This window comes from Ixodes scapularis, unplaced genomic scaffold (genome assembly GCF_016920785.2).
Source record: "Ixodes scapularis isolate PalLabHiFi unplaced genomic scaffold, ASM1692078v2 PGA_scaffold0__279_contigs__length_252992795, whole genome shotgun sequence".
NCBI lineage: Eukaryota > Metazoa > Arthropoda > Arachnida > Ixodida > Ixodidae > Ixodes > Ixodes scapularis.
Window position 1 is genome coordinate 113,893,149 of NW_024609835.1, and position 66,584 is coordinate 113,959,732.

Here is a 66,584-nt window from a genome sequence, read left to right on the forward strand (position 1 = left end):
TCGGAAATCCGCGTGGTTTGGCATTTTAGGGGTTAACATGGATGGCAACATAGGCAAAGTTGTACGTAGTTGCCGTCCCATGAGTAGTTGAGTTGGACTATATCCGCAGGGGCCTGGTGTAGTTCTGTAGATCAGAAGTGCCAGCTCTGGGTCTTCTGCCTTTTTCAGGATGTCTTTGGCAACTTTTACCATGCGTTCTGCTTCCCCGTTACTCTTGGGATAGTGTGGGCTGCTTCTTATGTGGCGAATCTGGTACTTTCTTGTGAATTCGTCAAAACTCTTGGACGCGAACTGCGGTCCGTTGTCTGACCTGAACACCTCCGGTATCCCATGGCGGGCAAACACAGACTTTAGGTCCGCCACAATCGCTTCCGATGTTGTTTGCTTCAGCAGACACACTTCTATAAATCTGGAGTAGTAATCTACAACTACAAGGTAGTGCTTGCCGTTCAATTCAAAGAGGTCGGCTGCAACACGTTGCCATGGATAGTCGGGGAGCTCCGATGCTATCATAGGTTCCACTTTTGGGATGCGCTCTTGGATGCAGCTTGTGCAGTTGGTAACCACTTCTTGCAACTGAGTGCTGAGTCCTGGCCACCACACTGACATTCTTGCTCGTTCTCTGCACTTGGACACTCCTTGGTGCCCTGCATGTAATTGACACAGCACTTTCTCTCTCAATGACTTCGGGATTACTAGCCGATTGTCTTTCACGAGGAGGTCGCTCTGTACTGTGAGGCTGCCTTTATTCCTGAAGTAAGGAGCGATCTCAGGTGGGATGTCCGTCTTGTGGGGCCAGCCCTTTGCACAGTACTCTCTTAACTTGCAACATACAGGATCTTGACTCTGAGCAGTGCGTATTTCGTCCAGATAGTGACTCGTGTAGCTGGCAGGAAGCTTGTCACAAGCTGGACGTACGCCTCTAACTCCTCTTCCATCTTCTCAGGGGGCTCTACTGGGGATCTCGAGAGAGCATCTGCCGTCCATAAATCCTTCCCGGGTACATGTTCTATGGAGTAGCTGAAACGCATGAGTCTGAGCTTGAACCTCTGGATTCTTGCAGGAATGGTATTCAACTCTCGGACACCCAATAACGCAATTAGGGGTTTGTGGTCCGTTTGCACATGAAACTTGGTTCCTATCAGGAACTTTTCAAAGCGTTCGCATGCCCAAGTGACCGCATAAGCCTCCTTTTCTATTTGCGCGTACCTTCCTTCCGTCTCACTCATTCCTTTGGATGCAAAAGCGACCGGGCTCACCAGTCCTTGTCAAGCCCATTGTAGAGAAAGGGGGATGTGGTAATAATCACGTTTATGCGTTGATGAAACCTCGCTCGTTCGTAAATAACGTTTCTTTTTCCGATGCAATGATTTTGGAATACTTCCAGCACCTTTTCTAAGTCCACTTTGTCTTCTTCCGTCAGCGTTGCTGCGGCGAGTATGTCCTCGGCATCTCCCCCTAGGCAGTAGATTAGAGCGTCTACTTGAGCTGCTCCTTCTTCCTCCATGAGTCGCGAGACCCTTCTGTACCTGAGGAAACGACTGGACCAGGCCGTCCACTCCTCTGGGCGTTGAAAATCGAACGCCGTCGGTGGCACGAAACCGAAGGCTGGCCTGGGGTGCTATGTTGCGCTTTTTGGACTCCCAGGAGACTTGGAAGAGGGAAGTGACGTCAACGACTAGAGCAAACGCAGATTGGATGTTGACAGAAGAAAACGAAATCAACACCCAATCTGCGCTTGCTGTGTCGTTGACGTCACTTCCCTCTCCCTAGTCTCCTGGGAGTCCAAAAAGCGCAACATAGCACTCGCCCGCCGCCATCTTGACCGGTTGCGGTTAAGTGTTCGCAGCTAGGCTTAGCTCTTTGCCTCTGACGTACCCGGACTACCCGACCGTTTTCTTTCTTCCCGGTCGGACGCCTCTTCTGCTGTGACCGCCGCTCGTCACGCCTGCCCTTTTCACTGCTGTGGCCGCTCGCATCCCACTTCTGACACCATGTCGTGATAATTCGGATTGACCACACAGAGAGAGACAGAACAGCACCAGCGAGCTGGGTTAAGCACGCGCCTTCAACTGGCTGCCCCCTCTCGGGGTTTTATTGAAACGCATAAACGTGATTATTACCACAGTCTGGACTTCTGCGAATCGGACTGCCACCCTCCCCAATACCAACAACCCATGTCGTCGTCATCTTGCACGTATATACACATCACATTACCATGTTCCCTAGACGCGGCACCACGGGCCTCGGTGGTACGGGCTGCTGCTTTCCGCGGTGCCGCGGCTCTCCAAAGCCAAAAATTAAAGGTTAAAGACCAAAGACTAAAGCAGTCGGCAAACGGACAGATATTTTGTTTGGTTACTTCAGGCAGCAAGACAGTGAAAATTAGCGAAAGCGAGTGCTCCATTTATATCTCTACTTTTTTTTCCAATGAAATGAGTCTTTTCTTCTTCGTATGCTTCGGTTTGTGATATGGTGCCTTGGTATTTATGCACACTGCGCAACACTGTTAGCGGGAGCATTCAATAGCCTGTTTTCATTTTTCACCTTAAATTCGAGGGGCTGACATTGGCCTATTGGTGTGGAATAAAGCGCTCGTTTAGGGCACTAATCTGAGCGACAAATTTTCAGCTTTTTCAATAGCTGTCAAAGAAATAAACTGCAAATAAAAGCGATTTTTTTTTCTTGTTCGTATTAACAGTGGAGTGCAGTGTATGTATCTGCCTTGGGGGGTGACATGAAACCATTTTGCTTCACTATACACTTCTTTTTATTTCTTTTGTCTGTTTATGAAAGTGCGTTTTTCAGCTTAAGCTCCTGCCCAGTTTCTGCCTCACTTGTGCTACGGTCTTTTCTTGCAATAGAAGGCCACGCAACATAGTCTACTCTTACAATGCTGAATTCAGCAGTAACACTGTAATTTGGTTAGATGCAATATTCACACGCACATATGAGAAGTAAAATGGGAGTCGTTAGTAAACGTTTTTTATTAAAATATTTCTAGATGCCTTTCAGCCCAGTTGGACAGGTATTTCGCTCAGTACAAAAGCTTGAATATGATTTACTGTGATAATTTTATGCATTCTAATATTAAACAAACAAAAAAATGCCCATGGTCTTTGTAGGTTTTGTTCAGCCGTCAAATTATGCCGTCTGCGCACATCACTGCCTGGCGCTTCACGAAGAGCACCCTTTTGTGGTCTTCTTCTAATTTTTTTGATGGACGGCATATGGGCATGCTGTGCGGTCAACAAAACCCCAACAGCTGTTCAGGGGTGTTCCCTTGTCCTTGACGGCCTAATAAAAAAGACAAAGAAAAACCCTCTTACAACACGGCAGTATTTAAACAATACCAAAACATGTGATATCGGACTTGTTACTCCTCTAAGATAAAGCGTATTTCCATTGTAGGGTTGTAAAAACTGGGTATCGTAAATTAATATACATATATATAGTTGTTCCTTAATTCTGCTATGGTTTGAGGTCGTCAAACTGTGCATGCGAGGCCCGCTAGGCCGGAATTCAAAACGAAACTTCTGAAAACTGTTCTAATCTACCACTATTGCTTGGAAGTCTAGGGTTGTGTTTGCTAAATTTTGCATTGTTTATGCCTGTCTGGTTTTCACCAGACAAAAAATTGACGTGGAATATTCTTTCGACCGTTATTGGTAACTCTTTTCAAAACACCACCGGGTAACATATTCGGCCGCCATATTTTGGGCATCCCTTTTAGTGCGAGACTTGTGACTAGAACCCATTTCATTTTCAGTATTGACGCAGCATTCGTGTCTAATACATTTAGACTCGCATCCGCGATATACAGTGACGTAGCTCTCTTGCTCCCTAGACACTTGGCCAAAATAAGGCGGCCTCGAAGACTAGCGGCACCATGGGTTGCACTTTTAAAGAGGCTGCATTCAAGTTTCTATTCTTTTCTAAATCTTCCAAGGAAATCCAACGCAAACATTTCTTGAGGAAAGTTAAACAATTCAAAAGTTGCGAGCGAGTGTGAATAAATAACATTCGCACCGCTGGACTAGCAACATTTAATGATTCCTCTTTTTCCTTTTCTGCTAATCCTTGATTCCGGTTTCCTTTTTCTTTACACTTATTCTTAATTTAGTGTTATATTATAATAAAGTGTTATATTTTTTTCTCTGTGTGTTTTCCATGTTCAGCTGGCCCCATTCACAAGCAATGAACCAACATGCTCAGCTTCAGCCAATAACAATGAATAAATAAAGCTGAGAGGAATGGTTTCTTTGGTGCAGCTTGCGAGCGCTATGCTCGTGGTCAGCTTTCAGTGGCATTTTCGACAGGAGGGCGCATGCACAGATATAATCGTCGTTCAAGCACGCACACCCGTACATCTGACTGCATAGCCATAGGACGTCCACAAAACGCGACGACTTTACCGACGCCGTGCTGGTTGCAAAGTGTTACTCGTTCACTTCGTTTAATTATGCTGTTTTGTGTTACATAGAACTCAAATCGAATGGTTTACTTTTTACGCGCAGGGCGTACGCTTTACTTCTTGATTCGACCTCTTTCAAGCTGAGGTCACGGTCAAAACCATCGACGCGTATTGAGTAAGTGCAGCCATCTTGCGATCTAAGCGATCACGCTAAGGACGCTGAGGGCAGTCCGCTCTACAACTTGTGAAGCGGAGCGCACGCTCACTCCGCTAGCTATACGCTCCAACTCAGAGCGGGTCACGCATGCGAGGTGGGGACGATGCTTCTCGCAGAGCGTAAAGTAGAGCAAAGAGGGCCCATAAAAGTGGCCTACTAATACTCATAGATTACGAACGCGCTCGTCGTGAGTTCTCCTGACACCGCCCAGTACACCTTTGGCGTATAGAAAAAATTAACTTTCCACCAGACAGAGCAGCTGTGCTAGAAACAATGGAAACGCGAAATTTACACAAACCATGCAGGGTCTCACCTGTGAGCATAGCTCTAGTTTCGCCAGGGTCAACCACCTATGTTTGTTCATGTCAGCGAGCAGGTGGCCGAACCTCTCGTTGATGTGACCCACGATGAGGTTCACAGAACTGAAGAACACCGACAAGTTCCGTCCAAGCGCTCATCCAAGTACGAACAGACGGTTGGGATAGGCCAGTCGAGGAAGAACCATGCAAAGCGTCTCGCCAGATTGGCAACACCCTGCGCCGATCTGTCGGGTGCTGGTATTTGGAGGCCCGCATGCAGAACAGCCAGGTCCTCCTTTAAGCAGGATAGCTTCCTAAAGGGTTTCTTTTCTACGTTGGAAATATCCAGCAAACCGCGTTCGGAAAGGAAGCTTCGGCTCTTGATGGTACGAGGGATACGAATCATAGATTCGATGTCTCGCCAGCTTAATCTCGTTAGTAGAAGTCTCCTTCCTTGAGAACAGCGGGGATTCATCGTGCAGTTGCCTCGCTAGCCTTGAGCAACACTGTACTGACGGTACTCGTACTACGCAAAAGGATGTACTCACAATGCGCAAACTTCGTCCTTTTCTCTTATTTTTCTACTTCGAATAAGTAGTAATAAGTAATAAGTGTTTCAGTTTTAATTCGAGTGGAGCAGAAGCTACAAGAGCGAGTGCCGGCCTTTCAGCGTCCTTGATAAGCACGCGCGCTCGTGCAGTGCAAGTACCGTTTAGAGCAACATGCTCATGCTTATACCTTTGGCTTCACTCGCACACAAGGTGGAACGATTATATTTATATTTTATAGCTTAATATTTCTTCAGGTGTGTGCCTACTCTTTTGTGCTCATTATTGTCGCCTTCGTTTTTACTGCCTCTACAATCACGCTCCCTTTTACTCTCTTGGTGTTAACGCTTAGGTTTTTTTGTCTTACTACAGGTTTTCCCGCTCATTTTAATCCAAGCGACGACCAATTTAATCCCGGGGTCGCTCAATTTAATCCAAGCGCCATACAATTTAATCCAAGCGCCACACAATTTAATCCCGGGGTCAGTCAATTTGATCCACAATATATATATATATATATATATATATATATATATATATATATATATATGCACTTATTGGGGGTGTTCAGTGGTCGTGTTTCGCTTACACATTTGGTAACTTAGAACAATTGTTTATACAATTAGAATTTTCGGGGGGGCGATTGAGAATTTGATCACTAATGTGATTACTTTGAGTTACTAGTCCTACTATTGACGAGGCTTCATTGATATGTTGGTTACTCTTTTTAGAGCGCAGCTCTTAGGCACCCGTTTCCGGCTTAAGCCGCGTCGGCGTCGCCGGCGCCGTAGGCGTAACCACGCGTTGGATGATGGGTAAATTCCTCCGCTAAATTTAGCGGAGAAATTTCCCCGCTAAATCAAGCGGAAAACTTTCCCTGCTAAATCTATCGAAAAATCTTCCCAGCTAGATGTAATGAAAAATTTGCCCCGCAGAGTCTAGTGGAAAGTTTTCCCCGCTAAGTCTAGCAGAAAATTTTCCCCGCTAAATCTAGTGGAAAATTTTTCCCGCTAAATTTAGCGGGAAATTTTTTCCCGCTGAGCCTAGCGGAAAGTTTTCCCCGCTAAATCTAGCGGAAAATTTTCCCAGCTAGATTTAGCGAAAAATTTGCCCCGCAAAGCCTAGCGGAAACGTTTCCCCGCTAAATCTAGTGGACAATTTTTCCAGCGAAATCTAGCTGAAAGTTTTCCCCGATAAATCTAGCGGAACAATTCACCAGCTAGATTTAGCTGAAAAGTTTCCCCGCTAAGTCTTGCGGAAAATTCTCCCCGCTAAATCTAGTGTAAAATTTTTCCCACTAAATTTAGCGGAAAATTTTTCCCGCTAAATCTAGCGTAAAGTCTTCCCCGCAAAATCTAGCGGAACATTTTCCCAGCTAGATTTAGCGAAAAATTTGCCCAGCAAAGTCTAGCGGAAAAGTTTTCCCGCTAAATCTAGTGGAAAATTTTTCCCGCTAAGCCTAGCGGAAAATTTTCCCCGCTAAATCTAGCGGGAAAATTTCCCAGCTAGATTTAGCGGACAATTTTCCCCGCTAAGTCTAGCGGAAAATTTGCCCCGCTAAATCTAGTGTAAAATGTTTCCACTACAATTATCGCAAAAATTTTTCCCGCTATATCTAGAGGAAAGTTTTCCCCGCTAAATCTAGCGGAAAATTTTCCCAGCTAGACAGCGAAAAATTTGCCCCGCAAAGTCTAGCGGAAAAGCTTCCCCGCTAAATCTAGTGGAAAATTTTTCCCACTAAATCTGGCGGAAAATTTTCCCTGCTAAATCTAGCGGAAAAATTTACCAGCTAGATTTAGCGGAAAATTTGCCCCGCCAAGTCTAGCGGAAAAATCTCACCGCTTAATCTAGTGGAACATTTTCCCGCTAAATCTAGCGGAAAATTTTTCCCACTAAATTTAGCGGAACATTTTTCCCGCCAAATCTAGCGGAAAATGTTACCCGCTAAATTTAGCGGAAAAATTTCCCAGCTAGAAATTTTCCGCTAGATTTAGCGGGGAAGATTTTCCGCTAAAGTTAACGGGGAAATTTTTCCGCTAGACTTAGCGGGGAAAATTTTCCGCTAGTTTTAGCGCTGAAATTTTTCCGCTAAACAGCGAGGAAAATACCCCGCTAAATTTAGCGGGAAACATGTCCGCTAAATTTAGCGATGACATCTTTCCGCTAAATTTAGCGGAGAAAATTTTACGCTAGATATAGGGGGAAAATTTCCGCTAGGCTTAGCGGGGCAAATTTTCCGCTAAATCTAGCTGGGAAGATTTTCCGCTAGATTTAGCGGGGGAAGTTTTCTGCTAAATATAGCGGGAAAAATTTTCCACTAGATTTAGCGGAGAAAATTGTCCGCTAAATTTAGCGGGACGAATGTTCTGCTAGATTTAGCAGGAAAAACATTCCGCTAGATTTAGCGGAAAAATTTTCTTCTAGATTTTGCGGGGAAGCTTTTCCGCTAGACTTCGCGGCGCAAATTTTCCGATAAATCTAGCTGGGGAAATTTTCCGCTAGATTTAGCGGGGGAAATATTCCACTAAATATAGGGGGAATATTTTTCGCTAGATAGAGCGGAGAAAATTTTTCCGCTTAATATAGCGGGGAAAATTTTCTGTTAAATCTAGCCGGAAAGATTTTCCGCTAGATTTAGCGGGGGAAAGTATCCGCTAAATATAGCGAGAAAATGTTCCGCTAGATTTAGCGCAGGAAATTTTTCGCTAAATACAGCGGGGAAAATTTTCTATTAGATTTAGCTTGGAAAATTTTTGTTAGATTTAGCAGGTAAAATTTTTCGCTAGATTTAGCGGGGAAATTTTTCTGCTAAAATTAGCGGTGGAATTTTCCCATCATGCACCGCGTGGTTACGCCGACGCCGCTCAAGCCGGAAACAGGTGCCTATAAGAGCTGCGCTTTAAGAAGAGTAACCAACATATCAATTAAGCCTCGTCAGTAGTGGGACTAGTAACTCAAAGTAATCACATTAGTGATCAAATTATCAATTGCCCCCCCCCCCCCAAAATCTAATTGTATAAACAATTGTTCTACGTTACCAAATGTGTAAGCGGAACACGACCACTGAACACAATAAGCGCATATACATATATATTGTGGATTAAATTGACTGACCCCGGGATTAAATTGTGTGGCGCTTGGATTAAATTGTATGGCGCTTGGATTAAATTGAGTGACCCCGGGATTAAATTGGTCGTCGCTTGGATTAAAATGAGCGGGAAAACCTGTAGTACTATAAACGTCCACTTGTGGGGCTACGCAAGCAAATTTTTCGAACCCGCTCAAAACGCTCTTACGCCGAAGAAAAGCGCTCTACTAAAACGCATTTTTGAACCTCCGCTTTCCATTCCGGCGAAGCGGGCCGCGCATGCGCAGTTTGGCACCCTCAGAGCGGAGCGGAAGATGAAAACGGTCTACTAAAACTCTCTAATAACTCGTGTTTTGCAGACTGTCTTTTGTACAATGGTAAGAGTAGGGTGCCTCAATGTAGTAAGAGCAGTGAGCGGACTGGAAGCGCGCGCTCTCTTTATAAGAGAAAGAGAGCGCGCGCTTCCAGTCCGGCCGTGCTATAAACCTTTCCAGAAAAGGGCTGCTGGTCGGTTTCATTTTCAGTGTTCGTGCGTATCGCGCGTGATTTGCTCGCTTTCCGAAGCGACGCACACGCGCGTGCTGAGCTGTGGAGATCGCACGCTGAGCTGTGGATTTGTAAACATCGGAAAGGTCTATTGGTTGAACTAACTTATTGATGCTTGCCGCTGTTGTACCGGAGTCGCAAAAAAACGCAGACAGAGGGGAAGAAGAAACAAGCTACGCAGGACAAGCGACAAAGACAAGACGCCCGTAAAGGTTTTCTTTTCTTTAGTATTTAAGTCATGTGAGATATTCCGAGACACTGTTTTTAATTTAAGCGGTAAAATAGAAATGTATCTGGGCCTAAATAAGACCGTAGAGTTGATAGAATAATCTAAAGCGAAAGCCCCATGTATTTGCACGCATTCCGGCCGTTCCCGAACGGCGGGGCATCGCGGACATGAGCGTGGTCCCGCAATGGGACCATGGAAATGGCGACGCCTTATACGCAAAGAAGCAATTAGACTTCCTTGCAATCAAACGCCGGCACACCGCATTGTATAAAAATAAATGAAGCTGACAAGCACTCCAGCAACTTCCACTCGTCGCGGCAAAGCGAACGCACCTAGCCTTTCGACCTGTTTTCTTTCTCCACTGATTATTGTCACTCTCTCGTTTTTTTGTTTGTTTTTTCTCTCGCAACTACCGATGTCAGCGCTCAAGATTGGCCGCGTTCAGCTCCTTTCTTTACCCCCGTGCCTAAATTCTGCTTCACGTGGTGCGATTTGGCTTGCGATTTCGCAACTGCAACGCAACTGCAACTGCCTCAGACCTCTAAAACATTCTTTAAATCGACCGCAAAATTAGGTTTTTTAAACCTAACGCGCTACGATTTTGTGCAGCTTTAACCACAAATAATGTTGTTGTTTTTTTTGGTTTTTTGTTTTTGTAAAATTTACAAAGAGCGAATTTACCTGAGGAAGAAGCAAAGAAAGAAAAAGGCTTTGCTCCTATGGAAACACAACGAAGCCACTGGTCTTCAAACAATACGGCGCCGTTTCGCACGAGAGACAAGAGATGGCGCAAGCGGTCGCGACGCCAACTGCCGCCAGGTCCAAACAGAAAATGCGCACCTTCCCGAAGACTCCCTCTTCACTATGGGGGAACTGGTGTTTGCACTGAACACAGCCAAGTGCAATACCGCCCCTGGCCCAGACTGCATAACCATTAATGCTTTACGGAATCTCCCGGAGGTCGATATGCAGGATCTGCTGGACTGGTTTAATGACGTGTGGAAAACAGGGCTGCTCCCCAACGATTGGAAGCTCTCGACCGTCATACCCATCCCCAAACCGGGCAAGTTGCTTACTAACATCAAAAACCTGCGTCCCATCTCCTTAACATCTAACCTGTGTAAGGTGATGGAGCGCATGGTCCTCACTCGAATCACGTGGATTTTAGAGACTCACAACAAATTGCATCCTATGCAAACAGGATTCCGTCCTAACCTCTCCACGCAAGATAGTCTCGCGCTCATACATCACGACATTATCGCACCCCTTACTTCCGGTCCCCGCACGATCGTTGCGGCCGACGTGCAGAAGGCATTCGACACAATTCCTCATCACACCGTAATCCGCGCCGCTGAACGCCTCGGCTTCACCGGTCGCATTCTAAATTTCGTGAAGTCATTCTTAAAAGACCGCCAATTTCAAGTCATGGTAGGCGCCACCTCAGGGCCCATCACACACAATGCAACGGGAGTGCCTCAAGGGGCAGTTCTCTCGCCCACCCTCTTTAATATTTCTATGGCCGAGCTCGCCTTCCGACTTGACGAAGTGGAAGGCCTCGGTTTTACGATATACGCTGACGATATCACTTTCTGGACGGCCGGTACCCCACTAGCTACACAACAGAATACACTTCAACATGCCCTGGACGTGACATCACGGTTCCTCGAGGACAACGGCATGGCCCTGTCCCTCACTAAAACTAATTACATGATTGTAGCCCGCCGCCAAGGGCGGCGTAACACCTACAGCGACCTATTCAAGCTGTATCTTCACGGGATTACACTCGAACAGCAGCCCAGCCTCACCATCCTGGGCCTCACCATTGATCAAAATGGAGGGGCCCAAAGCTGGGTGCGCTCCATTAAAGCCCATTGGAAGCACGGCTTATACATTATCCGTCGTACCACAGGCAAAACCTGGGGTGCTCAGGAAAAGATCCTGCGTCAGTTGATCCGTTCACTCCTTATTTCTAAGGCTGTGTACGGATACAACTATCTCCAATTGACTCGTACGCAGGAGCGTACACTTGAAACTCTTAATCGCGCAGCTATGAGGGTCATCACTGGCTTGCTTAAAATCACCCCCGTAGCCCAACTCCACTCGGCAACACAGCTCAACTCCATTAGAGAGATTGCCGCTGAAATGCTCATCAGTCAGAAACTCCGTCTTCAGGGAACCCAGGCCGGCCGGCTTATACTGAGTCACCTGGGAGATCCCGTATTCCAGGTCCCCAGCAACGCCCCATCCTAACCCTCCGTGGGAGGACACGCTACTTGTAAACCTAAAACCACTCCCACAGTCACACGGCCCGCGTCCTGTCAATCGCAAGCGGGCGGCTGCAACTCGGCACATCAAAGCCCTTACCATACTGGAAGCGGAAAAACAAAATTTATTAATTCACACTGATGCTGCCCGAGCGGATGACGGAGAGACCACTGTTGCCTATTACTCACACACCACCCGGCAATCATGCATGCAAAATTGCACCGTACACACCAAGTTCCAAGACTGCAGAGCTCCAAGCAATTCTGTGGGCCATTCAGTCACACTCACATCACCACGGTAGGCGTATGTACATATTCACGGACTCACAGGAGGCAGTGCGAGAATGCACCTGCCTGACCAGCCGCAATTGAAGCGTCCGGGAGCTCCGATCCGTATGTAAATTATTCCGCTCCAATGGGGGCCACATAACAATAACGTGGATACCCGGCCACGCCGACATTCCGGGTAACGAGAAGGCGAACACAGCCGCGAGGGATTTATTACTTACTTTTGAACCCTCACAAGGCTGTGTCCGCCCCTCCGATCCCAATCCCGCCCAGGTTCCCATGGACCCCTTGGAGCGCAGGGAGGCCGCTCGTCTTGCCAGAAAGGCGCGACTTGCTGCTCTCCTTCCTCAGGAGGAATGTCCCCTCCCGTCTGCATACACTAGATGGGAGAGGATTTGCCTCCGTAAGCTTCATACACAAACGGCACTGACACCAGTGTGGAGGGCCAGATTTCACCGCCCTATTTCCGAGGATGATGTTGGCCCTAGCCCACTCCGCCCCCATTGCAAAGTGCCAGCGAAGTGCCCTCACATTATATGGGACTGTCCCAAGCACTCCATGCACAGGGCTAAACACCTCAATATAATCCCGGCGAGCTATCGCCCCACAAGTTACGCGGAATGGACATGCCCACACTCCACAAAGCCCCCCGATCACCGAAAACACATTCTCGACTCGCTGCTTGCCTTTGTGCGCACAGCGAACCTTCCCCTGTACATATAATTATATTTCCTTCCTTAACCTCTCTCTCTGTCCTCTTTGGTCCTATCTTCCCTCCCTAAGCCACCGTTCCAGATGAATACACTTCAAGCGGCACGGCGGTTATTTCATTTTCTGCTAATAAAAACGTTTCAATCAATCAATCAATCAGCCGCCAACGAACGAACATACAGCGCCGAGAGCCGGCGTCTGTAGCAGACAATATGCGCGAGCATTTTTGATATCAGTTGCCAATGCAATATTTTATCATCCTTACTAATAAAACACATTAAATGGACACATAATCGATTGCTAAGTAATTCCGACATTGCTTTTTCTTCTTTTTTTTTTGTGTGTGTGGTACTTATGTCGTTTGTTTTAAAGCTCTCGGCGCCGTACGCACGTTCGTTGGTGGTAGTTGGCGTCGCGACCACTTGCGCCCTCTCTTGTCTCCCGTGCGAAACGGCGCCGTATCATTTGAAGACTGGTGACTTCGTTGCGCTGCCATAGGAGCTAAGCCTTTTTCTTTCTTTACTTTTTCCTCAGGTGAATTCGCTTTCTGCAAATTTTACACAAAAAAAAAATTAACCATATGTGGCAACACTGCACAGAATCGTGGCGCGATAGGTTAAGAAACCGATTTTTGCGGTCAATTTTAAGAGCCTGGTTGCTATTTTGGACAGCCGGTATTACCAGTACGGTCGCTCACTGCGGTCAAGGACCACTAAGCGAAATTGTTACCGAATTAGTTGGCACGGATACATTGCGGAAAACAGCGCGAAAATATACGACGGACGAAAAACACGAACTGACAGAACCAATCGCTGGTTCTGTCAGTTTGTCGTATCTTTCTCGCTCTGTTTTCCGCAATGCATTGATGCGCCTGCGCGTGCACTTTCCCGCAGAGCCGGTGATCACGGTCGACAGAAAAAACCCATGGCGACAAACGGTACCTTTGCCAACGCCTTACAATGGAGAGATTACGTCCTCGCGTGAAAATGCTCTCTGCGCAGATAGGTTTTTTCACGAACTTCGTTTGCTGGACATTGCTACTCATTACGGTTTCTAATTTTATTTTTATTTTATTTTTGTATCACGGGTTGTTTATGTGTATGTGGGATTTCTGAACGTCCAAAGGCGGATTCTGAGGTTTGGGTGATCGTCACAGGTTGCACATTTGGGAGCTTCGCGTTGCTCACATACCTTCCGGACTACAAAGAAACGTTTTACATCGCGGGTTCATAAACAGTGTTTTTATTTTTATTGATTGTTCTAAAAAAATTCTTAGCTTACCTCCTTTGAGGATAATTTACGTGGCTTAGGTGATAGCTTTAATTACATTCAATGTAGGGCTACAGGTGTCCTTGGATGTGTACGTCGTTGGATGTGTGTACGTACAGCGTCGTTGGATCTGCAAGTCTGGATTTTTTAGACTTCGTTGTCTTTGTCCCTTCCTTTTTCCTTGTCTAGCTTTTTCTGTTTTTGTTTTAGGTACAATATTGTTATTGGACAATGAAGTTACCTTAGCAAAAAGGGGCTTTGATTATGAAAGCAATCTGGTTTTAAATCCACTTTTATTTATTTTCATTTTATTCGTTTGAGGAGCTCTTGGCAGGATCTATTCTATACCATTCAATAAAAATTAGATATATATATCGTTTGAACATATACGTCTGTACATTCAAAAACGCGATATGTTTAAAGTTCACAGTTTTAGGCGCGGATTTAGGTCGCCTCCATTTGTTTCTGCCAGATTGTTAATTATTTATTGGCACACACTCACGGTGTGATTGGCTTCGAATTATCAAATAATTAGGCTCGTTATGTATATTATATTAGTCTATTCATATACACGTCCAGTTTGCTTATCAAAATCAGAGAAATCGCTATTTAAAAAAAATCGCGTTTCTTTAACTTGAAACTTAAAAGTTTATAAATATTAAAGTTTAATCCGGGTGCTGAAGCTCCTCCCTCCCTTTTTTCACTTTAGCAGATTAGGTCGCAGGAGTGGAGGTCGCCTCCTCTCCAGCGATGCAGTCTGCTAAGGTGGGAAGAGGTAGAACTATGGGTGCAAAAAAGAAATATTATTACTGGTGCGCCGAGAGGCCTAGCACGAAATTTTGAATCACGTTAATTTAATAAAGACGTTTCAAGCAACAACAACACCCCTTTTCTAACTCAGGGACGGCCCTAGGGGTGGGCGACCTTGACGGTTGCTCAGGGTGCCATCAAAACCCCTTTTTATTTATTTTTTTTAGCTTTTTCATTTATTTAAATACTGTGCCCAACACGTTATATGCTCGATCGCGGGAGGCGCTCACTTGATCGAATGACATTTTAGCGAGCGCCCACGTTTCACCGAATGACACTTTAGCGAATAGTCGGACGCCGCGAAGCGGCGTTTTCGGGTGGGCCAAATGAGTTCATATTTTTGTAATGAGTTGCCGCAGACTGTCGCCGCGAAGCGGCGTAAAGCGCAGCGCGACGGATGGGTTAACGCGCGCCCCCGTTATTCGCTAAAACGACCATTCGCTCAAATGTCGCCGTTCGCTAAAATGTCATTCGCTCTTGTGATATGGACCCCTCGATCGCCGTTCGTTTTTAGAATGAGGTCCTCGTCTGACAAAACGCTCGTGTTGGACCACTGCTCTAATTTTTACTAACAACGTGATTGTTATGTTTATGCTGGGACGGATTAACAGGATGACATCGGATTACTGGGATTACTGAGAGCACATGTTTAATATGCGGTTGGTTACATGATCGGGCGTAGTCCAACCCTTGACTAGGCTTGGCCCTTGCTTGGGGACACTGTAGCTGGCGCTAAGGGGCGCTAGTGACGTGCTAACTGACAATATACATAACAGTGATGTCCTACTAGGACATAGGGGGCGTGTAGAAAAAAAAAAAAAGGCTGGGTGCACATCCGGAGTTTGCCCAGGGCGCTTGATGGTGCAGGGCCGGCCCTGTTCCAAGTACTGGTTCGCCACGCACGCTAAGCCTATAGGGAGAAGCTGGATTCGACTAACCCTTTCTAGCTTCGTTTCTTTTTCTTACAACAAGAAAAAAAAGGGGGGGGGGGGGGGGGGGGGGAGAGAGAGAGGCTCGCATGCACCGTGAAGATGTATACAGTGTTCCTCATGCTTGGCCCTGCTGTTCGTGCTATTCCTGGGCCCACCGGTTTATCTTCTTTATGGTGTCGTTTTCTCCTCCCAATCACAACTCAGCATGGTGAAGATATTTTAGTGGTTCCACCGACCAATTTAGCTCTGAATAGCCAGCAACAGAACGATATTTGGGTAACCGAGTGGCGACGATGACTTTGAGGATCACTGTACATACAGTTATATAAAATATATAACGCAAGTTCACAAGCACGTTTTTGTCACCACAAAGCGACGTTAAAATGGGTTCAAAGTTCACATTCAGAAACCGTCCTCATTTTGAATTTTCATCCACTGCCCACTGCTGCCCACAGCAGTGGGCAGCAGAACGTTGGGTACGCCACTTATGGACAAAAACTCAAAATAAGGACGGTTCCTCAACGTTAAAACGTTTTTCTAAGCATTTAGAATGAACTTTGAACTCATCGTAACGTCGCTTTGTGGTCGTAATAAACGTTCTTGTGAATGTGCGTTACTAGATATTTTATGTAATTCAATCTATAGTGCTGCTGTACGTATAGAGCGTAGTGGGCAGCAGTGCTGCCCACTGCTGCTTTTCGCAACAGTAAGCAGAACAAAACAAAGCAAAAAAGAAACGTTTTAAAATCTTTGTAATGCGAAATTACAGCGCACTCATGAGGAGGATGGGAGGGTACGGAGGGGAGGCTATACCCCTCTGTATCTTCTCCTCCTCCTCCTTAACCCGCTAAACTTAGCGGGGAAATTTTCTCCGCTAAATATAGCAGGGAAATTTTCCCGCTACATTTAGCGGGTTAAGTTTCCTCGCTAAATTTAGCGGGGAAATTGATGTCACGTGACCGTCACACCAATTCAGTTCCCCCCGCTAAATTTAGCGGGAAAAATGACGTCACATTACTTCGTGCCACGTCACCCATGAACAAATTCAGTTTCTCCACTAGATTTAGTGGAAAATTGACGCCACGTGACCTCAACAACAATGCAATATCCCGCTAAATTTAACGGGGCGGTTACGACGACAGCGACGCCGACATCGGTGCCGACACCGACGTCGACGCCTAGGCTGACGGCGATGCCGCGAACCGTGGAAACAAACACCTAAAAGCTGCGCTGTAAAAAAAAAAAAAGAATTCTCTTTGCAGTTGCGGTTTACACGCAGTGACGTCACTAGTGTGCGTGTGTACAAATACAACCGAATACATTTGGTTGTATTTGTATATTGTACTTATATGCTTTTTTGGAAATGTAATTAGAGTTGTAATTAAATACATTTTGACGAAGTATTTTGTATTTGTATTTCGATACATATTTGCATGTATTTCGCCCATCCCTGATAGATTAGATAGATAGATAGATAGATAGATAGATAGATAGATAGATAGATAGATAGATAGATAGACAGACATAGAACATGCATACATGCATACATACATACATACATACATACATACATACATACATACATACATACATACATACATGCATGCATGCATGCATGCATCCATACATACATATTTGTACGTTTAAAGGGGTACTCCACCGATTTTTTGAGCTACCTCAACTAACTATATTTTCTGACTCCCCGGCCTTTACTCTATCCGGTATGCTATTAAAAATCGCGAAATTCATAATAGTTATTGCGAAATCGGCAAATGAAAATGATGCAAAAACCAACATTCAAATATACGCGCGCTTTTCAGGGCCGTGACGTCAGTGGCAGGCACGCTTGCCAGTCGAGCAAGCAGCCAAAAAATAGAATATGCCAATCATTTGTTCCGTGCTGGAGCGCGGGTACTGCAGCGAGCTTCCCAAACATTCATTTGACACCATGAAACTGCTTCGAATCAGTTTAAAACAAAATCTACAGCCCAAAGAGTGAACCCCTGCCTTCCACTGACGTCACTTTTTCATTGTTGCCAGTAGAGACTTCGAGCTTGAAAAACACGGTGAGGACCAAAACTGTAAATTCAATAACTTCGCGAAAAAACAAGATTTCGACCTAATATTTGGGATACTATTTTCGCGATGTTTGTTGGTTAGTTTAGCGAAATTTCAAGCAAATCGGAGACAATGAAAAAATCGGTGGAGTAGCCCTTTAAGTACTGGCGTCTGATTTATTTGATGTTTTAAACCAGGGCTCGCCAAACTTTTTGGCTCAGAGGCCGGGTTAGGGTTCTGTCGCAGTCTCGAGGGCCGGAAAAGAAAAAGTAATTATAAGGAAAAACTAAATAAAGATTTCTAGATAAACATTTCAACACAAACATCATTGTTAGGGTAAGCATAGGGAGATGAATGCACACACATCAATACTTCAATTTGAAATTAATATTTGGCTAATTATGGCCTTAGAGAAAAATTCTGACGAAGAAAATTCACCAGGCATAAATCAAAACGCATAGGAAAATTCGGACCATTCGCACAGTACAAAAGACAAACGGGAGTGATAAAACGAATGCTGGGGCAGCGTGAAATAGTTGTGACAAAGGATACGAAGCACAATGGACATGAGAACGCAAAGAAATGTTGACACACTTGCATAAACATAAAGCGGAAAACTAAAAATGGGGAGGAAAATGTTCAATTAATATGATGGCGAGAGGACCCCCGTTACGATGCAGTATCTCTAGTTATTTTTTGGTGTCTTGGTTTGCGCGTTTGTAGCGCTTCGCAGCGCCGTTTGTCTAGGCTGGAAGAGGGCATTATTGGAAGGACCACGGTCTGCCGCGAGCGGGATCTGGCACGTGGGACGGGATTTGGAGGCCCCTGTTTTAGACCATATATGGTCTAAAAGCCTAAACGAATATCTACCATTAAACAAGTTTAAATCTTTAGTCACATAAAGTTATCTTAGCGAACGAGGAAATAAAAATATCCTTTTTCAATTTATTAAACGTGAAAAACTTCATCTTGAAATTTGTATTTTTTAGATTTCTTACGTATTCAAAGTCATCTTTCGCTAAGATAATTTTGTGTGACTACAAATTTGAACTTGTTGAATTATAGGTATTCGATTGCTTTAAATTTGTATGTAATTTATGCCACAACATTGAATGTAACAAAATTATTATCATTCAAACAAGGTAAATTATTGTTAAAGAAACGAACAACTGTTTTTTTTTTCTTTTACAAAAAAAAAAACAAAAAAAAACACGCTTTTATTAAGATTCTGTTCTTTTACTGAAACCCTGCCAAAAGTTTCTTAGTTGTTCGATAGTTACATGAGCCTGGCGAGGCTCCCAAATACTCGACCTGTGACAATCGCTATAACGCAAAAAACGCCTTTTTTTTTTTGTTTTTTTTTTTTTTTTTTTGTTTTACACTTTATTTCAGCTTATGAGTACCGCAGGAAAGGCTACAAGCGTGAGCTCCTTGCTTTAGGGCACAGCTCGGCGGCACAAGCTCTCGTGCATTTAGGGTAGCTGCCAACGCCCAACGCTATGATCTCGCTCTTCTAGCTTTCGCTGTTGTACAACAAATAAGGTAAAACGGAGTATAATGAAAAGAACTTGCCCAGCATATATATTTTCTTTCAAAAAAATATTTAGACACGATGTGAAATTACATTATTATTATTATTATTGTTACGCAACCTTTTTTTTTTAAAAGAGTAATGTAATTTTTAGGAGACAATAAAAAATTTCTAAAATATAAAAAGGTATGATTATTTTTGTTTTGATCTTTACCATTAATCTTTCTAAAACTTCCGACAAAAAAAAAAAATTGAAACCGAAACTTGTTAATTTAAAATGAATCTGCGACCTTGCTAAAGTCAGCCATATCCAAATCAACGACCCACAACACTGGGCATCACGCTGGAGGGCGAAAAAGATGGCGTTCGCCGTGCCGCAAGCATGGTGCCGTGTGTCGCGAGTTATACCTTTGAACAGGTGCAATTACAGTGTCTCCACGTCGCAAAAAAGCTACCGGCATATCTGCAACCTCCACCTCCTTCGAAACAACAATGTAAATATGTGTCTGTTTCGCAGCCCGCCGCTGACGCGATGCTACAGCTCGCCGCCTCAGCGCAAGGGCTTTTTCGGCCAGGTCTTCGAGAACATAAAACAAGAAATGGTGCAGAGCAAAGAGATGAAAGAGAGCTTAAAGAAATTTCGCGAAGAAGCGGCAAAGTTGGAGCAGTCGGAAGCGCTCCGCAGTGCTCGGCAGAAGTACGAGAACATCGAGGCGGAGACGGCCAAAGGGTCGCAGCAAATCAAGGAGCAGCTCGAATCTCTCAAAGGAAAGATCCGAGAAGGCATCGAAGAGGCGCAGAAGAGCGAGATCGGAAAGATAAGTCGGGAATTCACCGAGGAGCTGGCCAAATCCGCAAAGACGGCGGCGGAGACCCTCGCCAAGCAGGGCGACCAGCTCGGCAAATCGGGCGCCTTCCAAGCCGTCTCGTCGGGCATCAAAGCGGTCAAGACTGAAATCGACGTCTCGACCATTCCGGGCGCCAGGGTATACCGGGCGCCGGAGAAACTCCGCAAGCGTTCGGAGTCGAGCAGCGCCTCCGCCGCTGAACCGCGGGTGGTGAGCCCGAACGAAGAGGCGACGGGCATCGAGCTGCACAAGGACTCGCGCTGGTACCAGAGCTGGCAGAACTTTCGCGAGAACAACCCGTACGTGCACAAGTTCTTCGACCTCAAAACCCAGTACGACGAGAGCGACAACCCGCTGGTGCGAGCGTCGCGGACGCTCACCGACAAGGTGAGCGACATCTTTGGCGGCCTCTTCCAGAAGACTGAGCTGTCCGAGGTGCTCACCGAGATCTGCAAGATGGACCCGGCCTTCGACAAGAACGAGTTCCTCAGGCAGTGCGAGACGGACATCATCCCCAACGTGCTGGAGGCCATCGTCCGCGGTGACCTGGAGATCCTGCGCGACTGGTGCCACGACGCGCCCTTCAACGTGCTCAGCACTCCCATCAAGCAGGCGGCACAGCTGGGGTACCGCTTCGACTCCAAGGTGCTGGACGTGACCAACGTTGACCTGGCCATGGGCAAGATAATGGAGCAGGGCCCAGTGCTCATCATCACCTTCCAGTCGCAGCAGATCATGGTGGTGCGCAACGCCAAGGGGGACGTCGTAGAGGGGGACCCTGAGAAGATCATGCGGATGCACTATGCCTGGGTCCTATGCAGAGACCAGAACGAGCTGGACCCCAGGGCCGCCTGGAAGCTCATGGACCTTTCGGCCAACTCGGCGGAACAGTGGCTCTAACCCCGGCGCGGTTCTAGACGTGGGCAGCCCTCGGAAGACAGTCCCACCGGCTGTTTCGGGGCACTGACGACATATAGGTGAAATTTAGGAATCAAGATTGAGGTAATGAAGGCTGACCTGCCAAAGTGAGGTGCTCCCTTCCAAAGGGCGGCGGTGTCAACTTGTTGGTCGGTTTTGTTTGCGGCTGTTCCCAAAACCGGCGGGAATCCCCAGACGTAATATGAATGATACGGGATCGAGTAATTGGCTTGAAAGCGATGGGTGGCATTACAAGATTGGTTGCACGAAAACGTTTTCTCTTCATCTTCACACCGAAGCCTATGTCATTTCTGATTTCATAATTCATTTTTTTGTTTTGTAGGTTTGTGAGTTATAGATAATAGGTAGTACTTACCATAAGTAGGGTGTTGAACCCATACTGAAATAAAACGGTACAATCCGTTATTTTAAAATTGCCAATGCTCTCCAGTGTTTATTGCCAATCCGAGCATAATCAGATACACCTGCACCTTATATTTTGCTTGAGAATGGTAAAAATATTTATTCTATAATTTTTTTATGTATTGACCCACAAACACTACCAAGAAAACATATCTAGACATAACAAACCAGTTTGACACGCTCCAGGACAATAGGGACCGCACACACAAGTTTAACACACATTTGCGCAGGTTATGTGAGAGAGTTTCAGAATAGTGTCCCTCCCCTGCAACCCAAGCACCTTTGCTTTTATTTGTCATATGATATGCCGTAACTTGGGAAAAGTGAGTTATTTTTCCTAACCTTTTAGATTTGCCTAAATATAAAAATAATTGCAACCAGTAAGCCGGCAGTGATCGTTTTTGTCGCCTTGGCAAAAGCGGTCGCATACTGATCTTTGCCGAAACGTGTTTGCCCATTGCAAGCAGCAAGTTGCCGGCGATATTGGCTTGTCTTACCGGGTCTTGAAAACTGTAGTCGCAGGGACGCCGCTGCCTTCGAAGCCATGGAGGCGCGATCCTGGGTGCCACCCTTCAACGCTTGGCCTGTCTAGGTTTTAGCCTTCTCACAAACTTTTGCACCTTGCACAAGCAGTGCAAAGGCTTTGGGTACCTGCGCTGTTCAAAAAAATAGCGTCCGCAGCCAAAACGTGGTTTGGGCTCAGTGTGCACAGTTGCGACGACGCTATCTGTTGGGGTATGCTTCACAAACGCTCCCTGTAGAGCTTTCCAGCGGCAGTCTCGAACGAAGTGATTTAAAGCGCGCGTCCCTGGTTTGGGTGTGGGTTTAGATAGATGGCTTTGTATCGGGGGATCCCAGCGTACTGGATCTAGCCAAAATTATCTGTTATTTTCTTCTTGGTTTTTCTTCCACCAGTGGTTCAGTCTTTTTGTCCATTCCACCACCGGTATAGGCCACGGTCCCCTGCCCACGGTGCTGTCGGCGCCGTCGTTGCCTCTGTCGTTGCCCTGCTCGTCGATTTGCTGGAAGCCCAACGCCACTACCATGACTCCGCCGCACGGCACCTCCGGTTGCAGGCCCGTGCTCTCCAGAATGACGTGGTGCCGCATTTTTTTCGGCCCCCTGTGTGCACAGGGTGCATCGCACGTCGGTGTCTGTGTACTTTGCCCGAAGCACACTTTCTCAGCATGCCTCCTTGGGCGTCAAACAGAAGTCCACTGCCCCTGCCGTTGTCTATGAATTCTATCTTCCTCACTTCCTGTTTTTTCCTGGTGTAGAGGGCAACTGCCGGCTTCTGTTCAGCCTTTTCCGTCCACCGTTGAGTCTCGGTTTCAGCGACTCTTGTGCGGATGTTTTCCAGTTGTTGTTCTGGAGTCGGGTAGAGGAAATGGTTGTTTATGCGATACCGGACGGCCAGCTGGCGTGTCCGTCGCACCCACCTAGTCGAGAGGCTCTTGGGGTGGATATATTTGAAAGCCTGTCTTGCCCACCGCTCTTCCTGCATTTGGCAGAGGAGTCGTTCGAAGTCCAGCTTGGACCGGGCCTCTCTTGCATCGAAGATAGACCACCCCATGTCCCCCTGCACTGCCTCGTGAGGCGTTCCTCGGCTGGCTCCCAGTGCCGCCCATCCCACTCCTCTCTCGCGCACCTCTAGGCACTCACGCGTGCGGGACCAACAGGCACAGAACTCCATTTCCAAAAGTGAGACCTGGCACTGCCACCATCTTTCACACCGCCCTGGAGACCTTGAAACGGTTGTAACCCCAGAGGGCTCTGGCAGTCGATATCCCCTTGGACCTCCTGCTCTTAGCCTGGCCTCATGGTCTTCGAGGTAGTTTTGGCCCTCCTGGATGTGGATCCCCAGGTACTTGTACCCCCTGGATTTTTAGGTTATCTGCCTCTGTGTCTCCTCTGTCCCCGAAGCCCATCAATGCCAACTTCTTAGCACTGAAACTCAACCCCAGTGGCGCCCCCATTGTGTTGCACTCGTTCATTAGGGCTGCAGGCCCTCCAGGGAGTCTGCCATCAGGACAGTATCGTCGGCATAGATTAGCCCAGGGATTTTTCCTTTTGGGAGGGTGTGTCAGTGTTGCCCGGCTGCGCTGGGCTATGGGTTTTCTAGTCTGTGGGCTGTGGCCGCCTGCGTCGGCCTACTTTCGGACACTGGTGGAGGCTAAATTGCTGCGTTCTATTTTTTATTTTGTGTTCTGTGGCGAATAGAATTTCTCAAGGTTTTTAAGAATGCATTATACTATTTTTGGGGACAAACAAAGAAATGAAAGCTGTTTTGGTGAGTCCATGTGCAACAAAACATATGCAACTGGAATGTTTGTTTCATATTATGTAGATCTTTTTATGGCACCATACAGTCAGCCGTGTCAATCTACAAAGGTCTTAACCGTCGAAAACATTCGACCGCACAGGATATTCAAATTGCATGAATATTCCACGCCCACAAGATGAAATTCAACGAGTCTCATCAATCGAACAACATATATTGTATGTACCCCACGGTGCCGCGTTATCCAAACAAGATTTGAGAAAGGTCTCAAATAACACAGTATATTCAATGTACAGTGCCAATGATGGTCACTTCATGACGATCAAATGGAATCCGGCGTTTTTTGGGGCACATGTAGACGAGAGCTGCTTTTTTGCACAGCTTCAAAGCAAATGGACGAACGCGTCTATTCCCTCCCCACACCTCGGACCTGACCCTATCAGCTATTTTTTTGCAAAGACCCGGAGCATAGCCGGAAAGGCTTTTTCGAGATTATCTCAGCGGAAATAATCCTCCAAGGTTAAACTCCTTGCGTCACGGGCTGCTTGACGTTTGCTTTCTTCGTTCATTTCCTGCGAAGGCTGAGCAGGCTACGAGCCCTGGTATTCCCTGGTTCTCACAGTGGAAGATAACATACAAAGGATAAGCATCCTAAACATGCAAATAAAGTAAAAACTTCCAAGAAAAGCCGGCGAACTCTGAATGCACAATGCAGGTGGGGAGTCGCGCTGACCGGGTTTCCACAGCTCGGGCAGGTGGCAGAAATTTCTGGCTGATAGGGGTCGTTCGATTCGCAAAATGGCAGAGGCCAGAGAGCTCTTTTTCCAAAGGTGTGTACCGAGCAGCACTAGGGGTGTTGTTAACCTACTGAGATTTGATTTCACCCAGATTTGAATTGATTTTGTTTAGCATAAAGTTTGACAAAAGTTATTCTATATTTTATACTCTAACTTATATTTTTGGTGGCCGCACACTCTTGCTAAGAATGAAGCACCCTGCCAGTTTTGAATCAAGAATTGCTGGCCTTGGAGGACAGTAGCATGAGATTTAGGTGAGTTAGTGGGTCACCATGGGTTGTCACTGTGTCTTCTGTTCTATTCAGGTCAGAATTGGACGACAGCGCTTAAAATTACACTAGCAGTCATAATTGGCTGAATTGCGTGAAAGAAGCAAAAGCAACTTTCCTTCCTCATGGCAGAAAGATTTTGCATGAGAACATTTAAATTTTTGTCATCGTACAATGCAGAAAGGCAGGTACAAAGAAAACGAAAAGCTCCGGACGACTGCATTATCCGTGTTTTGACTTGTCGTTCATTGTTTGCAAGTGCTGTTGCATTGTGATAAGTGTGACGCATTATCAGGGCATATACAAATCGTAAAGCAAACCTTAACTCTTAGTTTTTATGAGCTTTTTTTCACCAATTATCACCATTTTTGACACCCCAACAAAACATGCATATTTTTATATACAAATAAACACCGAAAAACTTCCTCAGATTTTCGTTATAAGCAAACACGGGAAAATCTATAACTCGCATGTGGGACATTTAGCCCGCACCTTGCTGCAGCTCGTACAAGCAGGCATATGCTACTGCAAGCTTTGCCCCTCACGCATGTGAGGGGCACCAGGTGACATGCAATGCTTGCAATTGTGTATGCTCAGGGACAGCGTTGTGAGGTTATACAGACAAAGCTGAGGGCACATACTTAGCTTGAGTGACAATTAAAGCTTTGTGCTGCTATGCTAAGCTGTGCAAAAAAAGTGCCTAGAACCACAGTGTTGCCGCTGGACGGCTTCGTTGGAACAGAAGAAACTGAAAATGTGATTATGAAGAGTTGTTGATGCAGCAAAAGAGGTCCAACACTGAGTTTCGTGAGAGCAGCACTGATCGGGTATTGTCTTTAACACGTTAAACAGCGAATTGAAGTGTTCATACTTTATATGTTTTGTGTTACGGTGCAATCATAGATACTAATTATTTTTTTAAAGTTGAAATTGACTCTTGCTTGAATATGTTTCCAAGCTGGATACTTTGGATAAAAATGTGGCAACACTATTCAGGTCGAATATTATTGAATGTAGCCAAAATACTGAAGGTCAAACCGCAAGTTTAAGGGGATGGTGCAAGAAGTTTTGAGTTTTCAGTAAATGCTGCTTACAACTAATCCCTAATGTTCCTAATGTATGAAAAAAGTGTTAGTTTTTCTCCACACAGTGGTAAACTCGGACAAAGATTTAGAGAAAAACAAGGTGTGTTCACCCCTTCATTTTGCACTACCATAACAAGCGGCCAAGTGGTCCGGTTTCATCAGTTTGCAACCAGTGTTCATTGTAGCCAAGAGTGAGGTTGGCAAAGCACAGGGCATGCACTGACTTCCACACATTGTTAGGGTTTGCTCCTCTTGTCATTGCAGCTATTGGACACGAGCCACTTCCCGAATGCTCGTCGAGGCATCATCTGTTGCAGGCCCAAATCAAGCGCCCACATACTATTTGCGTCTAATTTAAGAGCCCCATTTCACCATCAACACCATTTGGTAATTCCTGCAAATGTCGCAGAACAGAACCCCCCTGATTATCACTAAAGTTTGCCAAGAAACTAAAAGAAAAATTTAGCTTTTATTCTTCAAGTTACACTGCAGCAAAGATGCTTCTTAGTGGTGTTGTGTGTGAGCATACTTGGATCCCATCTGTTCCAGTATGGTTGTGTAATTTAAGCGTTCCAACCGATTAACATTGCACAGCCCCTTCAACAAAATATCTCTGACATCCCGACTGATAATGAATCTTGGGTCTTCGCATTCACTGGAGCTTCAAGCAGCATGAATGAATTTGAAGTTGCAAACTAACATATAGACCATTTCGGTACCCTTACTATGCACAATTGCACTTTGTTGTAGTGGCCAGTGCCGCTTTTTTGCAAGCATGAGCATCCTGCATCTTAAGACTAACTTGCAGCTGCACATGGTCACACGAGCAGATATATGGCAGTGGCCAGAACACCTTGCTTGCGATTCTGTATGTGCTGGGCTGTGCTTCGGTCCTCTGTCTGTTTTCCATCTGGTGTTTTTGCAGAGTTATGCCATTCCCCCTCCAACCGACTTCTTCAGATAAGTTGCTGCTTCTAAATGTTTCTCTATTTTCCCACATGTGTCTGTCTAGAAAAGGCAAAATAGCTGCAGAAATTGACATTATGCTCTTTAGTTTCTTTGAGGGAGAGGGAGGAAGGTTACTGAAATTGACTTTTTGTCTGTTGAGCTGTGAGTGATGAAATGCATTTGAGTGTGATTGACCATGTTACACCAACACAAATGTCCGAACCAGCTTTTAGGATTGCTTTCAGTATATTTTCAGAGATTCTTAATCTAATTAGAGCCATGTTTGTGAGCATATAAAATGCATGAAATCTTTACTGGGCAAAACTAAAGTCCAATACACTTTTGCCCATTTTTTTCCCCTCTTAAGGTTTGATTCTTGCGATCATGAAATTTGTTTTTGAGAATGTGTAGTATGACCACTCTAATCAGTCAGGATTTCGGGGATTTTTTCTTCTATACTCATTTTCACCTTGAAAACCATAGTAGAAAATAGGCTCCTCGTGAAGCGTTACCAATTTTCTCCCGTATCTGGCAATTAAGAGAGTTCACAACCTGGAAGAGTCAACTTTTGAAGCTTTGGCTTTATATGAATGAAACTTAAAGTATATACTGGCAATTGCAAGGCAGAATGCAGTGCAAAGTTTTATCTCTGCAAGTGAATTGTGAAATAAATTATAGCCTATTTTATCAGAAACACAGTGACATTCTTTAGGAAAAATATCGTTAGAAAACTAATGTAATACCCAACATTTTTCTTCACTAGATACGCAGCAGAATGCCTAGAGAGTGCAACCGTGAAAACAAAATTACCAAAAAGTAATTTATTTTATGCTGACATTGGGGGTGCTGAAAAATCAAATAAATGTTTTGCCTTTTGTGTTGTCGCCAAAATCAACATATTTTATAAAAGACATCCTAAAATTAAAAAAACACAATGCCACAGTTGCATTGCCTATTCAATTCCAGTTAGGAAAAAGAATGAGTAAGCCTTTCCTTTTGTCCTGTTACCAAACAATAGTTTTCCTAAGGTGAAATTGATGTCGAAAAGTGGAATGGAGAAAAACGCGTCCAAAGAGCTCAAACCTAAACCTCTTCTTTAGCATCGGTGGACCGAAAATAATTTATAAAAACATAACTATGCAGAGTAAACAAATGAAACTTTGGCAATACCTTTTAAATACTGGTGGATGTAAATATTAATTTTTTTTTAAATCAACTTTATTTTTGTAGAAGTTATTTTTGGGTAGTGTTCTCCTTTTTAAGGCACTTGTATGTGCATTTAAGATCGGTTGTTTCTTATCTTATTAAAAAAGATGTTTCAAAATAAAAAAAAAAGCTTTTTTTTTCTGATTACCGGGTTTTGTAAGAATATTTGTGTGCGACTTATGAACTACGCGCAGTGACGTGATAGCCACGCCTTTTGCGCCAAAGTGTTTACCCTGCTAGATCCTGCAACGTATGAGGGCAACGCCAAAATATGAGGAATATGCGCCAACATCGCGCCAGGACTAAATTGCACTTCATTAGTAGTGAAACTATAATAGCTGAGGTCGCGCTACATGGCCGGATTGTAACGCTAGGTTTGGGCAGATTTTCACAACTTTCGATTATCACTTCGAATAACGTACTGTTCGCTTTGATCTATGTATCCAAGACTGGCAGTTCTCGGGTTCGCGGAGTGCTGTCGGCTTAGTTAGCTCCGTTGAGTGCGCTTCTCCGCGCGAACTGCCATACTGCAGTGAAGCGACAACCGCGGAGTTGGCATCGAGATTGCGATTTTGCGTCCCTTACTCCGCCGCAGACGTCATAGTGTCGCGTGACGTGCCCTGAGAGAGGTACGCCCCGAGCGCCACTCAAAACACCTCGCACGACTGATGCCTCGTTCACACGGTATCCATAAGTGTACCTTTAACCTTTGAGCTCCATCGGGTCGCGAGCACTTGTCCCGCGCGGAGGATCGGTAACTGCCTCGCCGCTGCAGCCATAAAGGTCCCTTAAGGTGTATTCGCACGGCGGACAAATTTCGGGAACGGTGTCCGCGGACCTGTTAAATATGCGTATCACGTGGCTTCGACGTCACAACGGACAAGTCCGCGGACTTGGGCAAGTCCGAGGACATACGAATTAATACTGCATGGTTGGCGTGAACCAAGGCGAGAACTGCGAGTCTGAGCTCGTACCTTTCTCGCTGCCTTCGCTGCACGAGATATCTGTTCAGGATTGGTATTTCCCAACGCTCTCACCTCGCGCAGAGAGCCTTGGTGGTGCTTCGCTGCGGTCCAAGCAACAAGAAAACGGCCACGCAACGCACCTGACGGTCGATTCCAATCCCGCCAGCGTCTGATGAACCTGGCATTGAAGACGACAACGATGAAGGATCTCAGCGATGAAGCGACGCTGTGTTTAGTCGCACTCGTAGAAGAGTTTCCACAGCTTTGGTGCCTTTAAAACGACCAGTACCGCTACAACGGCATAAAATCAGAGCTCTGGAAACAAATTGCCAATGAAATGGAACGGTGCTACTCCCAGTATGGGCCTTACAAGGAAGGTGGGTTCATTGAAGGCGGACTAATTAGTGTCGATTCCGTGTTGTATTTGACCGCTTATTGTTGTCTAATACTTTAGAGGGAATGAGGGGCTTTTTTAAAAATAAGCGACGCATCTTCAGACGGGAGAAGGAAAAGATCACGAAGACGAAGAGCAGCCAAGCTGCGGAGTACACGTACAACGGTAGATGGAGGTTCTACCGCAGTCTCCTGTTCTTGGATAGGAGCAAACCTGTCCTTTCCCGGGAGAGCAACGAATGTTACCAACACAAGGATCCCAGTGGAGTGAGTAACGTTTGGCGGGTTGACCCATTCGTTTAACTTGATTTTTTAGACCTATCGAACGAAACGTTGGCGAGCGTTCGTTGATGGAGGTCACTGAGTCCTATTAGCTTGGCTGACGTTCGAGTTCTGGCTTTGCTCTACACGCTTCAGCAATTTGTTTTGTTCGGGCTTCGGCATTTTGTTTCGTTCACTCGTGTTAATCACGGTTTCTTGAAGTGCTGGTAGTCTCTGGAAGAAGCTGCGAGACACTATCCTAGGATTTGACAACCGGCGGCCTGCGGGCCGGGTCCTGGCAGCAATGCAGTTTCATTCAAATTTATATAGTAAACTTTTTTATCAAATTTTTTCAAGTGAAATTGCCAACCACCGGTGAGCCTTCGATGGGTCCGACCTGCTGCGTCTTTATAAAAAGCACTCTCATTTCTTCCACAATACTACGGTTGTGACATCGACTCTTGGTCACGTAACCCATCGCCGTCCTCCCTTCACTACTAAAACTATCTCTCTTTCTCTCTCTCTCTATCCCTCTCTCTATCTCTCCCTCATTGCTCTGAACAGTAAATGGCCGACACTTGCGATATTCTGCTGTGCAAGCGGGGGCTTTACATATAGTTCTTCTACAGTAACGCATTCGTATTTCTTTTACCTTTCCAGATGGACAGTGAGACAGAATTGGCGTCTGTTATGACCGAGATGAAGGAACCTGTCCTTGGCACGCCTTCCACACACACACACCGCGCGGAACAACGAGTCCCAGTGTGGAAGCGTCTGGCACTCCTGTGAAACGCTCAAAGTGCGATGACGGAAAAAAAAAAAAAAAAAAAAACAGATGACTGCTTCAGCTCTGGGTGGAAAGAGCGCACGGTTGCTTTCACTAAAATTGCGGAAAGTTTTGCAACTGAAAAAAGTGGCGACGACGCTGATAATTTCGGAAGAGTAGTGGCGGGGCCACATGAGAAACCTAAACGGAACCAATTTTATTGGGTGTCAGATAGAGGTATTGGAACTAGTCAAGCGTTACCTAGACCGACAGCAAGAATAAATGTAATTCAACGAACCCAATTAAAACTAAAAAGTGTTAATTCAAAATTAACATTTCGCACTCATAAGTAAAGGAAATACTTGAAAACAAACAAATGCTTGTATCCTTTGCCTTTTGTACTTATTCCATTCGGACCTGATGGCTGTTTTTGTTGGACTGGGCGGGTGTGTTAGATTGCGAACCGATATTATAGCATGACAAAATCAAAAATAAGAAAACATTGAAGATTCTTTCAAGTTTATTTACATAAAATTGAACAATTAGAGCATAACACCAAAAGTTTTTGGTGGTCAAAGTACCAGCACATGCATGAACGGTCATTAAGTGAAGGAAGTAGCAATATACAGCTCATGAAATGGTATCTTTGCTTCTGCACTTGTCTGAACATGCAGATAAGGTTACATTTTGTTATTTATCCGCATATTAAAACGCGCCTGTTCCCTCTGCCACGCGACGGCGCCTTCGTCATTAAAGTATCTCCGTAGACGCTCATGCACATCTAGAGCTCTTGCCCCGGAGCGCCCTTTGCAACATTGTAGCCCGAAGTAGATTGCCCTTTTTCGCGGGTGGTCCTCCCTCGACGCTTTAAAAAGCACAGGTGCAGCTCGCAAATAGTTGTGCAGCACACACGCCGCCTTGATGAATGAGGTGACCCTTCCTGGTTCGGCATCGATAGTCGTGTGCAAAAGCCTAAAACGGTTTGCCAGAATGCCAAACGCATTTTCTGCTACCCGTCTGGCTCGGCTTAATCTGAAATGAAAAAATAAGTTAAAACGATAAGGAACACGGTGTTTAGAAATGACATGATGTAGGCAACACAACTGTAGTTAAATATAACCTTTTCTTCATCCAAATTTGTACCAGTGTACGGCTTCATTAAGTTTATAGACAAGGGAAAGGCGTCGTCTCCCACGATGACGGGTGGGACGCCGACCGGTCCAGGTCCTGAGATCGGCAGCCCGGCTGTTCCGTTCTCGATGGCATTCCGCAGTGGTGTCGTCGTCCAAATGCCTCCATCTCCATCGGACCCAGGTGCGCCGACATCAATGTACAAAAACCTGCTGTCTGCATCCACAAGAGCAAAAAGCACGATACTGAAGGTCTTCTTGTAATTAAAATAAACAGATCCAGAGATTGTGACATGTTTTCCGTCCAGCGCTCCAATACATTGCGGAAACTGCCATCTTTCGTAAAAGTTCTTCATTACTGCAAGCCACACATCTTTCGTCCGCGGGGACACCAGATATTTTGGTCCGAGCATTTTGTAAATGGCGTCACAAGTTTCAACGAGGAACCCGTTGACGGCGCTGTGGCTAATGCGGTACTGCCTGCTTAAGGAATGTTGACTTTCGCCTGAAAATTCGCAAGAAAACTAGAAACACGGCTAAGTCGAGCGTAGCTCTCAAATATGCTGAAACAGGGACAAAAGTAAGAAGAATAACCACACACCTGATGCAAGAAACCGCAACGTCAGTTGAAGTTTGTCTTTGGCTGGGATGGCTGGACGCATTTCAGTATCGAGTTTTGGATGCACGATGCAATTGACGAGAGAATGTCAGCAAACTGGTTGGAGTCAACGCGCAGCAATCGGCGGTACTCCGCGGAATCGCTCTCCAGAAGTTCTTGATAGAGTAGATTCTGTATACCGAGTTCCTTCTTGGACATCCATGTTTTAATCCATGGTTTTTTTGTGTCGGTATTAGGTGCTTCCGCGACTTCCTCATCCGCCATCATGAGGGCACAAGCCACAACAACTCGTGAAGCCTTGTTGGCCTCCATGTTCGACCTTTTCCACATACCGACGGCACCAGGCGGTGGCTGCACGAACTATAAATCGAGGAAGTGACCTACCTGCGCTACCAATTGATAATGGAGCTACGCAACCAGTTTCTTCGCTCTCTGAGCAGCGGCGCCTGTCCAACGCGACTTTAAAGAGGGGCATCCGTGGCGTCCGCCCAATCGTTGTGTTTTTCCTTCCGTCCACTTTCTTTTTTTGTGTAACCCAATTATATATATGCTGCAATTACCTGTTCTAATCGCTTATCCACAGGCTCATTCCGAATTTCCTCGATTTTTCGTTCCGACTTCCGCCGCTTGGCATCGGGCGCTCGCGCGTGCGCAGAACGCTTCTCGGAAAAGGTCCATTTCCCGTCGTTTTCTTTCTTTTTCTTTTCGGCTCCTCTTTTTACTAAGCGCAGGAATCCACGAGCATCTTCCACAGCTGTAGCTCGTGCGTACTAATCGTACTGGAAAATGAGCAAAGGCCTATCCGTGCACGAGAACCGTGAGAGATATATAAAAAAGAAAAAGAAAACCGCTCGTGCAACGAAGTGTACCACGAGCACTTCCACGCAGTCGGTTCCCGGGCTTGTCCGAGGACCACGGCGGACTCGAAAAAAGGCAGAATTGGATCGCTTTCAATACTCCTATAATCATGATCCGGCAGGTCCGCGGACATATTCTGTGACGTTCGCCCACGTGATACGCAAGATATATCAGGTCCGAGGACACGTTTTTCAGGTCCGTGGACATGTCCCTTATTTTTGCCTGCTGTTTTCGCAAGAAGAATGGCCGCTTTTATACCCCGGAAAAGGTGACGTCACGCCTTTCGTAGGAACTTGTCCGCGGACGAAGTCCTTCGTGTGAATACACCATTAGCTAGAGGTACATTTACGACCGTGCGAATGGTGTATTGCTTTTTCGCCACAAATCTGAAGATTCATTTCTCAAGGTCTATGTTCTAGATTTGCCGAGTTTGACGCAGAACTGATGTTTGCTCTTCTTCGTTCTGGCTGCAGTTCACTGCGATATTGCCGATGTGCTCGCACATGTGGTCACAAAAACTCGTGTAGCGACTTCCGGAGCTTCAGATTCGTAGTCGGGAGGCTCGTGGGCAATATTGTTTCGCTTTCTCGCGAACTGAGTAACATTTTTCGAGGATGGAAAAGCGTTTCGCGCGATTTCAAGTGAGGCAACGATGCTTTGAAGCACTAATTAAGGTGGCTAAAGTGCCCCGAAGCATAGCTTATTATGTCACTCTAGCATGAAGGGGATTAAGGTGTATGCTTATGTTCCAAAAGTTTTTTTTTCTTTGCTGCTCTAAAATGTTATAGCTCCATATGGTGCATCAAAATGACTTGAATCAATCATCACAAAAAGTATGCGCAAAACTGCCTTTCCTCGAGGTTAGTACGAGTATAGAAGCACTCGCCGTGAACTTTTTCCCCGAAATTGTGGGTCAGCAGACGAGAAGTTTGTGGATGTGTGCTCCCCAAAAGCTGGCTTTTGAGTGGTTCGTGGTACAAATGTGTGCCCGGTTGCGCGCTTCTGCTTCCTGTGGGAAATAGGGCGCTTCTCGTGCTCCCAGTGGCGGACTGAGAGGAAGAGTCTAGATGTCCGAACTTCCCCCCACCCCCCTTGTCTTTGAATTCCGCATGCGTAAAAATTTAGGGCGGGAAAAAGCTTCTGTTTGCTCTATGGTAAAGATGGAAAAAGTTCTTCACCTTACAGCAACGCGCGCGATTGTCGAATGAATACTTCGTCTCATTAGCTGTGTGCAGTGCAGGCGAAGTCAACGCCAGGCGAAGAGAGAGGGTGAGCACTAGGAAGGTTTGGGAAGAATGGGAGAACACTTGGAACGTTAGAGAGGAAATAAGGTTTCTCTCCTCCTCCCCAGCCTTCCTAGCGCTTGACCTTTCTCCCCTCGCCTTGCGTTGCCTTCGCCTGTACTGCACGCAAATAGTGACACGGAGTATAGTAGCTAGTTTGCCTAGAGTTCAGGGTGTTGCCAACTACTCTATCGGGGGCACGTGGTTTGTGGGTGGCATATGCAATACGAGGTGCTAGGAGGAAGTGTTGATCGTCTGCAAGTGTCCCCGACTCTTTTCCCCGCCTTCCTCCTCGCCACGCGAAAACGCACTGTGTGCGCACTTCATTTATTTCGTTTATTATATCTTAAGGGCCTCAGTGTGGCATTACATAGCCGGGGGGGGGGGGGGGGGGGGGGATAATAGAAACACTATTGGAACATATGGTTAATGCAAAGATAGAAAACAATTTCTCAAACGCTGTTCCCCTTCGGTGAATATTTGCAACATTCTAGTGAGAAAACCTATGTCGAGTGAGCTCTGTTAAAAATAAGGGCTGATCAATTATTGTTACAAATGATTCCGGTAATACATTCCAATCACTTACACACAAATTGAGGGGTGATTTTTAAATGTATTTTGGCAAAAAGCAATTCGAGCTTATGGCAATGGTCACGACGATATCATTAGCTGGTGAGAAGAATTCGCGGTCAATCCAATAATTTGTAAAACATGTTATAAAAAACAAATATTGTCTACAGCGCGTCTGTCCTTAGGAGGGGGGTAATAAGATTGAGTTTTTTTAGTATTGAAATGCTTGAGGTTGAATAGTCGTGAAAAAATGAAGCGAGTCACGCGGTTTTGAATTGGTTCTAACACGTCGTCTGAGTCTGATGAGGGTTCCGGATGGTAGAGGGACATTCCAGTTTGGATCTAACGATATAGCGGTATGACAGCTGTTTGACTTTTGGTGAAGTTTGATAAAGATGGCGTCCTAAGAATCCTAAGGATTTATTTGCGCTTGAAGCATATATGTTCACAATTTTCTAGTGGATAGAGAGCAAGCTGATAGGAATAAGTGATTGCATTACGGGATTTAGAAAACAAGGCAGATTTCAATTAAAGATGATTAATGCATATTAGCAACTCAGCACACCACTTCTCAATGAAACATAGGTCGTGTTGCCATACTTTGTAATCGGCTTCACTGGTAATAGCGCAATAAATAAGAACATCGCCGGCAAACAAGCGAACACTACCTCTAAATTGGCAACCAATAATATTAAACAGGGAAAAGGAATGGGCCCAGTACGGTTCCCTAGGGTACTTCCGAAATAACTTGTAAAGAATAAGAAGTTGCCTCACCAAGTTTGACATACTAAGTTGTTGTGCTAAGAGACTTGTTTATCCAATTAATGAGTACTCAATTAATTTTTAAGTGATTTAGTTTTGCGATAAGTCTGCAGTGGAGTACCCGATGAAAAGCTTTTGAAGAACCAATAAAGACTGTCTGTTTGTGTAAGTGTATTAAGGTTATTATGAATATCAGTAACGAACTCGTTGTACAAGACCGTTTTTTACGAAATTTATGCTGATTACAAAACAAAACATTGTTGGAATCTAAAAATTGCACACATTTGTTAAACTTATATGCTCCAGTAGTTTGCAGCACACACTTGCTAAAGAAATATGCTTATCGTTGCTAAGTTTGTCAGAAGATCCGAACTTAAGAATAGGAATTACGTCAGCATGCCTCCAGTCAGTGAGGAGGCTAGCCGTGGTGAGGAATTCATTAAAATGTTTACCCAAGTGCAGAGGTGAGGTGTGCCTGCAAAAGCAGGTACAAAGATCAGGTGTGCTTTGGCTCGACAAAATGCGACCATTCTGGCCAGGAGTCGTCCGCCATTCAATTGCAAACGCTCTCCGTGCTTCGAGTTGCTGCCTCTCTTAGTTCTAGGCTAAAATCGCGGCAAATTCAAATTTTACGCTTCGTAATATCTGAATTAGTGATCGAATAAGCACGTTATTTTTTATTGATTAAGATTTCTGGGATTAAAAAGTATAACTGCTCATTTGTTTTTGTTTTAATTCCTCGCTCCTGCGAACAAAGGAGGGCTGGGGAGCAGCGGCCGATCTCACCTGTTTCGCTGCCGCCACGTCGCCCCGGCAACCAGCGGCAGCCACAACATGGCTTTGCCAAAATTGACTCGTTCGGCCGGAGCAGCCGCTGAAACTCGCTCGATCTTAGGGCTGGCGTCTTTCGATCGGCGACGACATGTGCGCAGATCAAGTGAGTGTCCTTCAGTCGCCGTTTTTTCACCGTTTCTATTCACAATCGAGTTCTGCGTGGTTCACAATCGCGCGTCCTGCGACCAATGTCACTTGCCCTCTCCGGCACTCCTCCAGCTGAGCTCGAGTAATCGAGTGTGCTGAAACCCACCCGGGCGTTACACATTTCTTCGAGTTTCTTGCCATCCAGTTTTCTGTCGATTGAGCTGGCAGTCCTTACTAATTTAGCTTGGGTTCTCGCTTCAAATGTGCTATGATCTCCCCAACCTCGAACCACCGCGCCATGAACCACTTTACCCTGCATTCGCAATTACACTGTCGTTTCAAAAATAAGCTCTTTCCTTCTTACGGGCGCCCTTATGTGCGTAATGATGCGTTTTAAATTTGCTGGCCAAACGTAGCTTGCTACCGAGGGCTTTACACGAATTTATAACTAACAGAATAGCACGCACCTCCACGGTGCACGCAGAAACGCCTTTTTATTTATGTATTTATTTTTGTGCGCCCCACCGAGGTTCGAAATACACCGATCTCACCTGGTTGTTGCATTTCGCGCGAGTCTTGCCTGATGACTCAGGACGTGGCAACCGTCCAGAGCATCTTGTTATATAACCGCAGCCAATTAGACTGCCGCATTCGCCGGTAAAAACGTCAAAGAGCATATCACAAATCCAAGAACGTGAATACGTTGAGCCGCACCCTCAACATCTTAAAAGTGACTGTATAGCCACCTCCGACTTCGCAAAAACGACACACAAACATGTGCGGCCATTATCTGGCAAACTATAAGGCCCTGCTTCCTTGAGCGTCATTGCTGGGAACAACCGAACCACTGTCTAAAATGATAGATTGGCATTAATGAACTATCACACAGTTCCATAAAACACCACAGACGGAGGGCTGCGTCGAGCTAAGATGAAATCATTTAGGCTAGGTGGCGCAAGCTACCGCTCGTTATAAAGGTTGCAGCCATTAGCATCCGTTCATTCATCTATCCAATGGCTGGAATGGCTGCTTACACGTGTCTATTAGGATCCCAAGACATTGATTCGCCGTCACTTCTCTGTTCTTGTTTTTTCTTCTCAAAAACCAACGTTACTCAAAAACGTAGGGTTTTACAATAGATTGTGTGAAATCGAGAAAACAACAAGAAACAAAAACATCAACAGGTAAATACTAAACTTTAAACATTCAAACTCCTATACAAAAACCAAAAAGTAATTGTAATGATTGACAAAATTAGACAAACTTCCGGCTGCATAAAGTTATTAATTATTTTGTCAATGAGGCTAGGTCAGCAATGACACGTTGCTTATAGATCCTGGAAGCCTGTGGCGAATGTTTTAGAGCCCATAAATAAAGATCCCTACGCCTGCTGCCCTGGCTAGAGTGGTGATATAAGGTTTCTAGCTTTCTGGCCTCCAGATATTTAGGTCACTAGCTTGAAGTTATGCTGATCAGTCTTTTTTATCACATTCAGCGTCATGTACCTAATTAATATATCTATAATTAGCGTGTCAAAATATGCAGATTAAGATTATTTGAAAGTTAATGTCGACAACACGTTCTAATTTGTAACGGTACACTTTCGTATAGTCCATAAGTTTAGTAAAAACTTTCGTATTAAATAATTTAATATTAATTTGTTGAATGAGTGACACCGATGAAGCAGCTGTTAATTAAATCAAATCAAAGTTGTTATTTAGACAACCGACGTGTACTACAGTTGTCTGGGAGCCGTCACAAATGGCATAGGCATGCCTGACGAGGCGGCAGTCCACCTCCCAGTTATCACCATTCAACAAGCTAGACAAACAAAAAAAATCAACAGAGAAACGAAACTTACGCGACTGGCACAAACCAAACATAAAAATTTCACATCAACAATAAAATAAACGCTGCATAAAAAGGGCGAAATCAAGGAGATGAAACCCAGACGGTCCTCCAAGAAGCTACAGAACAATATTCATCTACCTCTTTAAACCTGCATAAACACGGCACAGAAAGTAACGCCAAACAACAAATTCGCAAAAAAAAGAAAGAAAAGAAAAAAAATGGCACTATCACCTTGCAGGTTAGCCATTGACACATGCAGCAAATAGGAAAAAAATTGAACTCGAAGAAGACATTTAAGACTGCTTACGTGTAGGAATGCCAAAGCATTCGTACACGCACCGCATTCTTACAAGCAGCGCGCCACGTCTTTTTTTCTTTTTCACACGGCGCTACCGCGGTGACATCACGCTCCCTCACTGCGCAGGCGCGGCGAACCTCGCTGGCTTCACGACGGTTTCCGTGACGAAGCATCTGCGTTGCGTGCTTTTCTTTGTTTTATTATTTTTTTTTTTTTTCTGAGGCGCTTGTTTGATGTAGTTTTATGACCACCTTTCGGGCACAACGCCGACGGCCTTTCGCGTAATGAAACAAGTAAGGCTTTCGCCTTAATAATTTTTTTTGCAAATCTGTGAAAAGAAAGCTGCCAAAAAAACACCAGCGCACAAAAAAAAAATCTTTTAAAATAAAAAATACGCTTTTTTAGGATAATTTTTTTTTCTAGAGCTTGCGCACACATGTTTCCTCGATAATGGTCATGAGATCAGGCTGGCTATTCAGAAGATGGGGTGCTTTAAAATCTAAATTCTCTAAGTCGTAGCTATATCGTGCATTTTCTTTTTCTTTTTCCTTTGTGTAGCTTGTTTGCCGAAAATTGTATGTATATTATTTCCCAAGTTACTCCTAGAAAAATAAATAAAAAAAACTGTCGGTTCTAATTTGATAATAATAAGAATAATACTTTATTTGCATATATTTTAGGAGATCCAGGCCTGCAAGGGCCGCAGAAGGCAGGGTGCCCATACCAAAAGGCCTGCGGGCCCAGCCTGGGTCCTATTGTTCATGTGATTATAAAGTACTCGGACTAATTTCTTAACATATTGACTAATTAGCACCCGGTGTTATCTGAAGAGGGGAACCGAGCGACTTCCGTGCGATGCAGTTTCGACTAAACACAAAACTCCATGCCTGAAAACAGTAGGGGGGGGGGGGGGGGGGGGAGGGGGGGGGAGGGGGGATCGGTGGCCGAGTGGTCTAGCGCACACCAGCTCGGAGCACGTGGAGCGAAAGCTCGCGCTGCAGAACCCAGGGATCCTGGGTTCGAGCCCCACCCCTGCCCGTTTCGATCTGGATGAGCATCGTACTGGCGTGCGGTCGTGTATCACTACTGCGTGATGCACTTTAAAAACCCCAGGCTAGCGGCTGTACCGCACTGGCTAAATTTCTCATCTACAGCTGGGAGACTCGTCGCCCCTGTGAGGCAGAGCAAGTTCTAGGCTGTATAAACACACACACAAACCCAATTTTTTTGAAAACAGTAGGGAAGGCGTGAATGAGCTAATGATGCACAATATAACCGTCTTCTTTTTAATTATTATTAAGTCTGCAGGTAAGCCCACTAGATCGTGAAATATCCGTTCTCGTTCACACGGTTGCGTTCAAGTGCGATTGCAACCACTTGCACATCGTTAAGACTGCTTGCGTCGGACTGTCGCTATGGCGACACTTACGAACGAACCGAGGCGATGTGCTGCACAACGCAACGCAGCGCAACGCGGCCCACGCAAATATGTAAATATGTTATATCATACAAGTTCCTTTAAATCGGTCCTTCCATGTCAAGAGTAAAGGCAGGTTCGCCTTTACTCTTAACCTGGAAGGACCGATTTAAAGGAACTTGTATGATATAACACGTTCGATGATTTCGTTTTAAGTTTGAATTTAGATTTTCTGTATAATAGACTTATTCCGCTGTCGAAATAAAATATACTTTTTTCTTATTTAATTACAGTTTGTTTACTCCGAGCCACAACAATAGATTTTGAAACCATGTATTTATTTCGTGCTCAAACACTTCTAAGCTTGGTCCAAAAAACAAGTTATGTCTTTGTCATCGGTGTATAAAACAGATGGTGTTTGAGGTATCCTTATAATGGCATTTATCTAGGTTAAAAATAAGAATGGGCCGAGAATTGACCCCTGCGCGGAGGCCATATTTTATTGAATATAAGCTGAATATGAACGATCAACTTGGCGATTTTCGCCTTCTCTTTATCAAGAGTTCGCTACAACATAAAGAATATAGGTAATACCAGATTTTTATTTTTATTAATCATAGCATATGCACTGTGTCACGACAGTATCCAACGACCGATGTGGCCCGCAGCACGCCATTCGCCGCAATAATAGCAGGAAACTGCAATAGATGCTTGTAAATTTTATTGGAGCGAAAAGCCTTGTGTACACAGACCGAAAGTTTTTTTGTTTTTTTTTAATCAGTAAGTGCATATAGTCCAATGCGAAAACACTAAGGTACCCAAGCCAGGCAGGGCTGTGAACTGTAAAAATATTGAGGGTGCCAGACTAAGACCCGTTCCACATTAATTCCGTCGACGACGAGCGCCATGAATATGCACTTTTGGTGCAGCTTAATTCACTCTCTCGGATCGTAGCGTTGTCTGTAATCGGACTTAATGTGAAACGGAGCAAGGTCCATCTCTTATACGCTGGGGTCAGCGTTGCGTGTGCAGCGTCGATCGGTCAACGATGTGCCCGTGTTCGTGGCGCAGGCCGTGTCATCGTGGGGTGACCTGCAACCCCTCCGCGCCAGGATGTCCCAAAAGAGCAAGGTCGCGTCTAAGACGTCGGGGAGCACTAAGGCGCCCGTCCCTGCACCTCGAAAAGCCGTGCAGACCGTCGCCACGAAAGGCCGAAGTCCAAGCGTCGACAAGAAGAAGGCCAGCATGACTCAGCAGGATTCTAACAAGGCGGCGCCGTCGTCCACCAGGAGTCCCTCGCAGCCACCGGACCCCAAACGAACCCGTGACGTTTCGAGGCACCGAGAAACGAATCGGCAAGAACGGCATAAGACGACCGATGGCCCCGCGAATAGGGCTCCCAAGGCGAAGGAGGCTCCCCTCTCCATGTCGCTGGCGGTTCTTCAGAAATCTACTGCAACCGGCCCCGCTGGAACGTCCAAAAAGCCATCGACCGGCTCCAGGGTTGACAACTCAACTACGAGTCGCCACCTTTCTTCCGAAAAGAAAGAGCGTAATACCGAGAAGAAAGCAGTGCCGGCGTCCTCGACGACATCGTCCAAGGAGCCGTCTTCCAAAACGGGCGGAAGGGCGAGGCTTGACGCGCACCAGAAGGACTTCAAGAAGCAAAGTCGCCACGAAGTGTCCGCTGGTAAGCCACCTAAGGCTGAGCGAAAGACGGAAGCTTCCACTGAGCAAGATGACAGCGAGAAACCACGCACGTGTGAGTACTTCTTTTTTTTCATTATTATAAATGTTCATTTTTGGCATGGCGTTTTCCATTTGTCAGTTCGCTTTGCAACACTCAGACATGAGGTGTTCATGAAAGATCATTAGCACGCATTGACTCTCAGTAGCATCCGTTGTTATGGTCTAAAATGAGCATCGAGGCATACATGGCTTGCACTTGACGTCATCGACTCATCGCACCATGCTCGTGATAATTTCTACTTGGTCTCCCAGAGAAAAACGAATTTGGCAATACAAAATGTACTTACGTTGTGGAAGGTGCTATCTTGATCACAGTTAGCGGGAACGCCGGAGCGCGTGGCAGCGGGCACTATCAGAGCGCTCTACCGGACTGGCGCGCAACTGCTGCGCATGCGCATCGCGCGGCGTCGGTGCTTGGAGGTATTGAAAAATAATTCTACTGTCTTGACACACACAAGAAGAGCAACATAATCGTAAGAGATCTGGGGGAGTAAGCATGAGCGATAAGTTTATTTCATGCACAGTGGCCAAAACGTTCATTTTAGCCGAGAAACGCTTTCAGTACGATGTCGCTCCATAGCGATCTTGGTGCGACTGGTTTTGACGACCCTTTGAAGCTCCAAAATAGCGATCACCGTAGCAACTGACAGCGATGAGCCAATCACCTTGAGAGGTTTTTCTCTATGTTGGTATTTGTTTGTGTCCGGCTAGCAGGTGGGAAGGCAATGGCGCTACTTTCCCAGATCCAGTGACTTTAGTTTTAAACAGAGTACGTTGAGTGCTTTTGACGTGCTTCTCAGTGAACCAGCTACCAAGCATCCTTTTCCCACTATCAAACGTCTTGTAATCAGTTGGGAACGTGGCTTAGTGCTCATCTTGTACCATTTCTGTCGTCACACTTCAATGTTGCCAGTAGGGGCTCCCGGTTCGAGAAACACGATGAAAATGAAATTAAGAAATACAGTAACTTCGCCAAATGTTTCTTTTTTTCCACACAGTACTTGGTACAGCCGTGTATATCAGTGTGTTGAGCCAATTTTGAGGCAAATCAGTGACCATGAAAAAATCGTCGTAGTCTGTGTCCTTCTCAGTCCTTTCCAAAGTTTGGAAATATACAGTCATGGTCGAAAGCAATACGAATGGCGGAGCCCGTGCCCTCCTGAGCATGCAGAACCTTCGAGCAGAACTTATTGGCACCTCTCCGGCGAGATTATTATCGGCGTTTCCCCGCCGTGGCATAATCTCCACTCTTGGCTACACGTGGCGCGACACTCGCCGTTTTGATGGAAGGCGCGCGCGCCCTTAGATTGCAGCTCTTCATATTCGTAGCGTCGTCAGTAATAGTGTGGAAATGAGAGCATGCGAAATTTATCATTGCCACCTCTTGTGCAAGGAGATGTCACTTTGTGCTTTCTGTTTCGGTGAACGAATGTCGTCTTTTATTGCAGCATGATGATTTCATTGATAGCACATAAGCCACAGTGCCAATAAAATATCAGAGAACAACTCCTTCTAAGCGGAATCGGAACGGCTTCAATTAAATAACCAAGCGTAATTTGTCAAAAAAAAAAAAAAAATACTCAGCTCCTGCGGCTGCACCATAAGTCGCCGCAATGCCACGAATCCCCATGAAGGAGCGGCATCATTCTCGAAGCCGACCACTCAAGAGCACGGCGTAAATGCAGCGCTGTTGGCGGTTAATCCCACAGATAAAAATCTTCGCTATGAATAAAACAAAGATGGTTTCTTTGTTTAAACACTGCCCACATCCGCATCTACGTGGCGCCCTAGGTAGCATTCGGTCGTCGCTCCGTCGTTCGCATTTCTTTTGACTATGTGAAACGAATCGCACTTGAGTCCTTTGGAAACGGCGTAAATTCATTCCTGCGGAAGAACAGGAACGCCTTACGTCTGCTGAGCTCAACTGGCTGGTGCTCCAGGTACTTCCTACCCACGGAGCTGATCACGTGACCTCAAAATCCCTTTTGCAGCTAACTGCCGGGAGAAATATTGCCCGTATTCAACCAGCAAATCAGCACTTGCAGTGCCTGCAACTACATGTAGTCGCAGCATTCTCCTTGGCACTTGGGCAATTTAGCAATGGGCCCTTAGAAGTCGACGACTCTACCCTGCGAATCAATGGAGGCATTGTTATTTATGTATAGATTTATTTGTATTACAGCCACGGCGACTATTACAAGGAGGCCGCCATCTGCGAGAAGAGCAGAAGCTAAACCAGAGACCTCACGAGTAAGTTTAGGTCGCTATACGTTTTTCGACAACGCTCCTTAATCAGTGCGAAAATTCGTTAATTGTGTCCCGGTATATCACCTGAGGGATTTACGGCTTTTCCGCAGTTGGCTTCGAATTAATTGGTAACGTTGGTCGATATATATATATACATATATATATATATATATATATATATATATATATATATATATATATATATATATATATATATATATATATATATATATATACATATTGTCTGTAATGGTGCAATCGTGCTGCAGCAGGATTTCCCCCCAAAAAAATGTAATTATTCGGTCGAGCAAATCGGAAACTAATCACAGAGACAGACGGTAAACCTTATTCATTTATTTTCGCTCCATAATTATTTTATATAAATTTGAGCCATTTGTTGAATGTTATATACTCATGATGTTATGCTATACTTTAACATGGGCTTCAAACTAATCTCCACCCCCACCCACAAATTAAAATGAAAAAAGCTCGCCGACTATTGTTACGGACAGCTTAAACGGGAAACCTATTTCATTTCTCACCTAGCTCGGGTAAAAGCGCCTGATTAACTAGTTGGCACAAGTTTATTCTTTTCCAGTTTTATTTGTGGCTTCACTTGTATAAACAAAGCTGACGTGACGAATCCCGGACAAAAGCTCACAGGACAAAAGCTCCCCCATTTTTTCACAGACCCGGACAAGAGTTCCCCAGGATAAATATTTCATGTTGGTCTTAGCACGAGTGCGGACAACTTAGGTTCATGCGTGCGACACTAAAATGCAACGATAAATTAATTCTGACGGGCGCATGCAAGGTTTGTTGATTAGAGTAGAAACACGATTATTTATCGATTGGTTAGAAGCAAATGCATCTTCGTACTAGCTCCAGTAGTTTTGGTAGATCTAGGAATACCTAAAAACCCTCGAAAATATTTTTCAGACAATTCTGCAGGCGCAGGGTGGTTTTTCACACCCGCTTCTCTCGGGGTTCACCTCTCCGGGCTTGTGTCAATGCCGTGGCAACAAGTGATTGATTTTTCTGTCGGCATTCAATTGACCTCCAGACGCTTGGATGGGCGTGGCCGACAAGCTTCTGGAACCCAGTATTTCATCCTTCGCAGGTTTTGTTGGTCCGGTCTTTATCTTGAAAAGTGGCGTCGTACATACTCTACCACTCCGGGGGAAACTCCGGCACAGTCAGGCCAAGGAAAGAATTCGCTCTGGGTGCCACCACAGAAGGACCAGAAGCATAACCGAAGAGGCCGTTGACATATATATATATACGTGCAATCAGAGTAGTCCAGCAGGTCGCCGATGTCACCGATAGACTTTTCCCTGATGTAGGTTAGTCCTTCGGGCGCAAGTTGTGGTGGAGGGAGCGGCAGCCTATCCAAACTCCCGCACAGCTCTCTACATTGGTCATCTGTCTTGTACTTGTCCAAGAGGCTCAACTCCCGTTCCATCAAAATATTTTTAAAAATTCGCAACCCAATGGTTTGTATATTACAGTTTTGCTTCAGTTTCCCTTTCACATCACCCTGATATAAATAATCCTTGATTTCAAATACATTTACGACGCACCATGACGGAAAGAATTTAATTTTCCTTACCATTCACTTCCAAGACATTGTGCCTAACATTTATGTGCGCGTTTAGCGTGACATAAGCACAATAAAAAACCGAAGTCTGCGGTCACTCTTCGGGTTCAAAAAATTTTGTTCACAAAGTTTCTTGGGTGTGGCACAAGGGTGCTCCGACATATCTTGAGTCAAGCAATCTTGATCTTATCAGCTCCACTAAATTTGGGTGACCTAAATTTTGTGTCCCAAATCTTTGCTTCTCTGCCTGTTATGACTTATCTCTCGACACCTTTGCATGGGATGGGGTACCAGTTCTCCTAAAAAAAATGGTGCAATGTTCATCGCGTTCGCACTTTATCCCAACCCGTGTTTCGCCCGTGTAGCAAAAATAAATGAGGTGAGCTTTTGTCCGGGTCTGGGAAGAAACGGGCCAGCTTTTGTCCGCTGAGCCTTTGCCGGGTGAGCTTTTGTCCGGTTACCGACGTGACGGTCGTCCACCGGGGAATCTTCTACGGTGCAAAATCGGCGTCTCGCCATTTTACTCGCAAAACTGTCGCTATATATGGTCACCGACAACCTAAGAAACTACGGGCTTGGCGAGTCTCGAGTATAACAAGTGACGTCCTGGGTCTCCTAGGCTGTCGCCGACTGTGCTATTGCCGGGAAGAAGGCGAACCTGTTAGCTCACGCTAAGCTGAAATGCAGCAAGCACGAATCCTAATGCCCTCCTCGTGACGTGGTGCTTTTTTTTTTTTTTTGCGTCCTATTTCTGTGTTTGCAGGAACAGCCGGACTATAAGCTTAGCAACTCAAAACTAAACAATTCCGAAAGTTATTCCGTTCAAGCAGTCGAGAGGTAAGCTCATAGTATCCCGCAGGTTTTGTAGGAATGCATAGTGCTAGTCTGATCACCGTGCCATTTACTTTGTCACTTCAGAGATACAACCGTAACAAAAGATGCGCATGTAAGTTCACAACACTTTCGTCAAATAAGTACACCTATGTGCGACGTTCAGTTTTCTTGCGATCGAGTATCCTGGCTTTTATGTGTCTGCTTTCATTTTTGGATGATGCCGGCGTCTGTATAGGATACTGGATCGATCATTCAAGAGAGAAAACGAATACCATCGGAAGCTGACGAGAGCTACAACTACGATGATGACTTCGAGGTAAGAGCAAGCCTTTGCTCGAGCTGTTCACACTTTGCTCGTTCGTGACCTGTATTCATGCTCTTATTCAGGATTACGAGTCTGACTTCGAGCAAGACGATGACGAGTCGAATGAGGAAGGTCAAGAATCTAGCGACAACTCGGACCGGACCACTGGCCTCACTGAGAATGTTGCGGAAGACATAAGCTGCTCACACAAGTCTGACGAAGATGCACAGGTAAGTGTCACGACTTACTGACATGTCAGTAAGTCATGACACTCGGTCGGCTTATTGGAGAGGGCGTGGAGGTCGTCGTAACCAGATACGTCAGCCCTTTCGCTGTAAGTTGCGAAAGTTCTCAGATTTACGGTGCTTTCGCTACACACGAAAAGTAGAAAACCACGTGCTCCAAACATGAAATATGCCCTCGAATTATTCACTCTTAGTAATCTTACCAAAGTGACGGTCACATGCTTAGGAGTGCAAGGGTACAACGTGCACATACCGAGCTGAGGTAAAGGAAACGTTTCAATGTAGGTCTATTCTCACGCCCCCATTTCCTTCTTTTTCTCTTCACGCTTCGCTTTTTTTTTTATTTTTTTTTTACGGCGATACCAAGTGTGTTCTTTTCTAAATTGAACTGGGAATTGGTGTCACGTGATGTAACAATTTTCACTCTAAATTAAGCAGCAAACGTTTCTCTGTGACACCATGATGTAACGCCAGGGTGTCAGGTGACGTCATGAGGTAGGGCGATTGCACAACCTGGCCTGATGTCTTACTGCCGCGTTAGGTCATTGTATTACGTGATGTCATAGTGGGACGCAAGTCTGGTCAGTTCAAACACAGCAGGTCCTGCAAAGTGTGCAGCGCTTCGGTTATTTCTGCAGCTCATTTATGGCAGAACACAACCAGGGGACGCCTTTTTTTATACCATACTGTTAATAAGGAATAAATTGAACTCATAAAACCATTCGATAGAAATTTGAATGAATGCCTAGAGTAAGCACTCTGGGGGCACTTTTCTTCGAGAACATGGCGACGCCCTTGCGTCGTTCGAAGGTCGATTGTGTGACTCAGGGAGCGTTCCCGAACTTGCAGAGGCAAGACCTTTCTCACTGGAAGTCGGAACCCGCGCTGGACGAGCGGAAAGAACCGGTCGAGGTGACCACTTCGTTTTCGGCCTACAACCTCTTCAACTTCGCTTCCGCAAAAAAGAAAGAAGAAAGCAAGAAAGTGCTGAGCAAAGTACAGTAAGATGCCTCGAAAACTCTTTGACGAACGTTCACTCGTGTTTCACGCTAAAAAGAAATCCAGGACGTCTAAAAATCAGAAGCTTCTTCCTTGACGATAATAAACAATGGAGAAAGGGAACAATGGAGACAAAGGACAAATACAAATCTCCAAAGATAGCTAGGTAACTGGCGCGCGACCGAAAAAGAAATTCCCCTTCCAGGGTTATTGTAGTCATCCTTGTCCAGCTCGCTTGCACCTTTGCATTAATTGCATTATCATCACAACCTCAAAACGCAGGCCTTTCACCCTTGTTGGTGTAAGACTGGTGGCAGCTGACAAAAAACGTTGCTCTACTGACGTCGAACTCCTGGTTAGCTCAGTGGGTAGAGCGCTCCACTGGAAATGGAGAGGTCATCAACTCCTTTCTTAGATCACGGTAATTGTTTACCCCAAGCCCTTTGCAGGAATTGTCCCACAACAGATTTTTTAGGGTGTAGGACTATCACTCACCCATTCTTAAAATGCCCTTCAAAACCCCCGCAATTCTTATGGCGTTATTAAATACAATCTTAATTTATAAATCATATTTTGTTGAAAAAATAAAAGTTGTTTTCACGATACGTGTTTGGTAACAACAAATACCGATCTGTGGCATCTGAGCTGCACGATTGGTGAAATCGAGGCTTGCATTTATTTCTTTTCGCAGACAACGAGCGAAGGACGTTCTCGAGATGGTATCCCTGGATGCGATGACTTTCCAGGTGTTGGACATTCCTCCAGCAAGCTACGATGCGTACATTGTCGCGTTTGGACGAGCAAACACTAAACAAGTACGTATCTCGCTTACTTGTTTTTACTTTTTGTTTTTTTATGTGTCTTATTGTCTTACCAGCTGACGGTTGAGAAAACGACAGACTGCATATACACCAAGACGCGATCCTGACGCCACCGCCTCGAGATCGAACCGTGTCGCCACCGTGCGGCCGAAATGGGAAACATGCGAAAGAGGGGATACCGCCGTGCGTCGTCTGCTACGGGCGCACGCTCAGAGGCACGGATCTCGACGACGCAAGCCCGTTTCAGGCTGAGCTTGACATTCCTATTAGGTGTTTTATGTTTTTGTTGCCGTTTCTTCTTACTAAAGGTTGTGTTGTATCGTTTCAGATGCGTAGAAATTCAGCAAAGCGATTATTATTAAGTCGGAAGCTTACATAATCTTAGTGTGTTGGTTTGTATACAATCGCTGGTCCCACGTATTTTTGTTGGCTGTGTTCCAATCTTACCCAAATGAATCCGAGTTACCCCGGCGGGTCGTGTCACGTGACAACACAGATTGAAAAACGCTGGACGCGGGTAGGTTTTAGGACGCCAAAGTATAAAACCCTTACCCAGGATTAGGATCGAGTAAATTTTGGAACATGCCCGTTATCTCGCACAAACCGTTGCTTTCATAAAGCAATCAATGTTGAGTGGATCTGTGGTTCGATTAGAAAATTAATCCGACTGATCGCTAACCTTTAACAGACTTATCAATCAATAAATCCGTTAGTTGATTTTTCGCCGGTCCTATCGCATAAAAGACGTTAAAACTACACTTTTTTTTCTAGTTTTACTATGTCATAAATGGCATATTGCCTTCCCATTCTAAACTTCACGTTCTGAGTCCTACAGACGAATAACGTGAGTTGGTACAACTCACGTTATGAACGCGGGAAGCCTTTTAAAGTGAAGTAGCTTTTAAGTTATTTTTTAAACAGTATAATCAGCTTCGTTGAAATGAAAAGTACGCCGAAGTGGTTTACCGTACAAGCCTGTGTCATAAAAGAAATAAAGACTTTAAAAATATTAAAGCCAGCATTTTTTGCTCCCTTGTTGAGTTTCTCCAGCACAAAACTCCAATTAACCAGCACAAAAAAAAAAAAAAACAATTAAAGCATTACTCGAATAATCTGAAAGTTAATCGATGAACTGCCCAGTCCCGATATACGCTAGGTGAGTGCAGAGGGTGATCGCAAAGCCTCGTGAAGGTCGAGCCCTCATCAGTAAAAGAGTATCACTGCGGCGGATGCGGTCTATGTCGTGGTGCGCGTAGTTTGTTGGGGTTGCAGAGTCTACTGCGTTTGAATACAAGATTATTTAGCCAGAAATTTGTAGTATTAGCTTCTTGACATCCGCGTCCCTCACCAAGAAAGTTGAAGCGGGTGAACCCACACTACCGAGAAAAGCATTTAATAACAGGAACATTGCTGCGTTGCTTTGTTACACTCCTACAGTCACGGCAGATATATTAGAACAGTTTGTTTCACTTGTTTCAGTTGTCCTGCCAACCGTGCAGTTTGCAGATCGTAACTAGAAGAGACACTTTCTCCTCATCGCAACGCGGTAAAATTGTTCAGACTCCAAAAACCTTAATCACACTATGGCACTGTGAAGGGAAACATTGGCAGCAGAGAAACTCAATAGCACGATAATTTCCAATACAGCGCTAACTTATCTTCATACTAAAGATTATAATTCTGCAAAAGCTAGAGGTTAAAAGAATGCATAGAAGCTGCGATTTTACAGCCCACAGTACCAGTATTATGTTCTCTGGGTTGTAATTTATTGTTTTGTTGAATTCCCACGCTGGTGAACCTATACATCCATTTTAAAAGAAGCAAATATTTAACATAAATATTCCAGATCAGCCGGAGACAGGCGTCACTCGTGGTGATCCATGCTTTTCAACGTCTGCCTAGAGCGGACGACGCACCTACAGAAGTGAATATTTAAATTTAGGCCGCACGCTGGCAACACGATTCGATCTTCACTGAAGCACCGAACAGTACCGCACCCTTTTCCGCTAGAATTGTTTTCCCACCAATAGTATGCGACAAAATAAACGCAAGAATCTACGCCGTCTCGCGCGCGAACGTGGAGAGCCTATGGGGCGGCCGTTCTCCTATCCCCGCTTTGATGATGATGATAGCGCGACGGTAGCGCCACCTCTAGGTCGATCTCGAGGCCAATAGTGGCACTGTTAGCGGCACGGCGCATTTGCAGACGCCTCACACTTCACGCGAATCTGCTTTCTGCGCACTCGCACTGCGCGTGGGCAAACGCTGACTCATATGTAAGCAGCGTGTTGCGCCACTGTGGTGGCGTTGCTGTCGGCACTACGCAGGCGCAGATGCTTTGCCTCGCGCGAATCTGGTTTCTGCGCATTTGAAAATATCATTTAATATTTACTATGTCTCGTAATACATACACAGGAAAAAAATAAATCTTAAAAAGCATTTATTTGGTCTATTTTTTACGATGGGTGCAGAATGCAAAAGTTGTAAGCCTTACTGGTTTAAATGTGCGTCCTTCTCCTGTCTGAAGAAGTCACGACGTTCTTGATGATTAGAGTTGTGTGCATACTGCAGCCGATCAAATCCCAATCTGACGCGAACGTGTGGTTCCAGCTACATGCAAAGTATGTTTAGCTACGCAGCTTTGTATAAGGGTCACCCATTGTGAGATTAACTAGACCCTATTAAAATATTACCACAATAGTGACCCGGACGGTTTTCAAGAATGTTGTGAGCATTCGAAGGACGGTAACGAACGTCCTCCCCGTTTAAGAGAAGCATGCACCGATTAAAGGGGCGCCTTGTTTTATAACGGCAGGCAATGACTCAGACGGACAACATAAACGAAGAAGAATGTCAGACGGACGTCATAGATGTAGTGGAAAAGTGGACTCAACACCCTGCGCATGATTACCGCGGTTTTGGAGGTGAGTGAGCATTGGCTGGTTGCGTCATACGTGATGTTTAATGCCTCCAGTGTCACGCGTATTAGTACTGATAAGACGCTAAACGAACGATTAAAACACCCGTGCTCATGATGGCAGGTGAAGTAACCGACTCAGCTACGGGCCAAATACCGTCTGCAAGTATCAGTGCTGACGCCATGGACCTTTTCGAGTTCATGCAGAATTCTTCGACGGTAAGTCCGTTGACGTCAGGTCGGCTGATCAGATATCAGGCCTGACCACAGGTCCATCGATCAAATAACAGGTCTGGCATCTTAGATCAGATATCAGGTCGGTTGATCAAATAACAGGCCTGATATTTGATATAAGGTTAGGTGTGATGCCTCAGGTAGGTTGATCAAATAGCAGTTCTGATATCACATCAGATATCAGGTCCGCTAACCTGGTATGTGCAACATTTGTCAACGTGTGTTTTAAATTCATTCGCGTGTTAACGAAAGTGCCCATTGACTGTATAGCTCGTGTGTTTCCACAGCTGATGCTACGCGTACTGGAAGAGGAGCTCTCCTTCACAAGTCAAAAGCACCTCCAACAGAACCCGGATATGAAGGACTTCAGTACAGGCTTCCAGACTCTGAACCCGCTTCCATTCTTAAAAGGTACGCGAGCCTCATACACACTCTTTTTTTTTTCTTTTACTGTGACCTTACTCGTTCTTAAAGGCCGACCTGCGCAATATTGTTTTCAACCAGCGTGAACATTTTTTGCCACCCTTCCCGTTTCCCTCTCTCCCACTGCTATCTTGACATTGCGGGGACCCCTTTTGCTGCTGCAACTTGGGGCCGGATAAGCCGGGAGCTTATCCCGGTCCTTCCAGCTTCAAGATGCAGCAACAAAGGGAATCAAAACGGGAAAGGTGGCGAAAAGGAGTTTCACCCTGGTTGAAAAATATTTGGCAGGTTGGCCTTTAGCGTAATATTTTTATTCTCACTTACGGCGGTTGATTGGGATCGTTGATTAAGCAGTTACCATTTCCCTACGTGTAAATATATATGGAAATGGTGACCGCTATAAATAAATATAATAAATAAGAGCAATAAAATTGATATTTAAAGGACAAATATTACGTTATATGGGAGGGCTAGACACTTTTAACTTACGTTAAAAAGGAGCGTCACACGCGGCCACTAGGGCACATGATTATTGCGGTCACGTGACCAGCTACATCCAATAAATTTGCCGGGGGAGACAAGGGCCACAAAACTTTGCAAACTTCATTGACTTGGTTTGCTCACCACCGACAACCACTTGTGTTCTCGTCGGAAATCGCGGTGAAAGTCTCTGTACATAAACGATTGCACAAAATCTTAGACATAAAAACGTATTTTACATATGATTTCTCAGAAATAATTAAAGTGAAGCCGCAATTTTGTTCTCATTTTCATCAGGCTGTTCCCCCACCATCGTGTGCTTTTCTCCGACAAGCTCAAACTACATCATTACCGGACATAAGTTCTCAGATGAGGTATGGCCATTTTCAAATTCTCTTCTAAAAAAAATGCAGGTTTGTATTTTAAACACAAATACCAAGTACAGCCTCCCCAATTAAGACCCATTCGCCGAGGCGGTTTATGCGGTAGTGCAAACGTACTTGTTGGGCAAAAGCACCTTTATTTTCAGAAAAAGACTAGAACACAAACTCATTTGTTTCCTCGCCCTAAACGAATCCCGTCCAGCCACCTGAAACTGCGTCGTCGAATGGATTTTTGTATCGGTGCAGACTGTACCACCTGCGCAGTGTATAGCCACAGAATGTGTTCTTTCCGCCAATTGCAGGCAAGGCATGGAGAAGGAAATATGAACGACCTTCCTGGCCAAGGGATCCTCTGTGTTTGGAATCTCAGCGACATCAGTCAACCTTCTGAGTGCGTCATAATTTCGGGTCCCTTTTGTCACACCCTTGATTTACAAGTACGACAAGCCTGTCGTGGAAGCAGCTGCCTTAGCATCTGGTCGGTGGCCGTTCCGTACTCCCAGCGTCACATAATCTCCGAGAGGAATCATGATTCCTCTCGGGGATCGATTGTTCTTGCAGTTTGTGGTCACATCCCCACTTTGCCTTCTGCTCGGCGCGAAGACGACGCCACAGCTCTTGCCGTACGATAGCGCAGTACTTGCATATCCTGTCTTGCAGACTCCTGGCCTCTCACACGCTGCCTACGTGCTGTCAGTGGTCGGCTTTCGACGTCACGACCGTTGTCTCTGGGTCGGTGGGTAAACGTCTTTTCCGGAAGGAAGCCAACCTCCAAGTTGTCATCTTAAATTTCCTGTTACGTTTTCTTTTTTTTTTTTTTTTTTTTTATTTCTTTTGTCCTAGGCTGACGGCTCTCTCGAATTATGGGACCTAAGAGACAAGTTTTCTGTGTCGAAGAGGTTCGTCGCGAGTCCTGACCCTGACAGAGAATACAAGTTGAAGCTGCCGGCGTACTCTACAGGTAAACTCTAAAATTGTGTTGCTTCTATGTTTAGACAACCTTGATGCTAGTACCTTGACACGTGACTTGTCTCTTAGCTGTACATGAGAAATTTAGCCAATGCAGTACAGCCGCTAACCTGGGGTCTTCAACGTGCACCACCCAGTAGTGATTACACGAACGCGGGTGCCGGCACAAAACTCTTCCAGATCGAAACGGGCAGGGGATGGGGATCGAAACCAGGAGGTTTTGCAGCGCAAGCTATCTCCGAGCTGAAACGCTGTAGCCGACTCAGCCACCGATACCCCCCCCCCCCCCCCCCCCCCCCCGAGATTAGACCGTGGCGCCCCAGGCGGCTAACTTTAGAACTACACGAATGGGGACAACAAATAACAATGACTCAGCGGTCGGCTGGCGTAACCGGACGCCGCGTCAGCGTTCTGGTGGAGTTCGCGTTCTCCGGTCGCCCCCGGGGGAGGGGGGGGGGGGGGGGTGGAGGAGGGGGGGGAGGGCTTTTTTGTTACCACTCCGGCCTCTATGAGCAATGCAGCATGCACGGTGAATATGCCCAGCACAAAAGCCGAAGTGGGTCAAGTCAAGCCAAAAGTGGTCAAGCTCGTATTCTCGACGACTGCTTTCGTGAGAGATCCGGCCCTAATAATAAACGTTACTTCGTTCATTATTAGTATTTTTACATTACTCTATACCCCGCCCTGTATTGAAGAAAATGACGTTGAAATGCCCACAAGGCCTGTGGGCATGTCCATAGGCTTGTGCTGGGTAAACACCGAGGTGTGGGGACAGCAAAGGGGTCAGAGCGCCCCTTATAGTTCGATCTCCTCGGCAATACTTTATGCTGTTTTATCTTATGCCTATTTCAGCCTCTATTTTAAAAAGCAACTACCACCAGAGTCCTGTCGTTGCCCTCCACAACGTAGTTCATAGCGAAACGTAAGTTTGCGCGAATATCGCGGAAATATTTCGAAATGCAGTTCGGTGTGAGATGTCCTGCTCCATTTCATTCTTTATATATTTTTTTATAGGTTGGGAGCAGGCGGGTCCACGGACAAGTATCGGTTATCGAAAGGTACCCAATAAGTAAGATAAATTATTACGCAGGCTACCATCGCTGACTTCGCAGCCTTCTGCTTAAATCTCAAAATTGTCCATGTGTGTCTGACGTTCGTTTTAATTTACGTCTGCGGGGTATTCGCCATTTTCTAAAAGTAATATTTTGCCTACCAATGCATGCCATCTGCTTGCTCGATGCCAGATACGAAAAGAAGAGGTACATTGAGTTGTGATAAGTTTGGAAAGGGGGGGGGGGGGGAAGGAAGAGGTTAAGACCTTCTTGTGAGACATATCGAATTGCACCAATGGGAAGCAGAGCGCTTGCTCATGCTCAGGTCTCTGCCATGGGTCTCAGTGGAACTCTCGGTCTCACTCTCAGGGGGCTCCTTCAGCGTCCTCAGCCTGGACGAAGAAGGCGTCCTCAACATCTGGGCCGTGGTCGAAACCAGGAGCGAGCGTCAGGGGTCCCAAACGGACTTGGGACTCGCTCCGCTCGCCAAGATCGGACTGCTTCGCGCTGCCACCGTCCGGGTCCGAGACTGCCTACCCTCGTAAGTTTTTCTTTACCGGAGGCAGCCGTTATCGGCGAGGTTATTCGGCTTTTCCCGGAAGGTGCGTTTCCTCACTTCTAGCTGGGAAATTTCTCTGCTGAATTTGACAGTGTGACGTCAGGGGATACTATGACGCCACGTCACGTGGCACCATGACGTCACATGACATTGTGACGTTACTGATACTGTGACAACCGGTGATACCGTGACACCACGCCACGTAACACTAATGCGCCACCAACGTTACTAGATTAGGTCAGTTGTGGAACTCCCGCGGAGGGGTGTTCCCACTCATTTCAGTCCGCCTCCCACCGTTGGAAGCGCCATCTTGATTTCCGCTGCAAAAGTGTGTCCTATAGAATACGGTGGAACGCCATCTCGACGGTGTGCTTCTAAAAACGTGCCTATTCCATAGAATACACTGCAGTTACCATAGCTGCCATCCGGCGCGTCGAACGACGAGAGGCGAGTCGTAGTGAATAAGGGGGTGCTGCTCGGTGCAAGTTACGGAACTGCTCATAGACCCTGCTTGCACGAGCAGTAACACCCCCCCCCCTCTCTCTCTCTCTCACCACGGCTCGCCTCCCGTCGCTCGACGCGCCGAACGGCTGCTACGGGAACTGCAGTGTATTCTATGGAATACGTACGTTATGGAGCATAGCGTCCAGATGGCGTTCCACCGTACTCTATGGAACACACAATTATGAAATGAAAATCTATATGGCGCTTCAAACGACGGGAGGCGGCCTGATGTTAGTGAGGCGTGTAACCCCTTCCGCGGGAGTTCCACAACTGAGGTAACCTAGTAACTTTGATCATAACAGCCCGTTACACTGGGACGTCACATGACGTCATGTTTAGTGTGCAGTAGGATTGTGTGTAGTATGTGTGCAGCAGCGTCTTGACTGCCACCGCTGTTCAACTGAGGGACGCAGCAAGGAACGGGGGATATTCTTCGCTTCTTTTTTGTATTAAAGGTCACGGACACTGCGATACGGTCTTCATGATTATTTGCTGAGACCATGACCATAAGTGACTCGTTGAGGTTCATAAATTGAGAACTCGTTCACCCGTCACGGCCTCGGCGGAGAAGTAAACACGCCGGCATTTTTACGATGTTTCAGCCGGGTCATATCTTAACCTTTATACAGCCGCAATTTTTGTTGTTCGTTTGATTGCTTGTTTGTTCCGCAGATGTGTATATTGTTACTTCGAGTGTCGTTCTTATTTCATTTCTGCGCGTGGCCGTTCTGTCCGTCGCCTTTAGAAATATTGAATAACAGGCGCGTAAATCAGAAACAATCACGTCTTCTTATTTGTTTGTTTCTTTTCTTTCTTTCCAGGAGCGACAGTGACTTTATCGATGGTTTAAGTACGTACGACTTCGAGTGTTCGCCCGCCCATGCGAATCGAGTGCTTGTGGCTACGGACCTCGTAAGTCCACCCTCCTCGCCATATTCCTTGGCGTTATTGCTTTCTATGGTGGTATATTAAACACAAATGCAAACTCCACGAAGTAATATGGGGCAGTTTTGTGAGTTGCAGTTTCAGAATTTTGCGAAGGGCAAGTCGTCTGTTTCTTGCGGAGGAGTTGCGGTGCCATCAGAACGACGCCGAGCTCTGACTGGCTTTGATTGAAAGGATGGTGGGTAGACCTCAATGATAGATACCTTGAGGACTACCCATTATCTTTTTTATTTTTTTTTATTTTCAATTAGCCAATAAGAGCTCGGCGTTCTGACATCATCGATATATATATATATATATATATATATATATATATATATATATATATATATATATATATATATATATATATATATTGTTAACGTATTGGACAAAGAAGGACAGTTTTTTTGTTTTTTGTTTTTGTTTTCTGGAAATGCTTATGGGGATGTAGTCCACGTCGGAGAACATCCGAGGCATAAAGTGCATTATATTATGTAGACTTCAAAAATGAACTCATCCACAGACGTGACATCGAGAGTAAACGATCCGCGACTCAGTTTCGAAAGGGCCGGGGTTATCACTCAGATATTACGCGGATGGGCTTCTTTTGGAGGTTACAATTGAAAACGAGCGTGTTGGTTATGCACAGCAACAGGTTTACGAAAGAAATCATTGAATCATTTGCCATGGGAACTGTAAACAGCGTTTCTGCACCCTCATTATCACTGACAAAGAAAAAGGTCGAATTCCTAACACCAGAGATGAATAGATTACTGACTCTTTGTCGGGACGCTAGAGCTTTTTAAACTTTTATATTTATAGTACATTTCCCTTTGGGACTGTAAACAACAATATTTCTGCACCTTCATTATCTTTGACAATGACAGGTCGAATTCTAAGTAATCGGAGATAACTAGATTAGCGATACCTCGTCGTGACGCCGGCGCTTTTTAAACGTTTATATTTACAGTAAATTACCTTTCCTTTATAACAATTATCTTCTTTTCCTTTTTGAGAACGTTGAAACCTTTGGGGGGCGGTTTTATCTTTGTGCCATTCTATGTTGTTGCTAAATGAAAGATATCCTGTTCCCGTCCTCGTCCTCGCTGTTTTATACTTTCAAGTTTTGTTCCTTCTGGAGCTACGGCAAAAATAAAACAGAGGAGCGATGACGGAAAATAGCGGACGATCTCTTTTGATCATGGAGGAAGCACTCCAAGAAACAATAATATTAACGACTGCGAAGTTTTTCTCTCTTTTTTTTTTTATCATTGACGACGCGGTGTTTTCGGCTCCACTTGCTCACCTTTCTTTTGGGCTTTATATTGGGATCAAATTTACTTACTCCTTTCAGTTAGGCGTCAAAAACATGTTTTTATTAATCAGCGCGCGATCAATTAGTCTTAGTCCAGGTGTCATATACATTCCCCGCAACGTAATTTCCGCCGACTACGTTCTGCGGCAATTTAGAATCCGCTTCCGCATGGTGTAGGGAACTTTCTCAACACTGATATGTAACTAATTACGTTCGCTTTGGTGGGAATATAATTAGAAAATCACAAAGAGAACTTCCAAACCGCTATAGACATTTTCTTGGGGAACGAGAAGTGTGTGTGTGTGTGTCTGAGAGGGGGGGGGGGGGTTGTTTTGATTGATTATGTACATGAAATATTCAAAGCCTTCACCATATACGCACACTCCGTAAAGAAACAAAAATCACTTCTACATCATCTACTGCGTTCGAGCATCTTCAGCCTTGTACGTAATAATATGGAGTTCACTCCAACGCCGAGGACGAGGATGCTGCCGAAGAAGCTCCTGTTTACGCTCGCACTCAACAGGTATACCCTCTTAGGACCGGCTGCAAGCCGGTCGTAAGTCGTTACAGACTGCTTACGTGTAGGAATGCGAAAGCAGTTCTACACGCAGCGTGTTCCTACAAGCAGCGCGCCACGTCTTCCTTTCGCACACGGCCCCCCGGCGTCCCCCTCCCTCCCGCTGCGCCGCCAGCAGTTCGTCTGGCCCCTTAGCAACGGTGACGCCGTTGCTATGGGAGGACATGCGCTCCGGCGGTGACAGCACGCTCCTCCACCGCGCAGGCCCGGCGAACCCCGCCGACTCCACGGCTTCCGTGACGATGAATCTGCGCTGCTGTGCTTTTCTTTGTGTTTTATTTCTAAGACGCGTCCGCTTCGACCTTCAGCGGCCCCGCCGGCTACTGTGACGAAGCATCTGATATGACGCGTTGTAGCCAATGGGAATTTATTGCTCGTTTAGCTGCTACAGACAACGCCTAGTCATTGGGAATTTAGTTGCCGTTCTAGTCGACTTCACCGGCTTCGCTCCATGAGGCAGTTAATGCTTTCGCATTAAAACTGATCTTGTGTCAGTCGGTTGTAGTCAAACACAAGAGTTTGAACGAGCCTTTATGTGGCCGACCTCTCTCCTCGGCTTGAACCTCTGTCCTGTTTGGCCTTTCAGGGGTGCGTGCTTCATTGCGATCTTTACGGAGGCAAGACATCTCCGAAGATGTACCGCTCAAGGGACGATAGTAAGCTTCTTCTTTTTATCATTTTTTTATAACTTACGTTTTGGTTATACCGCGTGTTCGCACAACGTTCCCGTGCTCTACATTTTGCTGAATTAATCCCCCTGTCTGCTCTTTTACAATTTTCAGACACGCAAACAGATGCCAAATGCCTATCTTGTTCTCCGCACCGCATCCCATTTTTTCTCGTAAGTCGATGAGTTATTTTTACCTTTATATTGGATCAGAGGTCTTCAAACTGTTTAGTTACGAGGAACGCCGCTTCGAACATCCCGGTGTCTTGTTTTGAGAACAAAGAGTGCATATCGGGGCAGATAGGTTATGTACAGTTATATATACCATATGGTTATTTGGTTTGTTGTGATGTTTCAATAAATAACTCAGTTTTTTTAAAGATATTTGAAGACCCCCGAAGCTGCAACACTAGAGTAATTTATATCTATATACTATAAACATATACTATGTTGTGAAACATACTTTGTTTGCAAGAACACTCCTACCAGAAAGCGCGTTTTCGTGGTGCCAGCCGCTCGCGCCGTTCCTCCCGACGCTGCACAAGCAAGAATAATTTGTGTCTCTCGAATACATGACTCGCACTGTGCGCGAACCTTCTTCAACGTGTATTTTTCACCACCGGATTTGATTTTCTCAGCGAGAACAAATCTCAGTGGCCACCAGCATATAGTGCGGTGACGTCACGTGCAAATCATGTTAAAGGGGCGATGCAACAATTTTCGTACTTTGAGCAAATACCGCTTAAAACGGATCCCTGACGTTAATGACCTACGAAACACGCGAAAAACGAGCACCGTTCACCCCCTCAACTCGCAGCCAGAACAAGCGGCCACGTGATCTGGAGCCGATTATATGCCGCCAATGTTGATCATAGTCATGCGCTGGGGTTGGCAAAGCACAGGGCATGCGCTGGGTTCCAGACATTGTTATGGCTCGGCATTTGTCGTCGTCGCAGCGACTGGACACGGGCCACTACCCAAATGCATGTCGAGGTATCGATTATCACGAGCCCAGATCGAATGCGTACGCAGTCTTCGCGTCCACTGTGTGAGCAGCATTTGAATATCGTCACCACAAATCTCCATGACGCATTCCCGCGAATCGTACTGTTGACGAGACTGAAAGACGAGACTGAAAGAAAAGCTCCGCTTTCATCCTTTGAATTCCGCCGCGACGAAGATTCTTCTTGGTCAGTGGTGTTGCGTGCGAGCATTCTTGGGTCCCACTAGTGCCAGGAAGCTGGTGTAAAGTAAGAAATATTCCTACCCAAAGTCGTTGCACAGCCCCAGTTCAGTTTTCTGGTTAAATGCGATGTTCTCAGCACTAGCAGAAGAATGTTCAAATTGTAAAGCTGTTCAGTATGCGGCAGCCTAATAAAATGTTTGAGCGCGCATGACTGATAAAGCATAGTTGTAAAGTGAGGGCTTCAAGCAAGGGCACGTAAAACCGAATATAACATTAGCCTCCCGAGATAGTATTTTGCAAAATTTCGAGCTCGTGCATGCCGATGTTCAAATTGTGATTTATATTAGAAATATATTTTCTGTCCTTAGCGCAATTTATGTCTAGCTAGGAATATCATTGCATGCATATCTATGTATTTCTTTTTGCAGTAAGGATTATTGGATTATTTAGAAGAATAACATTTATTATCTTTCTTTTTGTATATTTCGTGAATATACTTTCAGATTTATTATGTGAGCACACAGCCTTTTTTTGGCATTCCCTGCGACCCGGTGTTTCACACTGCCAATCAGTGAACAAAAAGGCATGTTTTCGCAGACTCAACAGCTGGCGTATTTTCGAGTATCGTCCTCCCGTGTCGGTCTCCAAACGTTAATATGAATTTCGTACAGTCAAATGTATTGATGAAATAAAAATATATTTATAACTGACTGAATCTTTGACAACGTAGATAAAGGGCCGATTACCTGAACATCATCAGTAGTAGCACCCCCAAAATATCTTAAATATGCTGTGCAAATCTTTTCCGGTGTTTTTACTCTTGATTTGAGAGAGCCTTAAACAAATGTCTGATTTTTAAGCTGATTTAAATAACTATGTTCTCCTAACACATATTTAACTCCTGAAACATGTATCAGTCTGTTGTTGCATTCCTCTTTTATGTGATGAACAACAATTATATATGTCCGTGCGCTAGACAAACACAAAGTACGCAGGGGCGCGTGGTGGAAGTACGACGAGTGCGTACGCAGACCGTCAGAAAGTGAACAATGAAGTAGCTACAATGTGAAGTACGTCCATTTTAACAAAAAAAAATCATCAATTAATAAAATTGTTCTAATTTTCAAATTGAATTGAGCGGCATCTCGTCAAGGAGAAATCTCAAACGTCAAGTTATGACCAAAAGTTTCACTTAGGTAGGCGCTATTTTAGGCCCAGATTCGATCTGAGTACGAAGGTGCGTATAGATTAGAGTGAGCAATTTCGATCACTCTTTCCGGCGTGATTATTCGTCTGCATCACGGTGCTGAGTGTAAATAATGTTGGTCAGAAAAACGAGCGTTGTGATTGCCGCTCAGTGTTTTTATATAAAAGGTAGACTGAAGGGGCTTGCCCTAAAACTTCCGTGACATTTTGGAAATAATGCTTTTAGCTGAGTTGCGTCGCCATCATGTATGCTGTGAAACGGATTTCGTAAACTTGATTTCACAATATATATACCATTCACGGCCATTTTAGGGGACCTACCAAACTGATAACATTTCGATTTAGGTAAAATAGAATTAGGTAAACGAATAGATGTTGAGTTGTATGAGCACGACGTTCTGTATGTTAATTTAGCTTTGCGCTCACTGTTTCGCACAAATAAAAAAAAATCTTATTTTTGGCATTTGGAAATACAAGTGGATTGTACAAATGATAAAAAAGCTATATTGGCGACGTGAGCGATCGAAAGCGTCGCGGTGGTCCGGCCTTTCACGATTGGCCGAATGCTCACTATGACGTCAGCAAAGGAGTTGTCATGGACGGAAATAAGAGGAACGTGAGCACTTTTTTCTTTGACGGTGTTGACAGTGTTGGTTCAAGAGCGCTAATGATTTCAAGCTTTCGCCATGCTAATTACAAACACCATCGAACTTGGCTGTGTTTCCAAATCTTACCAAAATGGATCCGAGTTTACTCCGGCGGATCGTATCACGTGACTGTACAGATTGTAAAACGCTGGACGCGGGTAGGTTTTAGAACGCCAAGGGTACAAAAACCTTTACCCTGGAGTGAGATCGAGTAAATTTTGGAACACGGTCCTTGTTGTTCGCAAGGTAATGGTGTCACGAAAGGTAACCATACGAGAGCACCACCAAAATATCTCGCCGCTAATACTCATTGTTCGTTTCACGGTTGAAATAGTGCCCAGTGCCAAAACAAAATATGTGATAAATTTGCTGGTTCAGACCAGTTCGAACCGTTATTTTTGCTCCCCGGAACAGAACCGAAACTGAACCGAAAGCCGTGAACCCGAACGCGAACCGAACCGAACCGAACCGAACCTATAAAAATATTCGGTTTGACACTTTGCCAGTTGTGCGGTATACGTGGAACACGGTAACGGTTTGCCAAAAGTCCCTAATGAAGTACTCGGATAACTGGCGCAGCAGCTACTAGATGGAGCCCACTTCTGAACGGGCTGTATTGAGATGAGAAACAGAAATACGTGCAACTTTTGGATGAGTAAAGATTAGGCTCGCTAATAGACCATTCGCCATTGTGCGCCCTTCCCAGATATCTCGACTTGAGTTTTCTCCTTCTTGCCGTGTGTTCCTTCGTGTTTTATCGAGTAAAAACGTTTCCAGCCCTCTCGTATATATGAGCAGCATTGCAGATGACCACTACGGTCACAAAAAGTATGACTGCGAATTTATTAGCTTAATTGATTTGCCAGTAATTGTTCATCTTTCCCAGCAAAAAGAAACGAAAATACCGGAGGCTCAATAACCTGCGAGAAGTTATTGGCGCTGTCGTTCTGTATGCTCCTCACTCTCAGCAGTTTTTTTTTTAAACCAAATATTTACAGTTCTTACTTAAATTAAAGATATATGCGGGTTGTCTCAACATACCACTGTGCTAACGAATTTTTTCTCTCTCTCTCTCTCTCTTGGACCGCAGGTTGGAACCGGGGTGGGAATATTGAGGCTACATTCCATAAAGTCGGGTAAGTCTCTCAAAGAAAACAATTTTTGTTTCGTAGATAATCAAAACAAAGGGCACCAACATGAAGCAAAATTTGTATTTAGGTTCAAGCAAAATGTTTGTAAGACAGTTTGTACCTGTCGTTTCTTCCCGCGGTATAGTATCAAGGAGCACGCATCGAGGCTTAGTATAGATCCGCTAGCTGGCGTCTGACATAAGCCGTATACCGTCGAGACCTGTTATAACGAAGTCAACGGGAATCGGAAATCACTTCGTTATATCCGGTATTTCGTTATAACCGACTTCGTTATAACCAGTCCCGACTCCAGATCTGCCGGACGCCGGAGCAGGACACGAAACGGGGGGGCGTCCGATAAATTTGCTGCAAGTCGGAAATCTGGCTGGCGATTACTTTGTGCGAGCAAAACCTTGACGCCTTCTTATCCTTGGACAAAGGTTAACCGACAAGGTGTGGGCACTGCGTGTGAGCAGGACTACCTTGTTCGCGCTGCGTATGCGCCCTGCCAACAGCAGCGTAACTGCAGCAGATTGGACGTCAGCGGCCGCGTTGTGGTGTACGGTCTTCGATGGCGTTTCGGCGTGCCGTGGGATTCTAACGTGCACGCGCCACCAACTTAGTACAGCGGAAGACAACGAGCGCGTGCTGGAGGTACCCGAACGAGACGCCCTGCCGTTCTCCACCCTGTCCAGCGTAGCCACTGCTCACAAGAACACAAAAGTTAGCAGAAAGAATAAACATTCTGCCTTTGAGCCATACTGGCGTACCCTTTGTTTTGGGTGTCTTCAGCGCTCTAAGACTAAAAACGGACAATGAGGATCATGGGCATCTGGAGGGGGGGTACAAAGAAGAAGAGGGGGGGGGGGGGGGGCAGCAGGTTTTCTTTGGTATTTCGGGAGTATTGGTGACGTACGCTGCGGAAAAGCGTAGCTGAGTTAAGCTTTCCACTATTGGTTAAATTTTTACAATGCCGTCCTTAGGGGAATGTACTGCTTTTCTTGGCGGGAATAAAAGCAATGTCAAACTGTTAGCTTTGAGCTTTTAACGCACGCCATCAAACGTGCCATTCGAAACCGATGATAAGTAGCCAAGATTATAACTCTTGACGTCACGGCGAAGCAAATAGTGGTCGTGGCGTCACCGAATAAGAAAACCACAAAAGGGCGCGCCATCGGAAACATATTGCCGCCTAGTTGCGCCCAGCTTTTTGTGCCTGGAGTTCCATGGGTTACCAGTACCTAGAAGTAAAAGGTTATCTTCCTCCCCCCCCCCCCCCCCCCCCCCCCCCCACCTCTCTCTTTCTTTCCGACTTCGAGATAAATAGCGTTACCCCACTGAACAAATTCTTGCGGACCGCCCATGATGTGGGGTGCAGTGTCTTGTGTATCAGGAGACATGGTCCATGGTGTCACCCGACGCAGAACTGGCCTTGCGGGAATGGACAAACGCCCAGCGAGGGTCAAATCTGTCAAGTGGTCCCCCTCCAACCCGGCGGCCTTCTTCAGCCTGGACGCGGAAGGACGCGTCTCCTCTTGGGACCCTGTCCCGCGACGATACCATGTCAATTCTCGTCACGAATCTGCCTTCTCCTAAAGTTAGTTCTCATGGACAAACACTTCCTCCCCAGTCTGACGTGTGATTCGCGGTTCCGAACATGGTCGCGCCCACACGGGCCGCGGTCATGTGCTTTCTCAGCGTTCCGGTGTGACATTTTGAGCGCCGTTCGCTTTTTTGGGATGACATCATTGTTCATGTTGTGCATATCGTCCATATATATATATATATAGTATATATTTTTTTTTTTTTTCGGGGTGCAGTTTTATTTGTATTAGAGGAGGGAAACTTTGAAATTCTTTAAACATACCAAATTTAGATGCCGGACGCCCATGCATTTCTTTGCTGGTACATTTTTCCTAAGTGTTGGGGGATCGACACAATGTCATTATGTGACTACTGCTTAGATTTTTTATGCGACAATCCTCTTCCGCAGCAAGACCGGCATTCATTCGTTCGTTCGTTCGTTCGTTCGTTCCGCTCGCTCGTTCGTTTCTTTCTAGTTCGTTCGTTCGTCGTTCATTTCATTCGTTCATTCATTCGTTCATTCATTTCATTCATTCCATTCATCTATTTGTTTATATTTTAATTCATTTATTTAAAATACCCTCGAGGTATTTAACACTGAGTTTGGGGTATGTGGTTTAGAACTATTCAAAGCCGCAAATAACCACGTTACAATCTGAGGCTGAGAGCAATATCTCATCTGCTCAGGAACAAATTCTTGCGCCAGTGCACACGAACGTGCACTATACTTCGTTTCAGTTTAAGGTCAAGACGCTGTCGACGCTACAAGTTCGACTTCCCCGGGCTTTCCAGCGTCCCTGCCAAGCAGGCGCGCTCGTGCAGATCAAGCACAAGCAAGAGCTGCGCTCCAATTCGGCGTTACAGGGAGTTTGTAAACGGCTTCCACAGTTTTTTTCTCGGCAACGTGCATTCCGCACCATCAAGAGTGCCGGTCTTAGCAGCCTATCGATGT

At 45.5% G+C, this 66,584-nt stretch overlaps 3 protein-coding genes across 3 annotated transcripts; 2 read left to right on the forward strand and 1 right to left on the reverse strand.

Moving 5' to 3' along the window:
* Positions 1 to 19,527: 19,527 nt before the first annotated feature.
* On the forward strand, positions 19,528 to 21,411 carry LOC8041787 (mitochondrial import inner membrane translocase subunit TIM44). The gene has a single exon (XM_002414967.5). It carries the CDS (start codon positions 19,564 to 19,566, stop codon positions 20,950 to 20,952), a length of 1,389 nt encoding a protein of 462 aa, XP_002415012.4. The 5' UTR covers positions 19,528 to 19,563; the 3' UTR covers positions 20,953 to 21,411.
* A 9,980-nt stretch (positions 21,412 to 31,391) lies between these two features.
* Positions 31,392 to 32,156, reverse strand: LOC121837182 (protein ALP1-like). The gene is made up of 2 exons (XM_042292729.1): positions 32,096 to 32,156; positions 31,392 to 31,999 (listed from the first exon to the last, which is right to left on the reverse strand). The coding sequence occupies exons 1-2, from the start codon at positions 32,154 to 32,156 to the stop codon at positions 31,392 to 31,394; spliced, it is 669 nt and encodes a 222-aa protein (XP_042148663.1).
* A 4,352-nt stretch (positions 32,157 to 36,508) lies between these two features.
* LOC8041786 (cytoplasmic dynein 2 intermediate chain 1) lies at positions 36,509 to 60,065 on the forward strand. Its single transcript, XM_029990723.4, has 22 exons — positions 36,509 to 36,523; positions 41,106 to 41,835; positions 44,005 to 44,072; positions 46,430 to 46,503; positions 46,585 to 46,612; positions 46,736 to 46,816; positions 46,888 to 47,034; positions 47,899 to 48,050; positions 48,740 to 48,863; positions 51,685 to 51,793; positions 51,911 to 52,005; positions 52,308 to 52,431; positions 53,221 to 53,297; positions 53,609 to 53,697; positions 53,967 to 54,042; positions 54,150 to 54,267; positions 55,128 to 55,197; positions 55,290 to 55,333; positions 55,697 to 55,868; positions 57,212 to 57,302; positions 59,799 to 59,868; positions 59,995 to 60,065. The coding sequence occupies exons 1-22, from the start codon at positions 36,509 to 36,511 to the stop codon at positions 60,063 to 60,065; spliced, it is 2,625 nt and encodes an 874-aa protein (XP_029846583.4).
* Positions 60,066 to 66,584: the final 6,519 nt, after the last annotated feature.

Bases quoted from the DNA above. Each gene is read 5' to 3' on its own strand.
- LOC8041787 (XM_002414967.5), top strand. From the start codon at position 19,564: ATGGCGTTCGCCGTGCCGCAAGCATGGTGCCGTGTGTCGCGAGTTATA.
- LOC121837182 (XM_042292729.1), bottom strand. From the start codon at position 32,156: ATGCGTCCAGCCATCCCAGCCAAAGACAAACTTCAACTGACGTTGCGG. The intron at 32,000-32,095 runs GTGTGTGGTTAT...GCGAATTTTCAG, and splicing joins GTTGCGGTTTCTTGCATCAG to GCGAAAGTCAACATTCCTTA.
- LOC8041786 (XM_029990723.4), top strand. The intron at 48,864-51,684 runs GTACGTATCTCG...TTATAACGGCAG, and splicing joins GACGAGCAAACACTAAACAA to GCAATGACTCAGACGGACAA. The intron at 53,298-53,608 runs GTATGGCCATTT...CGCCAATTGCAG, and splicing joins GACATAAGTTCTCAGATGAG to GCAAGGCATGGAGAAGGAAA.